The following is a 61,309-nucleotide window of genomic DNA, read 5'->3' as shown; positions in this document are numbered from 1 at the left end:
AGTCCAAATTATGTTGCTTGAAACAACAATAGTATTTGGAGAAATATAAGTGTAAAACAAATTCAAAGGCGGTCCATTTCAAAGAAAAAAAAACGAAACCAAACAATCAAATATTAATGCCAAAGTTAGATATACAAAGCAATCGGAACACCTCGGCTTTTATTCACAATAATCTCGGACTTGATACAGATTGAACGTAGGTCTGCGACGTGGATTTAGGTGTAAACAGAGGGTGTAATCTTTGACATTTGACATCCAAAGGGAAATAAAGTCTGTTCAGGTAAAATTATGATTGAAAATATGTCTGACAATTCTAAAAATTTTAAACGCCCACTGATGTACAATTGTAACCAAATCTGAATTAATGTCAACAGATATACATTTAGTAGTTTGGGTTTCTACATAATAATATGAATTATGTACTATTTGCATATATATATTTATATATCAATTAACTTTTTTAGGTGGACTTTTACTCAATCTGATTAAAATCTGCTTCTAATTTACGCTACGCATAAGGATCTGATGGGCGCCAAAAAGAGGCCACATTCTCAGTCAATCATCGACGAGCTTAAAGCGCTGCTGTTTCTTATTTCAACCGCTCGAAAACCATACGAGTAGGTTTCACGATTTCGAGAACAAACATGACGTGTCCATATAGCCGACAGGTATACTGGTAAGACAATCATGCCCATTAAAAATTGATTCTATTATTTCCAGTTTATTTGTCAAATTATTTCAATTTTTTTTCTAACAAAAAATCAACAATTTCTTTTTCTTCCGTGGACAGCGATATTTTGGCCTATCTGTAAAGGACGGTTTGATTGCATGGCTAGAAACAGCCTTCTTTGAAATCCGAATCCGTGAAGGGAAACAAAAACAGTGTCAATCAGATCTACATTCAAGAAATAACTTACTCGATATAATATATTGGAATAAACTCCCAACATTAGATTACTATTGGTTTACACGTTTAGTTACTTAGCGAAATATCGTATCTTACTATTTTGTACGACACCTTATTAATTTTTAACAGTATATGCATTTACATGCGCAGTCCAAGCGCATGACGGTCTTGCTGATTAAATTAAATTTTGAGATTAAGAAATATTCACTTCAGTTTGTTACGGATATCTCGTAAATTCAGGTAAACAATTTTATTATATATGTTTAACATTTAAATGAAGCTTTAGTGTTTGCTTGAAATATACTTGTGTACGCATTATGTGAGCCATAGGTTGTGTGTAACAGAACTGACTTCCACTTACACGAAGAGAACGAACTATAAAATTAAGATTATAATAACCGTACGATGGGGGTAAAATATAGGACGCTTATCTTGTGTGCAAGCAGTTGTTTGTCCGAGTCTCAGGCGAAGCTTTTTCATTGTATTTTTTACAGCACATAAAACAATACCGGAGCAGATATATGAAAAATGTATTTCTTATGTTCTGGCTTCCTATATGTCTTAATATTGGGGTTGAACTGCGTTTATATAGTATTCAAGTTATATAACGACGAGAAGTTAACCTGTTCTTCCCAAATAATTGCCAACTCCTCGTGTATCGATGCTCTTTCTATTACTAACACTGTTTTATTTTTGGTCAAAAGGTCGTGATATCGTGTCGAAATTTGGTGTTGACTTGTCAAAACATAGGAATCCATTTTGTTAAAACCAGTTGTTGCTAATTTCTGCCCTTATTTTCTTTTTAAAGGGCCAAACGATTTTTATAAAAATTTTGTAAAAAAGTTGGTTTTTTTAAAGATCTTGTGAAAAATTTGTAAAAGATGCATTAATGTCCAATATCTTTGTTGTTTGTCAAATTTGAAAAAAAATTGAAAATGTTCTTTTTAAAATGTTTTTTGTTGTCGGAAAATTATTGGCAGGGGTTTTTTTGATTAACCAATCACAAGTATGAATTAAACATAAGGCGAAAGGAAGAATCTTAAATAAATTTAATATATAGCAATTTTAAAATAGGTTTTGTCTCATTTATTTTTTTATTCAACAACAACAACAACAACGACAACCAACAACAACAAGCAGCAGCAGCAGCAGCAACACAACACAGCAACAACAACAAGAACAACAAGTAAACCATCAATTAACAATGGCACTCAGCCAGTGGATAACCTGATGACATATTTTTGATCCCGAGCATGCAAACGCGATCTATGGTCCAGACAGGACGTTTTCCAGCATACTATTCGAATAAGATATAAAAATCTGGAAACAAAGTGATCCCTCGGAAGCATTAATCGGCAACAAAAATTACAAAGAATTGCAGACTCGGTTTGATTGAGTCTGTACATGAGGGATACTGATTAAGTGCAACATCCCTCACGCCCCCTAGCACCGGCTTGAAGCGTGGTACTGCAATTTCTCAACACTAAATAGTGTTGGCATCAATGATCCCGAAGAACCAGAAAAATATAACAACACTGAAGTGAAGTACGGGGCAACTTTTTACAGTGATTGTTTACGGCAGTCGGTCGCTTACTGCCGAAAGTTGAAAAACGATATAGTCAGAAGGAAATTTAAGAAAGGCCATTGCTTGTGTCTTGGGATGCTAACATTTTCATCTTTATCTATTTGGAAAAGAATTCACATTAATTACAAACTATCGCCTATTTACAATAATGTGAAATAAATACAATCAGCCCGAATGGAATTAGTTACATACAAATTCAAGGCAAAATACCGTCCAAGTAGTTGGATGATATCGGATGACATACACAGCACCCAACTAATTTATGGCCCTTTGCAGAGCGTGGCGGAAGATTATGATTGTCAAAGTCAAGTAACGAAACATCTATTTCTCTCATTCCATGTACAAACATGACACACTGAGGTGACAGACATGAATATAATTACAATAAGGCTCAAAATTAGCAAGGGTTAATTAACCATAAAATTTATGTGGAAATGTATTAAAACCAAACACGCGGCTGCCGGGGGTAGCCTATCTTGGGGGGGCAAACAAAAATGGCTTTTATTGGGGTAAAGAAAGCTCTTTCCAAAAAGATGAAAAACAAAAAAAAAAAAATGTTAAAAAGATGCTTTAAAAAGCTATGAACAAAAGAACTACGGATAGCGATAACTGAAAAAATGGAACTTGTATTGCTACCAAAAGGATATGCGATCCGCAAGAACTGCCCAAAGATGCGTTGTTAGAAATTTAGCTTGAGGGGGTAACCCCGGGTAAAAATATAATGAAAGGGACGTTTCCTGTGTGAAACAATCGGATACCGTAAATGGATTACTTGTATATTAATGTTGTTCGAATTGTATACCGGGTTGTCGGCTCTTCTACAAAAAAAAACTTTCCTGATCCAGTAAAGATAAGTTTGTTACGAAATGCAGGGTTTGGAGTGAAAAATTTCCGTAGATTTCTGTGGTTCATTTCCCATCCGGTCATTAAGTTTCATGGTTTATAGCTGGATGACTACATAGGCGCCTAATTCCGTTGTCACGAAAGACTATTGTTCTCTGAAAAGCCAAAAAACCAGTCCTGGCAAGGCGAGAAACTCTATTTTCAATGTTCGGCATGGTCTCTGTTATTCGTACAAACAAACGGTTACACCTTCAAACAATTGGCAGAGCAAGCAGGATAAATTCATTGTAAGATTACACCTCTACATCCAATGGGCATGCAGCCGCTTGAAAAGCATTAAAAACAGCCGTTGCGTCTGGCAAAGACTACAAATAATAACTAAATATTTTTGCTGAACTATAGAAACATGCAAGATTCAGCAACAGATGGAGTAAGCCCTCTGTGAAGACTGCTTGGAAGAGCGTCCCTACCGAAGTTCACAGTTAATAAGATAGACACTTCCGTTTGAGATATAGAGACAAATTACACAAATTGAAACATAAATTTTAAACCCTGTCTATAACCGACGTGAATATCTATGGTAACTGCAAAATACAATTATAAAAAAACGATTAATCACCCGTAATATATTACATTTAAAACCAGTTTTAGGCAATCATTGAAACGAAATTACAAGGCAGCCGACGCTACCGACCAATGTATAACCGATGAACTGTCGCCAGCATCTTCTAATTAGAAACTAAAAGAGAACAACAACACCGAAAGATAAATTTAATTGTTCGAGTGAAAAATAATTTTATACTTAATAAATGTGTCTTGTAAATTTGTTAACAACAAACAAACTAACAAACATCCCACTCCGAAAATCAGTTTTCTTAATCATGAAATTCCAAAGAGTGTGCTCTGAGTAAGTTTGACTTGAGATTAAAGTAAGTTGCTTACACTTGGATAGGGTGTCAGAGTGAAATAAACGAACTGTACGCCTCTAATAACAGATCATAAACGTAAAGACGCCATTCAAAATTACTAAAAACAGAACGATGCCACATGTTATCTCTGGTGGCAGAAGGCCAAGGTTCATATAAAATTAATTTGGAAAGAGTCTACATTTACTGTATGAAATAAATGCTAAGCTTCATTTTTGCTATCAATTTATTTACTATGTGGAATGGTAAAATTAACAGACTTACTAGTTACTTAACAATCAATTTTGTCACGCAACACAAAAAGTCTATGCGGCAAAACAATTGGTCATTTTATAAAATGTATAATGCATAGAAAAAAATATTATTTGTTAGTTGCCAGAACTTTTGTCTTCCTTGTCCAATCTTTCGTCCATGCTTCCCCTTCTCTACAATGAGTATTTAGGAAATCTAATTATGTATACGAGTAATGACATTGTGTTGTCTGTGTTTTGCCTATTTGAAAACCACCAATAAAAAACTATTAAATTGTATAGAGCTATATCTCTGATGCCTGCAATTTTTTTTTTGCAATCTAAATTTGAAAAATTTGAAAAAGTATGATATTCCAAAATGCTTTTATGAAATAGATATGTTTGTACATTTTTATTTCATTTTGAGTGAATGCACAATGCACAAAATCATTACAAAACGGTAAAAAACCTACTTAAAGTAACAACATAATATTTTGTTACGGAATCTATTTATTGTGTTAATGCACAGTTTTCATGTGTTTTCATTAAAAGAAACATTCTTTGTTTCAACTCGACCGACCCTGATACGGAAACATCATTTTACCTTTTTTTGAATTTTATAAAAAATATTTTATTAGATAAAATAGAAGTTTTATAACCTTTTACTTTATTTTATTTAATAATACATAATATCCTTAATTCATAAAGATATCCCACAAATATTTGAAACATATTAGATGTATTCTGCTCATGATAATTGTTTGGTTTAACAGTAATGTCTGATTTATGTGAAATAACTTCTCCTGGGGTGGGGCTTATCGGTCAACAGCTTTCCACACGCTTAAAAAATTGTTAGCACTTTCTCTTATAGTAAAGTATATTATCTATATGTTTACGAAGTGTATGAAGTTTGTTTTCAGAGTGTCATGATAGACTTTCAGAATAAAAATATTTTCACGTTAATTCTAACGGATTACTATAGTTGAATAATTCAGGTAAAAGATTTTTCCATTTTAATACTAAAATGACAATAATTATGAAGTTAAAAGCTGTGTACATTTTTAAGTGTTTGCAGGTATACACTGTGTTATTTTAACAATTTCAAAATTTTAGCATCTTAAATACTAGTGCTTATGAGTTTTTGTTCGATCAGTATTTATTGTATTTAAAACGCTTTTAAATATGAAGTTTTTTTTCCAAATCTTAAAGGGATATTCAGGCAAAATAATGACAAAAATATTAAAATGATTTTATGTACTCAAATCAGGCTAAAATGACGTTTCTTGAAGTTTCAGCATGAATTTTTCTGTTTGAAATTTATATATCTCGGGTTTGAAACATAAATATATCTACATATATGTTGAACAAAATTTAAACGCCAATAAAATCACCAAATAGTTTTAAAACAAGTCAGGTGACTTGAACCAACCCTTTAAGTAACAATAACAGATATTTTGGATATTTTATGATTGAAACAAGTCTATGTCATTCATTTGAAATGTTTTTTAACGTTTCCAGAGTTCACTTTGACAAATATTGCGAAATCATAGCGCTCTAACCTGACCCACGCGGGTCAAGTTAGGAAACCACTATTTTATTCTTTATATGGAAAAAAGTTTTGTTCCATTGACTGTCTAATATATTTATTTTGAGGGCATGTACAGAATAATGAATGAAAATTTCAAAACTAAGAAATGAAAATTTTGCCTGTGTCTCCCTTTAAGACAACAAAAATATTGCGATTTTCTTAGTTTTCTTTTGTTTTTGTTGTTATTCTAAATAAAAAATTGACTAAAACGAGCTAATGAATATTTCGATTCTTTTAATTAAGTGTTGGAGAAAGCATGTTTTGAAAGGAAGGAGTTATTGTATTCAAGAGAAGTAGTGTTGGAGAAAAGCAAATTATGGCAACATTTTTCTTATGTATACAAAGTATTAAAGAAATATTAAGAAAATTATGTCGGAGTAAAGTTATATGCATGCTGTTCTAATGTACATATATTTTTCATGCACAGTTTTGATAAACAACAATGGAAAAGGCAGAATTTGGCAAATATTTTACAAACATATTCCAAGATGGATTCATTATGTTATCAATTGGCATCGGGCATGACCTTGGATTGTTCAAAGTCATGTGTGAAGCTAAGGAACCTATCAGCAGTGAAGAAGTGGCCAAGAAGTTAGATCTTAAAGAGAGGTAATTAAAACAATTTTTATCTCACCTGCTCACAAAATGCTTAGTTTTCCTGCCGCCCATTGTTCGTTGTTATCCACATTTTTTAAACAACATCTTCTCGTAAACTTCTTAACGGATTTGGACCAAACTTCACAGGAATTTTCTCAGGTGATCGGCTACAAAAATATACCCAAATTTGCAATGTAATGCATTAGCAGGTCACAGGAGCTAAAAAAGACTTTAAAAAATATCTCCTCCGCCTTGTGATGAGATACTTTTGGCCCTACCAGTTTTCTTATTATCACCCTAGAGAACAAATTGGCCCCTTGGGGTCTAGGGGGTCATGGATCTTCATTTTATGTATGTAATAAAAACTTAAAACACCCCGTTCTATTAACAAGCAATGTCCAGAACTAAGATATGTGGTATGATACATTGTCTTGTGGATTGCTACCAAGTTTTGATAAAAATATAGCTCTTTAGTCAAAATTTAAGAAGCAGCTGTTTCTTTCCATATCAACCAATTACTTTCCTTAGCAAAATGTGATTTACATAACTACCATTGACTTCCCTTTGCAACCACTGACTTCCAAAACAACCATTGAAACAACCATTGACATCATTTAGCAACTAGTGATAGACCAACAATTGGTTTTCAGAAGAAACCAGTGATATTTTGGTTGCAGGTTTTAATCTTTATATCAGTTGACCTAGATGCTGACCTAATATCTGATTTTCATTCATAAGAATTGTTCATTGTCATTTAGAGCATTTATAGTCAGGTGAGCGATATAAGAGCCATCATGGACCTCTTGCTATTGTATATTTACAGTTTTGCTCTCTGATAAACGAATCTTTGTAATTGATATTTAATACAAAAAAACCTATGATAAAATGCTAGCTTTTGATTTGAAAAGCGTAACTTAAGCTAAGGCAATAGAAAACTAGTTGGAGTTCGACGTCTGTAGAACTGTCATAAATTCAAATCATTCATTTTTAAAACATTTCCGACGTCGATCTATATCTGGCATTGATTTTACGTGTTGTGTTTATTGACATTACGAAATCCAATTTTTTAAAAGCGTTTATATACAAAACAAATGTAATCCTTTAGACAGAAGAAATAAGAAATTTGAGTTATCTATACACCGTATACAATTTCAAGTTGTAAGTATATGTTGGTCCTGTCCTCCATCAGTTTTTTGTAGAGCTTTTCGTTCAATGATGGCTGTTAAATCAAAAATAAACTAAATAAGCATGGCGATGGAAGATTTGTGTACATGACATAAAGAAGATACAACACAACAATTCAGAATTCTGTCTCTGAAAAAGCTAAATTTAATCTATGCATACATTTTTGTCAGTTTTGTAATGTATGATGTGTAAGTCAATGAATATATCACTAAAACTTCTTCACATTATTACAGGTACACGAGGGAATGGTTGTCAACAATGGTTGCTGCTAGTATCATTAAGCAGGACAGAGATTCTAACCTGTACACAGTCCCTGAGCAATATAAAGATATCATTATGACAAACATGGGGTTTGCACCGGCTTTATTTGCTATGGGGATGAGGTCGAAGGCGGTAAAAGAGGCCTTTAAAAAGGACGGTCCTTATGGTAAAAGCATTAATTTTTCAAAGCAAATAGGCAGCAGAAACACTCGTATTTTTGTTATTTTTGATAATTTTATCTTATTATATTTGTATTTCATTCACAAAATGGCATTTTTTATAGCTTTACAGCTTTTCAGGAATGCAAGATGTGAAAATATGTCAATCGCAACCACTCGGGCACTTCCGTCAATCTTCAGATTTGGACTTCGGAATAACTTACCGGTCCGTTCCGTCAAAATTCGGATAAGGACAAGCATTTTATTTATTTTTTTTAAAAAAAGAGAGAAATGGACAGTTTTGAAAATACAAGCTACTGTCCATGCCCCCTAGCACCGTCTTAAGCAGTATTCAATATTTAAACATGTAATGGTAAAATTTAGAATTTAGAAACATCCGCAGATGTGTTCATACGGCGTGATCATGGGACCTTCAATGTGACACGTTGGTGCCATTCTTTAAAAAGCGGTGTATAGTCCCCAAGTAAAAATATGCTTGTGCCCTAAACGAGAAAACAATGGGCGAACTAAACAAAATGGAATTTTGAAAAGGGGGATCAGAGGTTATGAAGCCTGCATATCACAGATAAGCTGTCAAAAAGCAGGGGTGATTATATTATACTCAAGAAAGGAATACTGGAACCATCCATGTAGAAAAAGCCAAATAGAAAGAACTAAAATACCACAAACATAACAATATTGTCGTGCTGAACGATCTATATTCAAGCTCTTTTCAGCTTCCTTAAATCACATTCGAGTACGCTGTCTGAAACTACCCATCACTGATGTCCATTACCATACGTATCAAGCAAGTTAACTTCTAAATCAATTTGGCCGAAATACAATATCCGTTCTGTACTATTGTATATTTGAAGTAATATTTCATTTGAAGAAATATTTCATACTACAGCAATATTATGACTATGCCTCTCTAATACCAAGTATTCTCACATGTGTTAAAGTATTCACAAAATGAAATATTAGAATCATTTTAATCTTGTTATCATCCTTCTAAATTTGTAATAATATAATAGTGTCATAAATGGAAACATGGTTGCTCGAACCCACGATTCCAGGTTTAGAAAACACTTATATTTTAAATTTCGTTGTATGTGTTTCAATGAGATATTTTAGGGAAACTTATCGATAAATTTTAAAACGAGACAAGTCGGTCTCTTGAACCAACGATCCCTTTTCTTTTGAGACACACAAGTGTACCGCAAAGTCACTGCAACTTCTTTTTATATTTGGTCTTTAAAACAAGCTAAATAGATTAGAAACGGAACAGGAACCCCATGTTTTGTAATTGCATTGCTTAAGAAATTTTGATGAAACTTACTTATAATTATTATAGCCTTTGATTTGGCAAACTTTCACTTTGTTTGTGTTTCTTGACAAGTTTCGTTTCAAAACAGAATACATGTTAAAAGCTGCTTACGTGTTTAAGACAATTCATTTATATTGATTAAGATTTTTATAAACGAAATGCTTTTTAATGGATTAATCATTATGAAAATATTCTCGTTGTTTACCTGATCAATTTATGTAAACTTAATATTGTTAATTCTATATCCAAATTAAGATTTTATCAAATCCTCAGGTATATAGTATTGTAAATAAAATCATTAAATAACATAAGTATGGATATTCAAAAGAAAGTGATAAATACAAATAATCAGCATAGCAAAAGTCTAAATATTTCAAATAACGCACTACTTATCAATAAAAATTGTTATTTTAATTTTATAATGTACAATGCATTCTTCGACTCGCAGTTTTTTTTTTACAAAATTTGATTATGGTTTTATTTCAGGTATAAGTTACCACGACGAACATGCTATCGAGTTTATTCATTGGATTAATGGTTATAGGGCACTGATGTGCGATGAGACAGTAGACAAGAAAATTATTATACCTTTGCTTGACCAGCAGGGAGTTTCGAGACTGAGTACGTATTGTTAGCGGTCTTGACTGTATAAAAGACAAAACTTAAAGAGCAAATAACTAGAAATTTTGTGAAACATGGATGTTCTCCTGATAGAACACAATAAGTCATGATACAAAGTCAATACAGTCCATCAAATAGTCATGACCAACCTCCTCACAAAATATAAGGACTGTAGACCTAAGCGTTCTATTGTTGGATTTTACAAGTTCTTTAATGTTACCGATATGGTAACCTTGACTTTTGACCGATTAATTCCAAAATCAATATGATTGGGTTATTTGCCTCCTCAACAAACAGATATGCGTTTTGTGTTCAAGGCAACAATGACCTTGACACATACTAAACTAACTAAAGTCAATAGCGGCCATTTTCATGACCAAACCTCTTGAATAAACTTAAAAGATGTTTTCAGCTGTTTTTTCGTGTTTAAAAGACATGATGTGGACCTTTGGCCTTGACTTACCCCCATAGACACCAAATGACATTGGTTCATCTACTGGAAAAAGAAGCACATCGACGGAGGTGTAGACTCGATAAGCTTCTTATCATCTATGGTCAGAAAAGGCCTTTTTGTTTATCGCAATCAATATCTCGATGGACAGGGACAAACCTTCATGATATCAACCCTTGTGATAAATACCATCTCTGTCTCCCCTTTACCGTTATATGCATAATTGGACATTCAAGAGTAATATATTCTTAGCTTTTTAACGTTTTGATAAGAAACGATGCTCCGTTTTGTATAGCTTGCAATGATCAAGTTATATGCAGAATTGGACATTCAAGAGTAACACATTCTTACCTTTTTAACGTTTTGATACGAGACCACGCTCAATTTTGTATAGCTTGCAATGAATCTTTTTCTGTCAAACATTTCTATACTTGAATACCATGATCTTACACATGTTCTAGGTAGATTAAATTGAGTCAATTCACTTAGAGATTTTTTTACCCTGACCGATAACTTAAAGGACCTAAACCTGTTTTTTTAAGATTAACCTAACTCACTTGTAAAAAACCAGTAATGTGTCAGTGTCGCCGTTAAAGCCAAACAAACAAAAGAAAACGAATAAAAAGAAATTGCCTCAAAATTTAATTGAATATCGGCTTTTGTGAGATGTTAACCATTAACCATTATTTGAGTGAAAAGCGTTGCAACGCTTTCCTTTAAGGGCATTTTGCGCAATAAAAATGATTATTCTGGAGAAAATGGGGTGAAGAAATGTTCTGAAAATATGCACACAAGTTATTGGTCCAGGTTTAGATCGAATGGGGTATAAAATCCGGAAAAATATTTCCAGTCCAGTCCAGTCTTTTAAAAAATTCAGTGGAGTCAAACATTAAATGTTGGGACTGCAGGCCTAGTGCTTTCCCTTCTCTTTGGTCAGGCATACTTTATGTGATGGAGGCAACGTCGACCTTGGCCTTTTAGCGACTGATCACACAACCATCTACTCATGACCATCCTCTTTACCTAATCTTATGTTTGTTGTTCTAAGCTTTAAGCTTGCGAGTATTCTTTTTCAAGTCTTTGATCGGAAAAGGATTTTACTATGTCACTTTTAACCTAGAATTATTCCTCTCAAGAATTTTACATGGACAGACTTGTCTTTGAGCGCATCAAAAATTTAAATTGTTAATATAGCAGTTATTTCAGTATCTGAAAATTTGATCATTGTTTTTCATGTACTAGTATTTAAAATATTTTAGAATCTGGCATCAAAGTTCTCGACTTAGGATGTGGAGCTGGTAACCATGTCACTGCAATGGCGCAAAAATTCCCAAAGTCCACGTTCATTGGTTTAGATTACTCGGAAGCTGGTATAAAGCAGGGTAATAAACACAAACAAGAAAAAGGGTTAACTAATGTAACATTCACTCAAGGTGACGCGCACAAATTACCGGATGAATGGGCAGAAAGTTTCGATTATGTGTTTGTGTATGACGTCCTTCATGATTTACCAAACACCCACAAAGCTCTAGGACAAATCTACAAAGTCTGAAGAAACGAATGGCTTCTTTCACTCTCATAGAGATAGGCGCATCAACAGCAACCCAGGCCGACAATGCAGATGCAATTTCAAGGTGCTGCACTGCATTATGCAAGCTAGCAACTTTATATGTCTTACAATCCAGTATGTCAGAGGAACCCCATATAGGATATGGTGCTTGCTGGGGTAAAGAAAAAATTGAAAAAGCATTGCTCGATGCTAACTTCAAAATCAGTGGGAAATCATCATTGATTGATATTGATCAGGAAGCCTTTTTCTTATGTACGAAGTAGTTAACAGTAAAAAGCCAGCAAATAAATATTTGCTGATACATTGTACAGTTACTTTTCAAACGTGATTTTAAAGTAGATTTTTTATGAACTCATTCTTATACCCAGAATATTTCTTATGTTTGTAAGCATTTACCGTGTACCCGATGTACTCTCTTTCGAATTAAAATTATCAAAACTTTACACAAAGAGCTAGTTGTGTTTTAGGTTATAAGTTCTCGAAAATTACTGTTTTCAAAATGTTGATATCACATGAATGGTCGTTGTCGCCATTACTGGACGGCGCGACATATACGATTAACAAGATTTACCATTCTACCCGTACACTGCCTGTTCTAAGCCAGGAATAGAGAATTGATACCGCATTAAAACAAAATGGACGCAATAGATCGCAAAAAAGGGGCGCCGAAAAGGCACGCGTTTCACCATGTTTTATAGGGCCACCTATATAGATACATATAATTAAAATACTGTGTAGGCTCCTGTGAAGTTAACAATATCCAGAATATTTCTTTTTAAGAACTTTTAATTAGTTCTGTTGCGCAGGAAGAGGTCTATTTTACTAAAGAAATATTTTTGAGTACCTTGTTGAACGGCGATTCATAGAAATTTTGGAAATCTTAATACTTGATTGTAGGTTTAACTCTTAACCAAATACTGTAACCCAATTTATATTCGCAAATATAAACTTCCGCATTTTGTCGAGGGTCGACCATTGCGAGACTTTCTATATAAGTATACGCTTTCCAAATTTCCGAAGAAAAAGGTTTGGCAGATCCGGAAGTGCGAGGGTTTGTTAAATATATTTTACCGGGCAACCATAATGGTGATTAATTTAGATTTATTCTAACTATCACAGGTGCCTTCCTATAGTTTAGCAATTACTGGTAACAATTCGGCTAATTATTTTCTAACTATTTTCGCTTTGTACACGTACACACAATAATGTTCAATATATATTTCAATTCATATTATGACAATGATCTTGATTTTAAAACAAACATAAAATTGAGTTTTTAGATGTTTTACAACAATTTATTATATTTTTGTTGTGCACTTATAGGTGCCTCAAAAACTCCGAATACTTTCGGTTGTGTAACTTTGTGTCAACAACGTCTGGACGTAAAAAAAACTCTTCTTAAGCAATTTATTTTTCTGTATTTGCCCAAACTCATATTCGAAGTTCAATGCTTTCCCCCGAATAAAGCTAATATAAACTGTTCGCGAATATTCGTTGGGCTATGTAGTATGTTTTTTTTGAAAATTTTTAATTTTTTAAATTTTTCTAATTTTAAATTACAGTCATCAGAGTGTTTTAAAACAAGTCGAATGACGCCATGCCCCCGGGGTCGCCTTCACCCCTTTTAATTAGACATTGTCGTTTAAAGGGTTTTCGGTTAGGTTATTTAATAGGTACAGCACCCTTTTTTACCTTGAATATTGAATGATTTCCGTGTTATGGTTTTTGCCAATAACAATATGCGTTCCTGGTTCCCGCCGTTGAGTGGGAGATGGCCCATGGAAAGACATAATGATGTAGAACAGTGACTCAAAATTTTTCAGATATGAGATCCTATCGTGTGTATGTTTCTGGACATGTTTGGCGAAACCAAAGCACAAAATGTTATATCGTGTCGTTTCTTTTATACCTAAAGACACAAAACGTTTCTTGTGCTGTAATGACCGGCGCAAATAGGCAGAAAATTATTGGAACAATGTTATTTTTGCGAACGTATCTAACAATTTTACAGCATTGATAATCGGACAAACAAATAGCATTTTTTTTTTCCAATCAAGGTAAAATCTAGACAAAATGGATGATTTTTTTGCTAAAATGAATTCAATATTTACTCCGGTCAGCATTACGTATGGCTTTCATAGTTCTCTTATTGTAAATAATGAAATTTTAGCATTGTTGATGTACGAAAAACACGAATAAGCATCATGCACAGGTTAATTTGAGACAACTAAACTACGAATTAAAAATCACGTCAAAATTAACGGAGAAAAAGCCCGTTTTATACTAGTAATTAACTGATGATTAACAATAGATATTATTCAATTCCCTTTCACCGGTGCAAGGATACAGACTGCTAACAGACGGACGGACGAGCAGGTGCATAACATTTTACGGAAGCAAATAAAAAAACAACTTTGATAACAAGGTCCTAGTCAAGATGAGTCAATGTTAAGTTCATGTCTGGTCTACTTGAAGGCTTCATTTTTCCAAAGAGTTGTGTCAAAGTAGAGGGCAATCAAAAACAACCTCTTTGCTTTTTTTAAATTTTTCCAATGAGCTCTGACTCAAAAGTTAGTTTAAAGGGTTTTTTGGAGGGCATTTTTTTCTTTTTAAAAAATTTCATCCATCCCCGATTTTATTTTTTTTCCCCCTTTTTACTTTCTGAAAAATTCTTTTCCCTTTTATTTTGGGGTTTAAAAACTTTTCTTCAAAAAAATTTAAATGCCCCGTAAGAAAATTTATATTTTTTTAAGCGGGGTTTTTATTCTTATTGTTTTCTAGTTTTTATAAAAAAGGGGCTTTTAAGTGAAAAGGCATTAAATTTAATCGTAAACTAGTGGTGAAAACAAGAAAATTAAAAACCCAAAGCTCAAAAAAAGGTTTTTAACTCCGGTACCTACAAACTTATCCAAAAATTACAAAAAACCCTTTTTTGGAAAATTTTGGGGTTAAAGGGAAAAAACATTACCTTGGAGTGTTAACATGGTTTTTTTCCATTTTTTGGGAGGGCGTGCCCTATTTTTTGCCCCAAAAATTTTTCATATTGAACTTGAGTAGAAATTACAAAAAAAGGTTTCTTTTTAAATATTTGGGGTAAAAGGGGCACCTTTAGGGGCAAAAATAGGTTTTTTCCAGGGTATGGTTTGGGTGATTTTTTTTTGGCCCACGGATGCCCCTTTTTTTAAACGTGGAAAAAATTGGGTTTAAAAAATTTTTGGGAAAATCGGGGATATTTGGTTAAAAATTTTTACCTAAAAATTTTTTCCAAATTTTTTAAATTTTTTTAAAGGGATTTAAATATTTAAAATTTGACCCTGGGAATGTTTTTCTAAACAACCTTTCTGGGGAAATTTCCAGAAAATGTGGACTTTAAAACAGTACCCTCAAAGGGGTTAACTTTTTTGATCCCGGGTTACCCATTTTTAATTTAAACTTAGAAATTTTAAAAATTTCTTTTTTAAATTTTTTCCCAGACAGGGGGCCCCTAGGGGGTTTTAAATAGATTTACCTATTTTGACTGTCCCTAGCTTTTACCAAAAAGATGCCCTTTAAATTTCTTTTGCCCCTAGAAAACATCTAAACCCTGTCTGACCTTTGTCAAAAAAATTTTTTAGAAAAAACAGAAAACCATTTTGGGTTGTTAACAATTTTTTTCAATATTTGGGCAAAATCAGCCAACAGCCTTTTTGCCCAAATTTTTCCCCAAGGTTTTTCATAAAACATTTTAGTCCTGGACAAAGTTAAATTTGAAAAAATTGAGAAAAGGAATTTTAAACTCCAAAATAAGGCAAGGCAGTTATGGTTCCTTTGCAATGCACATCTATCCAATGAGATCTATCTACCTATTTAGTGAAACCGCCTCCGTGGTCGAGGGGTTAGAGTCGATGACTTCTAATCCAGTTACCTCTCTGGCGTAGGTTCGATCCCCGGGAGATGCTTTGGTAGTTTAGCGCGGAGGAAGGTAGTCTAGTACTGGTGTAACTCTCAAGGAACGATGGTTAGGAAACTACCCGCCTATATGACTGAAATACTGTTTGGAAAAGGCGTAAAATGAAAACAAGCCTATTTTGTGTCTTGTTCATATCAATTATATTTTTGCATTTAAGTAAATTGTGGATACATCTCATGGTTCGGACGAAGCTCAAAGTGAAAAAAACAAAGGTCATTTACTCTAAAATTAGGCAAGGCAGAGTTATGGTTCCCTAACAATGCACTCTTCAAAAAGAGATATATCTACCTACAAAGATTCATGTTGATATCTCTTATAGTTTCAGATTTATGTCTTGGACAATGTTCAAAGTGTAAAAATGATGGTCAATAACTCTAAAAAAGGCATGGCAGAGTTATGGTTCTTTTGTATTGTACATCTAGACTACCCAATGAAATCTTTCATGTTGATACCTCTAATAGTTTAAGAGTTAAGTTAACAATGTATGAAGGGCAATAACTCCAAAATTAGGCAAGGCAGAGTTACATGATTCCTTTGCACTACACATCTATCCAATGAGATCTCGCGGGCTCAGCGCAAAACGGTTGTAACTCAATTTTAGCAAATTTTACAGGAGCATGAAAAAACTTTTTAAAATTTTTGTTACTGAATAAAAATCTTTTATTTTAGGAAAATATATACATTTTAGTTAAGGAATTAGAAAGAAAAAAATATAAAAGAAGCAAATTATTTTTAAAAAAAGATATTTGAATAAGTTCAAGTTACAACCGTTTTACAAATAAAATTTTGATAATTTGTTACATATTTTTTTGTGCAAAAAGGTAGTATCTCAAGTTACAACTGTTTTCCGCACTTTTGAGCAAATTTAATTATTTTCTTTGTGCAAAATAGAAGTATCTCAAACTCGTATCTTTTTTATAGGATTTAATAATTGGATAAAATAAAACATTACTTTTAAATCACTTAAAATATATGTAGCCATTATAAAATAAGTGCAAGTTATGTTTTGAATGATGAAAGTAATGAAATTTAGAATAATCAGTGGAAAGTTTGAAGAGAATGAATGTCCTCAATAGAGAATAATATAGCTTATACCACTTTATTTAAAAATATATTTAAATGTAGGGATAAGCTAAAATTATTTTTGATGGTTAATTATAAATGCTATTCTATAGAATGGTATAAATACTATCTTAGACACATGTACATGTATTTCAAAATTAAAAGTAAGGTTTCAGCTGCTAGGCATTTAATCTTTACCCCAATTGATATTATAAAATCATGTACTTCAATTTTAGTAAAATCATTCAAAATCTTTAAGATTTCGAAATATGTAAAGGATAATTACGCTAGCCTTGATCTTTACTGGATGCGTGCTAGAATGTGTGGCACCATTAGCAGGTTTAGAGTTTAAGCTGTAACATTTGAAAAAATTTTGTTTGGAAATATGACAGAGACACCATAACAACTGTGAATACAAGGTCCTCATAATATGTCTTGACTTAAAGCTACAGTCTCACTGACATCCCAGCAGAGCACCGTTAGACGTCCGGAGTGATCCGGGAACAACCAGGGCTCTACTGGAGACAACCGGGGTACATCCGTAACTCTGCTGGCAATGACCGAAATGATCCGGGAACATCCGGCATTCGACCCCCGGGTGGTCCAGGATGATCCTGGAAGGAAAGCTTTGCCGGCTTCATCCTTCCACTGCCCGGAACGACAGAGGTTACAACGGGGAAGTACCGTAGCTGAGACTGACGGCATAAACCGAGGTATGATATAAGAAGTAGAGCTTCAGTAGAGCCCCGGTGAATGCTGGCAGAACCCAAGTGAATGCCAGCAGAGCCCCGGAGGATGCTGGCAGTGCCCCAGAGGATGAAGAAGGAGCTAATGTTGATCCCGGTAGAGACCCGGCAAAGCCCAATTCATTTCAAAAGAATCACAACAATTTAAGATAATTGCACTAGTTTGTATTGAAACCCTTCCCATTTCCCTTCTATCAAGTCTTGCTTAAGGATTTTTCAGAAAATCATCATAAATTACTGTTCTGGAATTATTATATTAAATAAAAAGAGTATCAATGTTATCATTTTGCGCGTTTTCAATTTACCGGGGGTCTGTCTGGTTCGTCATGGGCTCTGCTTAGATCAACCGGAGCTCTGCCTTGGTCATCCGGGGCTGTTCTGGTGTCATCCGGAAACGACCGTGGAAGCACCAGCAAGAACTGTAGCTTCACCTGGGCTCTGCCTGGATGGCCTGGAGCGCATCCTGGTTGTTTAGTTGGGAATTACCATAGTGCTGCCGGGGTCAGTGTGACGGCAGCAATAATTTCACCCCAAAATGTCCAGATCATCCCGGTAACTTACCGGGTTGGTCCTGGGCTCTGCCGGGAGTAAGTGAGACCGCAGCTTAAAATGGATGGGTGCTGTTAAATCAATTTCTACTTGTTATACCTTTCAATTTAAGTTATAATATCAATAACATGTACTTTATCCTTCTAGGAAGAAAATATTAGAATACCTTTAAATTACCTTAGCCCACTGACCATTTCACATTAAGGTAGTACACCCCTAATGCACTGTCTCCACTTTGAAGAGTATTCAAATAGGCTAAAATCACTGTAATGTGTATTGAAACTGAGGGGGCGTGGGTTCAAACCCCAGAAGGGGCAATTTTTTTTCTTTCTTTTTTTTCTTTTTAACATTTTTTATTAATCTCTCAGACCCCCTATGGAAGAAAAAGGTGTTTTATTTTAATTATATAATTATTGTAGGCATTTATTTACTAAATAATGCCAAATTTAATAGCAAATATGATACCAGATATTTTGAAAGTCTAATAAAATAAAAACTAAACGGTAAAAGTATTTTATATTTTGCAAGACCAACCAATATACATTAAAGAAAATTTAGGCAAACTTTAAAAATAGCCCCTCATTTTGGAAAATTTTAGGGATATTTTAAATAAGGCTTTTTACATAGGGAAATGGTCAAATTAGTGTTAAAAGTGGGTGGGGTAGGGTTACATTTTTATTTATATTAAAAACATTTCGTTTTAAAAACAATCATTTTGCTTGTTTAATTTGTTACCTATATGTCATTGTTTATTTCTTAACAATGAGCAAAAGGAAAACATTTTTCATAATGATGATATTATGGATTATTTAGAGTTTCTTCATTTCTGAAAAAAGCCCTTCTAATGGCAAAGTTTTAGTTCATAAAAATGTCCATAACTCATAAACCACACGGTAAATTTTGTTTAAATTTTGCATACAGGTGACATTTAAGGCATATAACTGTCCTATGTTTGTCAAATTTACAATTCCTTATAGTGCCCCGATTAGGGGTCGTTGTACTACCCCTTAATTTATGCAGAAGTTTATACATTCTATATTCTAAAAAAAATTTTTTTTTCTTTTTACTTTTGGGCATATTTTTGGTTTGGTAATACTGTCCAACCATCCCCTCATTTAACTTTCATAAAAGGTCATTTGTATCAAAACTAATATATTGATATTTTGTATCTTTCAACATGTCAGTAAGGTGAAGGGTATACATGTATTTGTATAGAATGCCGGGCTTACTGAATCTGAAGGTCTCTGGTTTTGAGTTCAGACTTCCTGTGTTTTTTTGTTTTTTTACTTAATTATTTCAAGAAACTTGAATTAATTTTATGAAATCGTTTAAAAATATCTTCTTTATAGGGTAACTTTTAAAGTAGGGTGGTCGTTTCCTTTTGGTTTTATTTTCAAGATGTTTTCGGAAGTACTCAGATTTTAGGGAGGTTGGAAACAATCGCAAGTTTTTCTTCTACAACGCATATTTTTTCAATGGTTTTCTCTTGGTGACATTAATGCGAACGTATATGCTTTAGCATAGCACATTTACACGCTTACAGATGTAGTTAATAAAAAAGTACACAGATAGTAAACATACAAAAAATGATGACAAAAAAGTTTTTTAGAGAAAAGGCAATTTTTAAAATTAAAAGTAATAAAGCGCCTGAACCAGGAATTTCGAACCTACAAGTTTTATAATGTCTATAATGTCTTGAAAGCAATATTCTTGCTTGCGCTTCCTTTTGGGCTAGGCGAGGGTTATATTTTCAAAACAGCCGTTTATATATGGCCATATTACCCTGCCAAAGAATCTTTATAACGAATTTATAATACAGCAAGCATTATTTTTTAGAGAAAAAGTAAGATGCTTTTTTTTAAAATGACGGGCAGTTTGTTTATTTAAAAACATATTTAAACGTTCACTTATCTAATAAAAAGTTTATTTTACAAACGGCCCCAGAAATTATAAACATTCAAAAAAGATTTTAAATTCAAAAGTTTACCGGGGAATTTTTGCCCTATTAAGGGTCCAATTAAAAGTTGGTCATTTTATTATTTGGGGAAAAAAAAAAAACCCCTTTTCGTCTTTTATCAATTTGCTTAAAAAAAAAATTTTTGGGCTGAAAGTTGTGCCAATAGATTGCCCTTGCTTTAGCATTTGGAAAAAGCAACAAATCAATCAATATACAGGTACTAAAAAGGTCAGAAACCCCGAAACCCTGAGGTGCACCAGGTTGTTCAGGGCTGGCCTGGGGATCCTGTATTCTTGTGGCAAGAAATGATTCATTTTTCTATTCCCAGCATGTCAAGGGTTAAAACCCTTTCAAATAGAATTGTCATAACAAACTAATTCCGGAATTAAAAACTGGATGTTTATAATATTTAAACATGGTCCTCTTTTAAAATTTGGTTTTACCCTGAATTTGTGATTTGTTATACATGGTAGAGTTTTTAATATGGGCATCTTTTGAGACGCTGGGCTAGCATAACTAGCATTTTTAAAATGGCCGCCAATTATTGAACAGATAAACAATTCATAACAATATTTAATGTTGTTTAAACCCATTTATAACATATGTTTTGATGTAATTATTTAATTATATATGATAGGCTTAAAGTGCAACTAACTCTATTCTAGGTAAAGAATTTTAAAAATGTTTTGCTCTTGAATATTTATTTCAATTTTAGAGAGATATGAACCATAAATATTTTGGAGTCGATTTTGAGCTGCTTTTAAAGTTCGATAAGATACTTTTGTTGGTAGTTTTTTATTTATTATTAGAATAGTAATTGAGATTACTGTATTACATTTCATTATCATTGTTACTCCCCTTTGAAAAGCATTATAAAGTTACTTCCCCTATTTTCATTGCGCCATTAGAAAAAAAAGGAGATAACAGTATGCTTTAGTAATAGTATGCTTTTCCCTCAAAATCAATTGTTTTAGAGTGATTTTGTTGAATAAATCTTTATTGAAATGCAACACAGCATATGACAGCATAAGACACTGATGAAATCATTTCGGACATTGTCAATCATACTCCTCTCAGATTTTTGAGTTGGAAACTGTGTAACAGTACTCTTGATCGGGACATTGTTCTCCCTGATGCAATATCTGTAAAAGCAATTTCAAAACACAATTGTGCTGGGACCATTTCCATCTAATCCATCTAAATAACAACCCATTACTGCACACAGAATTGTTTTTCAAGAAAGAGAACAGCCGTAAAGATGATGATGATGATGACACTAAAAGAGAAACAAACATCCACTAATATAATCAAATATACAGGCGACTAAGGCATGCACTGTTAAATACAATCCTGAAGAATTGGCTGAATGCTTAATTACTGGGAAATCAGAACCATTTATCAATACTTATTAAGTTTCGACAAAGGAAATGTTTTCGGGTTTTGCTGTTTCATCTGACTTTCTCTGGTTCATGTGTACATGACAAGCAGATTGTTCCAAGTTGGACTGGCTGGATATCTCTAACATCTGAGTTGCATGATCAAACATCCTCTACAGAAGAGTACATGTCTACCAATGTACAAAAATGCAACTGTTTAAGAAAATTCTAGAAATTTCAAGTGTTTCAAGAGCAGTAAACCAACAATACACATTTGTGACCTTTGATTTGGCTGCTGCTAAAAGGCATATTCTAGAGTATGGAAAATCCGACTAAGTACAGTGATACTATCATACATTTAGGGGCTTTTCGTTTGCTAGATTCATACCTAGGGGCGATTGGCAAACGGCTTTGTGGAAGTGGTTTCTCAGAAATCCTGATAGAGAAGAGTGAATGTGTTGACATGTTTACAGTAGAAGCTTTCGAAAGATTGCTTTTTGAAGATTTTGTAGCACTAGTTATCCAAATCCACAACTCTAGTGCATTGGAAGATATCAACCAACCGTTAAATGTGCTAGCTGAGAATCAAAGACGTGAAACACCTTGAAGATGTGTTAGCTAATGATTCTGTCATTGTATTTTACAAGAGGTATCAAGAGTTCAAGGAAGACGTCGGAAAAGGTCACTTAGGGAAAGACAGCACAGATTTGAAGGGATTTATTGTTAAGATTTGGCTGCTTCTTTCGTTTTATGAGAGCAACGAAGGAAAATGATCTTGACCTATACATATCAACATTATAAAATATGCTACAATTATTCTTTGCATATGATCATCAAAACTATGCAAAATATCTATTTGTATATGTTCTTATGGTGATAAATTGATTCAACACACTGGATCAAGAAAGCTTCTTCAAAATAACGGTTTCTGTAATGCTGTTAATATAAGTATTCAGCAAATAATAAACAAATGTGCAAGTCTCGTTGAGGCATAATAGGATTCAGCAGAAAACTTTGCTGCCTACTACAGATGGAGTCAAACACAACACTCGAAAGCCAACTTTGTTGAGGCTACATTCCGCATGGCGGGCATATCGGTGGATTCTTCCACACACATTGATACACAACCAGCAAATATAGCTGCATTTGAAAAAAAAATGTCACGAAACTCAAAGAATCAATAACGAACTTTATGAATCCATTTGCAACAGATAATTGGGATGTGTTTATTTGTTTAAGTTTTAGGGTCTCCTGCACCAGAGGAGATCGAAAAGAGTCTGTTTGATGCCTATACCGAAATGGACTTGAAGCACACAAAAAGCTCGCCCAAGAACGTCTGGTTGATAAAACTGTTAGTTTTTATGCTCCACTGAAGAAGCAAAACTGAAAAACCTTTGCCGATACAAAGAAAGTTAAGAAAGAGACATAAACTCAGAACAATCTTGTTGGAGTTAAGGCCGCTGGCAATGTCTTCGGTCAGCTTATCATGTTATCAGAAGAAAATGAATTATCCTTTAAAAGCCCCTTATGTACCCACTTGGACCAGTGCCTTGGTCTCTAGCTACAGCAGATAACTTACCAACAAAGACTGCCAAGGCAAAACTAATGCATGATCTCGATGGCGATTATACAATGAACAGAGACCAGGTAACAAAAACATAAGATTGGTATTAGAGGAATTGTCTAAAGATAAATATGCAGGGAAATTGGACGGAAGGAGAATCTTGTGCTTGTGAAGAGACATGTGTATGCCTCCAAAGTAAAGATGGAAAAGTAGAAGTAATACGGATTCCAGATCTACATATGTCTCAGGAGGAAGCCGATACTAGAATTATGCTACATATGTTACATGCTGCTGAAAATGATGACAAAGCAATAATTTTACGATATCCTGATACTAATGTTATGATATTACTTATAACGTAAGCACAGTCTATCATCAGATTAATACTATTTGACACTGGTGTAGCTAATAATAATAATAGAAGACTATTGAAAGTAAATAAAATGATTGATAGACAAGGAGAAGATCTTTGCAAAGCATTGATTGGGCTACATAGTTTCACCGGATATGATACCACGAGCCCTTTTTCATGAGGGGGAAAATTAAAGCCGTAAACATTTTTTATATATATATCCTGAATATATACTTATAACCAGTCTTCAAGAGAATGGGCAAGAGTGTTGATATTCAAGACGAAGATTTCAAAATTCTAGAACAGTTTGTTTGCATTTTATAAAGGAAAGACAAATAAAGTGACATAAATAAGTTGCGCGTGCACATTTTCAGACAAAATTTTAAACCAAATGCAGACATACTTACAATTACCTATGTTATTGACTTGCGTTCAATAACACCATAATTATCTTTCCACATTAAAGTCGCATATTTTTAGATCAAATTACCAAATATTTGTGTGGTGAAATGCCTTTTGTCAATGCCAACTATTCCAAGTGCTGATAGATATGGTCGGAATACTGGTACAACCGGAGGTCTCACATATACATTGTACCTGAACAGAGGAAAATATACTACCACCAGGATTAATTGAACTCATAGCTAATAAAAATGCTAGTGAAGTGTTAGAAGATGATTAAAATGAAGAAGGTGATCTATATTGATGTAATTTTCGAAGAAGATTTCAAGTAATAATTAATATGTGACTAAAAAGCTGTATTGCAAAACATTGGAAGTGGGGGGGGGGGGGGGGGGCGGGTAAATTATATTCTTTAATAGCATTATAATTAACCCAAATTGAACAACAAAAAGTCTCTTTAACTTCTATAATATTTATACAAACAACTTTTAATGATTAAATGATGTTTTGCTTTTTTTAAAAACAAAACCCCACAGTTTATGTTAAAATGTTAATAAAATAAGAGGAAAATGGCGGCCATTTTGAAAAGTAATAACATCAATTAATTATGAAGTAAATCATTTTAGAGACCTTGTCTATGATCTAAAACAAAAACCGACTACATAACGATTCATTTGGTTAAAAAATTAATGGTTATTTCAATTAGGCTGTTTATTAAAAAATTGTGACAGGGGCAGATAATTCACATTGGCTTGTGTCTTAATGGTAATCATTTCAGCCAGACAACAAGTTGCAAATGTCTTCCTACACGTTTATCTTTTAAACTGCATGGGTCCCATAAAATACCCAGAGGGGATAACCTTTTCCATTTCCAGCTCATACTGTATTTAGGCAAATTCTACATTGTATGTGGAAAGAAGCTTTTAAAAAGCTTCATATTATGAACTCTTAAGCTATGTTTTTGCTATTTTCATGTTTCAAGACAGTGTCATTCTATGGTGTCATTTCCTTCAATGGTTTGTTTGGGGATTTTAACAATGGTCTTGGTTCCTGCCACTTTGTCCCTCTCAGTTTTTCCTCATTGAATTTCAAAGTGTGTCTTTTGTCTGTATAGTTGGAGATTACTACCCCCCCCCCCCCCCCCTCCCTTCCGTTCTTTCATCTTTAATTATACTTTTATAAATTTTCTAAGCCATTCATAATAATATGTTTTTTTGAGAATGTAATATGCTTGTAGCATGAAGAAAATGGTGATAAATGTAATATAATTTGTCATAAAAGTAGCAAAATGTAATCAAAGCACTGGCAGTATTGACTTCCACAAAGAATACTTATTTACTGTAACTTTACTTCTTAGATGAAAAAGATTGTTCAGGTAATTTGCCTTAAACTTTCTTGATAAGAACACTAAAATTTAAAAGCTTTTGAGAAATAAAAATAAAAGCATTTCTGAAGCGTTATGGGTCTGAGCTAGGTGGCCTTGACATACCTTCCATGAACACACTTTGTGCCTGCAACAATTTCAGTTTTGCTACTATGAGCAAAACTGAAGATATTCTGAATTAGATCTACATGTACTTGCATTAATTTTCAAAATATGGAAACGTTTGTCTGCCCTGTAAAAATAAGTGTGGCGCTAATTTTCGATCCATAAGGGGCTAAATCTTTTCCACCTTGTCATTTTATAAACTGTATGTGTTACTGGGGTAGGTGGAAGGGGGTGGGGGATATGGACATTTGTCCTTCAATATTAGAAAGTTATTTCATTTACTTGATATCAAACAATTGCTGATTGTGGCAGTGGATCTTTTTCATTTATTGGAATTAATTTATGAGATCAAACTATAGTGTAATATACATTTAAATATATTTCATGAAGATTATAAATATGTGATAACATTAAATCACAATTTAGTTGGGTTTTTTACCAATATTGAAGGTTTATTTAGATATATCAAAACAAAAAATCTTTTCTACTGTCTTTATATCCTCCTTTTCATGAGATGATTCAAATAAGACAAACAGAATACTAATTTACTTCCATTGCACTATCAGAATTTTCAGCGCAAAAAGGTTGTAACTTGAGATACAACCATTTTGCGCTGAAAATTAAGAGCAATTTGAGATACAGCCTTTTGACAAATATTGATTTAACTTGTTAATTTTCATAACCCATTTAAAATACTCACTGAGGATATGCATAACCACAAAATACATTGAAAATGTTAAAAATGTCATTTTGTGGAAAAAAGTGAGTTACAACCGTTTTGCGCTAAGCCCACGATCTGTCTACCTACAAAGTTTCATGTTGATATATTTCATAGTTTCAGAGTTATGTCCCAGACAAACTTCAAAATGTAAAAATGAACCAAGTCAAAGGGCAATAACTCCAAAATTAGTCAAGAAAGAGTAATGGTTCTTTTGCAATGCACTCTTCCAAATGAGATCTATCTACCTACAAAGTTGCATGTTGATATTAGAGTTATGTCCCCGACAAAGTTCAAAGTGTAAAAATAAAGAGAGGCAACAACTCCAAAATTAGGCAAGACAGAGTCATGGTTCTTTTGCATTGCACTTCTATCCAATGAGATCTATTTACCTACAAAGTTTCATGTTGATATCTCTTGTAGCACTGCATATCTACCTAATAAGATCTATCTACCTACAAGTTGAATATTGTAAATTTTTACTAAGTCAAGGGCAGTAACTCTAAAAATATCCACACGAAAATACCCAGGTGCACAACTACACATGTTGAGCAACATTCCTGTAAGGTTTCATGACTCTAGGTCAAATACTTTTTTAGTTACGTGCGACAAGTTGAAAATTGGAATTTTTTTACTAATTCAAGGGCAATAACTCTAAAAATACTAAATATATCCACACACAAAAATACCCAGGTGCACAACTACACATGCTGATCAACAATCCAGGAAGGTTTCATGACTAGGTCAAAAAAAATTGAGTTACGTGCGACACAATTTGAAAATTGCAAATTTTTACAAAGTAAAGGGCAATAACTCTAACAAGAGGGCCATGATGGCCCTGAAGTCGCTAACCTGTATATAGGCCCCTGTAGCGGGGCCAGTTTAAACCCCAGGGCTATTATTTGAACAAACTTGGTAGACACACATTAGAAGATGTTTCATGCTTAACATCTAAGGTCTATCTGGTCAAGTTTTTTCTTTAAACATATAGTTAAAAACAATGACACACCTGGGGCAGGGCCATTTTGGACCCAAGGGCTTTTATTTGAACAATCTTTGTAGACACTTACTAGAAAATGTGTCATGCTTAATATCTGAACTCTAGCTATTCGGATTTTCCGAAGAAGATTTTTAAGTTTTAGCTATACACATATAAGGAAAATCAATGACCCCCGGGGTCTGGCCAATTTTGACCCAAGGGCTTTTATTTGAACAAACTTTGTAGACACTTACTAGAAGATGTTTCATGTTTAACATCTAAACTCTAGCTATTTGGGTTTTTTCAAAGAAGATTTTTAAGTCTTTGCTATACACATATAAGGAAAATCAATGTCCCCTTGGGGCCAATTTTGACCCCAGGGCTTTTAATTGAACAAACTTTGTAGACACTCACTAGAAGATGCATCGTGCTTAATATCTAAACTCTAGCTATTTGAGTTTTTTCAAAGAAGATTTTTTAAGTTTTTATTATACACATATAAGGAAAATCAATGACCGCCGGGGCGGGGCCAATTTTGACCCCAGGGCTTTTATTTGAACAAACTTGGTAGACACTCACTAGGAGATGTTTCATGCTTAGTATCTAAACTCTAGCTATTTGGGTTTTTTCAAAGAAGATTTTTAAGTCTTTGCTATACACATATAAGGAAAATCAATGTCCCCTGGGGCGGGGCCAATTTTGACCCCAGGGCTTTTATTTGAACAAACTTTGTAGACACTCACTAGAAGATGCTTTGTGCTTAATATCTAAACTCTAGCTATTTGAGTTTTTTCAAAGAAGATTTTTTAAGTTTTTGTTATACACATATAAGGAAAATCAATGACCCCGGGGCCGGGCCAATTTTGACACCAGGGCTTTTATTTGAACAAACTTGGTAGACACTCACTAGACGATGTTTCATGCTTAGTATCTAAACTCTAGCTATTTGGTTTTTTTCAAAGAAGATTTTTAAGTCTTTGCTATACACATATAAGGAAAATCAATGTCCCCTGGGGTGGCGCCAATTTTGACCCCAGGGCTTTTATTTGAACAAACTTTGTAGACACTCACTAGAAGATGTTTTGTGCTTAATATCTAAACTCTAGCTATTTGAGTTTTTTCAAAGAAGATTTTTTAAGTTTTTGTTATACACATATAAGGAAAATCAATGACCCCGGGGCCGGGCCAATTTTGACCCCAGGGCTTTTATTTGAACAAACTTGGTAGACACTCACTAGAAGATGTTTCATGCTTAGTATCTAAACTCTAGCTATTTGGTTTTTTTCAAAGAAGATTTTTTAAGTTTTTGCTATACACATACAAGGAAAATCAATGACCCCCGGGGCGGGGCCAATTTTGAACCCAGGGCTCTTATTTGAACAAACTTGGTAGACATCTATTAAAACATGTTTCATGCTAAATATCTTAGCTCTAGCTCTTTGGGTTCTTTAAAAGAAGATTTCTAAGTTTTTACTATATGCATATAGGGAAAATCAATGACCCCCTGGGGGGGCCAATTTTGACCCCAGGGCTTTTATTTGAACAAACTTGGTAGACACCCATTAGAAGATGTTTCATGTTAAATTTCTCAGCTCTAGCTCTTTGGGTTCTTTAAAAGAAGATTTTTTAAGTTTTTACTATATGCATATAGGGAAAATCAATGACCCCCTGGGGCGGGGCCAATTTTGACCCCAGTGCTTTTATTTGAACAAACTTGGTAGACACCCATTAGAAGATGTTTCATGCTACATTTCTTAGCTCTAGCTCTTTGGGTTCTTTAAAAGAAGATTTTTTAAGTTTTTACTATATGCATATAGGGAAAATCAATGACCCCCTGGGGCAGGGCCAATTTTGACCCCAGGGCTTTTATTTGAGCAAACTTGGTAGACACTCACTAGAAGATGTTTCATGCCAAATATCTAAGCTCTAGCTAGCTCTTTGGGTTTTTTAGAAGAAGATTTTTAAAGTTTTTTCATTTGGTTGCCATGACAACCAGAGTTGAAACAATTTTCAAAGGTGACCACCAAAGGAACATTCATGTGAAGTTTGGATGAAATTGGCTCAGTGGTTTATGAGGAGATGTCATTTAAAGTAAAAGTTTACGGACGCCGGACGAAAAGCGATCACAAAAGCTCACCCTGTGACAGGTGAGCTAAAAATACTTAATATATCCACATGAAAATACCCAGGTGCACAACTTCACATGCTGATCAACATTTCTGTAAGGTTTAATGACTCTAGGTCAGTTGTCAATTACTTTTTGAGCTATGTGCGACACAAAAAAGGAACGGACAGATGGAAGGATGGATGGACAAGGGTAAATCTAAATCCCCCCATAGTAGGGGCACAAAAAGAATAGCGGACAGACGGCGATTAATGTATGGACAGAATAGCAAATGCAACAGGCGGATTTTTAAATCACCCTTTTTCTTCGGAAAGGTAGGGGACAATAAGAGGATCATATTTAAAATCTCACTGTATTCATTTGATTAAGGAATATACAAATATAGCGTTAACATAGTAAATATGGAAGGACGACATATAATTGTTGATCTTGAAAGCAGTTCAAGTAAGCTCAGAAAACCAAGTGGAAAAAGTTGATTTTTTTAAAATTTTCAAATGATCGTAAGGATTGTACATAGCAAGTTTGATGGTAAATTAACGCTTCATTATTAAAGGTAAGAATAAACAATGCAATGCAAATTTCCACATATTTTAATATATATCTACAGCTGGTGAACATTTATTACATCAAGCCTTTCTTACAGCTTTACGATACATAAAAAATTAAGCATTGTATAACTTTATCACTTAAAACAAACCTCAGATACAAAAGTTGTTGAAATCAATTTATCACATAGCAAACGTAAAATACAATGTAGCTGTTTATCATTCATACATCAGTTTTAAATAAAATTTAAAACTCCAACACAATCATCCAATGCATTAGTATCATTATCCAAGGGAATGTTAAAATTTGATTCCCATCATGTACACAATAAATGGTAAAGACATTGATGTTTGAAGACAACAAATACATTAGCTTTAAATAAGAAAGTTAACAATGCCTTATGAAAGATAAGAAAATTATCCAGCTCAACAGTTTGAAGTCAGTTTGTATCATAGCTTAATCACTACTTCACAATTCCATCAAAATGTTTAGTCTTAAATCAAAAAGTCTCAATTAATGGACTAACTGAATGTACATTTTGTGATGGCTTAACAAATGTTTAAAACAGATGATTTCTACTCTTAGGCTGTAAATATCAAGGACATCATTTCACTCAAGTAGCTTCAATGACATGCAAAAGCTCAAAATCATATCTTTTTTTAATTCTTTCATAACTTAAAATGGAAAAATATGCAAAATGTCATAAAGAAATATCCTTTAGAGTTAAATTATTATTTTTATTTTTTATTATTCTTAAAGATGATTTTATTGTCACTTATACAACAGAGCATTTGCTCATTATTCATTTTATAACAATACATGGAGAAAAAAAAGGTTAAAAAAATAGCAATATCAGTTATGACTTACAGATTCTTATGATGGCGATTCATATAATTAATTTACAATTATAACAATTGATTACTTTTGAAGTCAGTGTCACTGTCAGAGATGGTGTAAACTATGTATATTCACATAAATGTACATGCACAAATATTTTTCTTATCCAATTACAAGCTTCTAAAGAAAACAGATTGTGAGATTTAATATTCAGATAACATTAAAGATTGGAACAAAGATAAATAACTGTTTTTGTTAGTTCGATTTTTACCCAGATTTTAACATATTTTTTGTTAAATCTCAATGGTCAGTTTACCAAACAATCTTTCCTGGATAACTTACCAGTAATTACCAATTTATACACAAGTGACCAACTACTAACACCACACAGTGTCTATTCTAGGACGCGCGATTGCGCGATTCACGCTAGTATTTCAGAGATCGCGCACAATTCAAAATCATGTGCGTGAAAATCGCGCATCTATAAAAAAAGTAAAAAAAAACGTAAAACTTCCATCCCACATTATATTTGGTTGTTTTGTTTACATTTACACCGAAAACCGAAGGGAGGTAACTGTACGCTAATTATAATAATTAAGTACCGTATGGTATTGGTTACGCGAGTTGACGGAAATTAACGGAATGTTCCGTATCGACCGGACTGGTGTGCTAGGTCTGACAGTTGGGCGCCATTTTAGTGTAGTAAATAATCAAGAAAAATGAGGCAATTCCTAGCTTGGCTACGATCTAAACATGAAAGATAGGCCGATTATTTGTATTGCCAATCCCTTTATAATCAATCGCGGCAGTTCTGTAATAATATGTTTTCGTTTAAAAATTAAGGGGGGACAACTTCTGCTGCCTTAAATAAATATTATTGTTTTAATTATTTCATCATCATCGGTTGAACGCCTCAGTGTAAACTTAATGCAGATGACTTAACATTGGCAGTTTATATTGGCACCCCTTGATTTTGAAAATCGCCCCCTTTTTTGAAATAGAGGGGGGAAAATCACCCCTATTTTTCATTTCCTAGAATAGACACTGACCACATGATTTCTGAATCAGTTGCGAGACAAAATGATCAAGATCACTTGTTAAGAAGAAATTTCTCCAGCCAGACAATCAAACCAGGGACCACCATGATTATAAAACCAAACTGATGACATTTAAAAATTTTAATGCTAATCCGGAAAATTCAATTAAGGCATTTAACAAACATTATATTCTATATGACTAAAATTCTTGGTTTTGTTAAAATACCTAAAAATTCTATTTCCTCAATACCGTGATAGTATTTTGTACTCCTACTCCACCATACTTTAAAATGAATACAAAAAAATAAGCTTAAAAGACTCCAAAATCACAAAAAGATTAATTTCTGTCTAAAAAAGTTAACTGTTTGAATGTCAAATTTAAGAAAACAAAAAATCATTAAATTGATCAACAAAGCATCTTTTCATATTTACATTACAAGCATACAATTTATATACATCCCTAACTCAATAGTTAGAAGCTTAACAAGAAATACAACAATATCTTAAACAAAGTACCAGCAACTAAAATATACATATATGCACCATTCTTTAAAATGAATACTAGTCTCGGACATATTTCACACAGTCATAAAATCTTTGCACACAATTCAACTTTTATTCACATGCAACATCAGCTAAAGCATATATTTTTTTCCTTCATGATATACGCAAAGGGAATGATAAGTTTTGCAGATTTCTTTTCTGTCTTTAACATATTCATGTAGCAGTAATCTTTTCACATTTCAGCTGTACAAATACCTATTTTAGACAATGCTTTTAAGTACAACACTTTTAAGGAAGTCCAACAAAAATATGAAGTATATTTTGAAGTGTGTTTCACATGCAATAAAATATGTACAAGAATAAACAGATCAACTGCTTCTATTACCAGCACATTAACAACTATTAAATCATTATTTATTGTACTGGTTGAACAGATTCTTGCTGAACAGTGGCATCATCCTGCACTGCATACTGTACGGTACCTCCCTGATTAACTATTGCTTGAGTTACCTCATTTGGATCATTGGTCTGCACAATTATAATCGTCTCCTGCCCTTCCTGACCTTGAACAGCCTGAATGGTCTGATACTGACCATCTCCTACCATCGCAGCATACTGCCCTTCTGATACAGTGACATAAGTCTGCCCATCTTCTCCTTGTAATTGCTCAATTCCCTCCCCTTCTTCATCTTCACCATCCATTTCTTGCTTCACAAAGCTCTCGTCATCTTCATCATCTTCATATTCTATCTCGTATTTTCTTACTATGGCTTGTGCAGATTCCCCAGCAGAAACATGAATTTCTCCTATATGCTCCAGCAACTTCTTCTTCCTTTTGAATGTTTCCTGGCACATATCACATTGATATGGACTCAGCTTCTTGTGCACAAGCTGGATGTGCGACATCAGGTTAGACTTGTTATTAAAACAGCGTCCACAATCATGGCATTTGTGGGGACGTTCTCCAGTGTGAATCAACATGTGACGATCCACATGGTACTTCTTCGTGAATCTTTTCTCGCAGACTGAACAGATAAAGATCTTTTGGTTTGGAGATTTCCAGCCTTCATGTACACGCTTGGTATGGCCAATTAGAGCTCCCAGTGTCTTGAAAGCGGCCTTGCATGTATTACAGAGATACTGACGAGTATGCAAATGCATCCCTTTGATGTGGGTGTTCAGATTTCCTCGGAAAGCAGAAGCATAATCGCAATGTGGGCATTTGTAAGGTCTTCTGCCAGAGTGGACAGTTCTCATGTGGGAACTCATTCCAGTTTTTAATACAACCTTTCCACAAATGGGGCATGGAATCTGCATGCGGTTTTGCTGATGAAGTTCCATATGACGTTTAAGATTTTTTGACATCTTACCACATTCAGGACAAGGTTCTCCATCTTCATTCTCACCCATTGTTGACACTTTCATGATTCTTTCTCTCCATTTAGCATTTCTCATTTCTTCTTCAAAATCAGGTTCATCTTTATGCTTGGTTTTGATATGTTTAACTAACCCTATAAATGCCTTGTCACAGAATGGACACTTCAAAGCCTCTTCTGCATTTCTCTTGAAAGAACGTCTCCTGTTTTCAGTATCCTCAAACAAACCTAAACCGTCATCTTTAAAACGACGTTTACGTGGAGAATCATCCATATCCCATTCTTCACCTTCAATACCTAGAGGACCAAATCTCTTCTTTTTCAATCTTGGATCAGTCTGGGTCATAACAGTCCTTTTACCTGGAGATTCACTGAAGGTTACAACTTCTACAAAGTTCTCAAGCTCGGGTGTTTCAATAGGGGTTTGAGTAGAAAATGTTTTCATTGCAGGAACAGGAGTTGCTGCTACTGGCTTGAGCTCAATAGTTTCTCCCTGGTTAGAAGTTGATGGCTGGGGATCATGGTCTACATCTTCAAAACTGTACGGGTCATTATCAGTTCCCTGATGGTCCCTTCTTATTACAGCTTGTTCATATTCCTCATCTTCCTCCATTTCCTCCTCCTCATCAAATTCTTCAAGCTCTTCCTCCTCTTCTTCATCAACATCTTCATTAACATCCCTCATTTCCATTTGTCCTCTCATTTTCTTTGCAGGAGAAGAATATTCTATTCCAAACATTTCAGCTCGTTTTCTTTCTATCAAAGGGTTCTCAAATTCTTCATCTTCTTCCAATTCTTCTACTTCCTCCTCATCCTCCTCCTCACTTTCTTCAACTTTTTTTGATTTTCTTTTAGGTGTACCTTTTTGCACAGGTGTTGCCGATTTTGATGGCCTACCTCTTTTTCTAGGCGATATCTCTTCTTCCTCAACTTCTTCTAACTCCTCATCATCTATATCCTCCTTGACAATCTTCTTTCCCCGTCCTCTACCTTTTTTTGGAGATGGGGTTGGGCTTTCTTCAACATCTTCATCAGTATTCTTCCTGCCTCTACCTCTTCCTCTCCCTTTTGGAGTAGGTGTTGATTTAGCATCCTCTGTAACTTTTCTTTGCTCTTCCTCTACCCTTCTTTACAGGTGTTTCTTCTTCAATTTCTTCCTCTTTTATATCTTCTTCCATTTCTTCAGCTGCCTCCTTAATTGCCTTACTTGATTTACCAGGTGTGTCAACAGATCCTCTTGTACGTTTGGGATACAGTTTCTTGTCATCATCTTCTACAATTTCTTTTCAGCTGATTTAGACACTTTTGCTGGTCTTCCTCTTCTTGGTGTAACCTTTTCCTCAGTCTCATCAGATTTGCCAGAGGACTGTCTTGCTCTCCTTCCACGTCCCCTTGTTTCTTTAGCAGGAGCCTCAGCTTCAATCACAGGAGCATCCTCATCTTGGTTTACATCATTCTCATTAAACTTCCTTCTCCTCCACTAAAACTGGAGGAGACATTGACTTATCCTTAACAGCATTGCCAGAATCACCCTCTGAAACAGTATTGATTTGACCCCCAGTATTTATAATATCAGTTGATACTTTGACAACCGGCTTCAATGCCAGCAACAAGCTGTTTGCTTTCATTAACCTGACTCCTCCAAGAGTATGTATTTCTCAGGAACTATAGCAGGCTCTGTCACAGGGACTTGGTCAAAGTCAGCAATTACCTGGGATGAACTGTTGTCATTGGCAACCTGAAATGAATATGACATTGCTTAGCTTATCGTATCGAAAGCTGTTCATTTAATTTTGATTCATAAGATGATTACAACTCTGAACAAGAGCACCGCTAGGTGGAGCATTATATGCCCGAAAGTGTTTTTTTTAGTAAGGATGAAGCATTTGTAAGACATGGGAATTAGCCGTTCATACTATAAAATTTTACAGCTGTAGGTTGATTAATACTTAAGTTATTAATAATGACCTTAACCTTTGACCTTGTGACCCCAAAATCAATAGGGGTCTTCTATCTAATATGGACAATCATCCTAAAAAGTTTGAATATTGTGGGCCAAATGGAACTTTAGTTATGCTCCGGAAAGCGTTTTCAATTTTAAGACAATAGTGACCTTGACCTTTTGACCTCAAAATCAATAGGGGTCTTCTACCCAATATGGACAATAATCCTATGAAGTTTGAATATTGTGGGCCAAATGGAACTTAAGTTGTGCTCCAGAAACTGTTTTCAGTATCAAGGTAATAGTGACCTTGACCTTTGACCTTGTGACCCCGAAATCAATAGGGGTCTTCTACCCAATATGGACAATCACCCTATGAAGTTTGAACATTGTGGGTCAAATGGAACTTAAGTTATGCTCCAGAAACTGTTTTCAGTTTTAAGGTAATAGTGACCTTGACCTTTGACCTTTTGACCCCAAAATCAATAGGGGTCTTCTACACAATATGGACAATCATCCTATGAAGTTTGTACATTGTGGGCCAAATGGAACTTAAGTTATGCTCCAGAAACCAAATTGCTAACGGACGGACATACAGACAGACGGACACCAGGGGGTATAACATAATATGCCCTTTCGGGCATATAAAAACATTCAAAGATATGTTATGCCTTAAATTTATTTCACAGCATATTATTCTTGATTCTTCATGACATGCAGTACCCCACCTTTATTACTCTGTTGACTTATCATATGTTAATATTAGAGAAACAAGATAATTTTAATTACCAAGTGCCACCCTGGTATTAGTCAGTGGTAACAGCATCTTCTTGGAAATAAATCTATATGACTACGTAATCTTAGCTTGTTATTTGTATCACATGAAAAACATGATGTAAAAACAGAATCAAACTTAAAGTGAACAGACCTTGAGACATTAAAGTCTGTCAGTTAAAGAACTTTTCTTCTTAATTAATTGCATTTAAAAGTTAGTGAACCTAAAAAAAATTAAAAATGTTGTGTTGATATAAATCAAATGCTTAAATAAACTTCATTGAGCAACTAGTAGTTCATTAAATATCATCATAGCGACTTTCAAATACACATTTGTTTATTTTCAGTGCCATATACATGTATATTTTATATGTATCTACATATAAAGGTGTACATGTATATTTTGTGAAATAAAATTAGAAAAAAATCCAATGATATAACTCTATTTTGATGATCACTTCTCCCTAAATTTTAAGACTTCTCCCTATTTTTCCTGAAGGGAGAAGTCACTTCTCTCTAAATTTTCAGTCCAAGGTAGTCCCTGTGTACTAAAATGTTCTACCATTGATGGTGATAATTTAACTAAGTAGTCAGTAAACAGGAAGTGGATGAGCAATTGACCTGAAATCAAATCCCACAGTATGGGACCAGGTGTTATTGCTGAATACCAAATAACAAGGTTGTGGTAAGTAGTTGCTGAAAAACTGTTACAAAAATTTAATACCATTGACCATTTATGATGGAAATTTAACAAAGTCGGTTAACAGGAAGTGCATGCAGGGCCTTTTTACCCTTCTGTACTGTAGCCGGTATTCGGCTACTTCCCCAAGCCAACTTACTACCTTTTTTCCCCAAAAAACAGTATAAAATTCCCCTTCTTGCAAAGATTTTCCCTTTCAGAGAAATGTAACATCAAAGAAAAAAATTTGTTTAACTTTCTTGTTTAAAAATAGATCATTGTTTTTGTCCAATGAAAGCTAATTATTCAATAACCCACTAGAGGGATACCTCAAATCAAAGACCCTCACATGTCATACATAAATTTTCTATAATTAGGAAATATGAGTTAATGTATTCTTAGGCAAATAAAAAGTGGCAATAAATTAATCTGTAAAAAAATCCCTGTAACTTATGTTGGACAGAAAGCTCCTAAAATAAGTGTGTTTGGGGGAAAATATGCAAATATATTTTGATATTTCCCCCAAATGTATGATTTAAATAAGTCTTTATTTATAGTAATAACGGTTAAACTGCCAGTGGAAAATGTGATTTTTTTCCTCAAAAGTATTAAAACCGCACATTTTTTCCTCACAAAAAGGGCTTGGGCGCCTTCCCCAAAACTAGTGAAAAGGCCCTGGCATGAGCGAAAGACCTGAAATTCTCTCCCACAGTATGGGACCATGTGTTAATGCTGTATACCTATTATCAAGAGGCTGTGATAAGTACTTGCTGAGAAAACTGTTACGAAAATCAGCAAACAGGAAGTGGATGAGCCACAGACCTGAAAGCGAATCCCACGGTAAGGGACTATGGGTTTATGCTGTATTCCAAATATAAATAGGCTGTGATAAGTAGTTGCTGAGAAAACTGAGATAAAAATTTCCCCACCCACCCAACATTCACCATCCTATTACCCGGGTTTGCACCTGTGCAACCAAGCCAAAAATTGTTTGATGAATTGAAAAGTTGTGGTCTGGATACAAAACAGGCTCTTTTAACAGACAGGTCTTGTTTAGCTTTGACCTTTAAGTGTGGCCTTGGGTCTGGGTTTTGTCAATGACACATCCTTTTATTTTTGTAAACATTTGTGTCAAATTATTTCTAAATCCCTAGATGGATGAAAAAGTTATTGACCAGACATGCAATAAACATTATATCAGGTAAAGTGAACTTTGATCTCCAATTGTGACCTTGACTTGAAGGTTGGGGTCTGGGTGTTGCACATGACACATTATTTTTCACAATCCCTTGATGAACGACTGAGCTATGGACTGGACAAGAAGTGAGACTGACAGATAGATTGGCAGAGGGAGAATTTCTATACCCTGCAGTTTCCTCTAAAAAGCAGTGGAAAATTAGACAAAGCATGAATATAGATCCCCTTTTTTCCAAGGGCGTGACTGAAAAAAACATTTGTAGAGATAAGCAAGATGGTTTAACAGTCTGTGAAGTTTGGTCAAAATTTACCTTGGGATTGAGATGTTTTAAGAAGTTTGTGGATAATGATGACAGACTTAATGCCATTACAAAAGCTCAGTTTGGAGCATTTTTTGCTCCAAGAGCTAACAACAATCTAAATTTCGCTTGATTAGGACAGTCTCATTATTTCTTTATCATGTATAACCAAAAATGTCTTAATTCAATTTAAATGTTAAATAACTTACATTGGCTGCAGCAAGTGTCTGAGTCTGGCCAACATCATTACCAGTATATGCTGAAACATACAATTAAAATATGTCTTATCTGTTGGCTTGTGTTTTATTTTTCAGGCAGTACATATCATGCACAGTACTATACCTCACAGTGCCAAGCTATCAGACTTTACAAAATGAGTTTGACTGTCACACATGACCAATAAACAAGAGGGCCCTGGATCGCTCACCTGGGAAATATGTCAAAATGTTAAAGTGGAGACCCTTTCACCTGAGAAAAAATAGCCAAAATTTAAACATCGTGAAAAATACAGGATTTACAGTACATACATGGAAAATCAATGACCTGGGGCAGGGCCAAATTTGACCCAGGGCTTTCATTTGAACAAACTTGGAAGACATCCACTAGAAGATGTTTTATGCAAAATATCTAAGAGTTTTAAGTTTTAACTATATACATGTATATATAAAACAAGAGGGCCATGATGGCCCTGAAGTCGCTCACCTGTACATAGGCCCCCGGAGCAGGGCCAGTTTAAAGCCCGAGGCTTTTATTTGAACAAACTTTGTAGACAACCATTAGAAGATGTTTCATGCTAAACATCTAAGGTCTAGCTTGTTGGGATTTTTATAAGAAGATTTTTTTAAGTTTTTTCTTTACACATATAGTTAAAAACAATGACACACCTGGGGCAGGGCCAGTTTTGGCCCCAGGGCTTTTATTTGAACAATCTTTGTAGACACTTACTAGAAAATGTTTCATGCTTAATATCTAAACTCTAGCTATTCAGGCTTTTTAAAAGAAGATTTTTAAGTTTTTGCTATACTCGTATAAGGAAAATCAATGTCCCCCGGGGCGGGGCCAATTTTGACTCCAGGGCTTTTATTTGAACAAACTTTGAAGACACTCAGTAGAAGATGCTTCATGCTTAATATCTAAACTCTTGATATTTGAGTTTTTTCAAAGAAGATTTTTCAACTTTTGCTATAGTTTTACACATATAGGGAAAATGAATGATCTCTGGGGTGGGGCCAATTTTGACCCCAGGGGTTTTATTTGAACAAACTTTGTAGACAATCACTAGAAGATGTTTCATGCTTAGAATCTAAACTCTAGCTATTTGGTTTTTTCCAAAGAAGATTTTTTAAGTTTTTCCTATATACATATAAGGAAATTTGGAAAATCAATGACCCCCAGGGCCGGGCAAATTTTGACCCCAGGCCGTTTATTTGAACAACCTTGGTAGACACCCATTAGAAGATGTTTCATGCTAAATATCTTAGCTCTAGCTCTATGGGTTCTTTAAAAGAAGTTTTTTAAAGTTTTTACTATATGTATAAATGGAAAATCAATGACCCCCTGGGGTGGGGCCAACTTTGACACCAGGGCTTTTATTTGAACAGTCTTGGTAGACATCCATTAGAAGATGTTTCATGCTAAATATCTTAGCTCTAGCTCTTTCAGGTTCTTTAAAAGAAGATTTTTTTAAGTTTTTACTATAATTATATTGGGAAAATCAATGACCCCCTGGGGCGGGGCCAATTTTGACCCCAGGGCTTTTATTTGTACAAACTTGGTAGACAACCATTAGAAGATGTTTCATGCTAAATATCTTAGCTCTAGCTCTTTGGGTTCTTTAAAAGAAGATTTTTAAAGTTTTTACTATATGCATATAGGGAAAATCAATGACCCCCTGGGGCGGGGCCAATTTTGACCCAAGGGCTTTTATTTGAACAAACTTGGTAGACACTCACCAGAAGATGTTTCATGCCAAAAATCTAAGCTCTAGCTCTTTGGGTTTTTTATAAGAAGATATTTTAAGTTTTTTCTTTTGGTTGCCATGGCAACCAGAGTTCTGCATGGAATGGGGGACAGTAGTGGATTATCTTCCCTTGATAAAAACCGAGGTTAACCAAAATGTAAGTAGGTCCAAATATTTGGAATCCTTTGCTTTTATCGTTGAGTTTTATATAAGACAGGTTGATATGTCTTAATCAATTATTTACACATGCATCAACAAATATGTAAACCTTAAGGAAAAAATGTTTAATTTATGTCAACAGATTCTACATCTTATCGCAATATCTAATCTGAATATTACAAATGATCATAATTAGCCCTAATTAATTCAGTTTGCTACAAAGAAATAGGCGATAAAGTCCGAGTAATCCAATAGCTTAGGACCTATCTATTTATAGGGAGTACTCATGGGAGGTTATTCACTACTGTCCCTCATTAAATTCTTTGAACAATTTTCAAAGGTGACCACCAAAGGAACATTCCTGTGAAGTTTGGATGAAATTGGCTTAGTGGTTTATGAGGAGATGCCATTTAAAGTAAAAGTTTACGGACGACGGACGGAAGCCGGACGAAAAGTGATCACAAAAGCCCACCCTGTCACTTTGTGACAGGTGAGCTAAAAATCAATGACCCCCTGGGGCGGGGCTAATTTTGACCCAAAGGCTTTAATTTAACAAGAGCTGTCCGTAAGACAGCACGCTCGACTTTTTTAGTGCTTGCCTATAATACAAAACATTGACAGTTAAGGGCCATAATTCAAATAAAATCTTTGACAGAATTACCTTCTCCTGGACATGTTTGGGAATCATGATTGTAAACAAGTATTCCAACTTTCAAATTAATATCTCAAACAGTTCAGTCAAAAAGTGGACTGGTACTAAAAACTTAACCAAGATTCTAAGTCGATAAAAGGCCTTAATTTTTAAAACAAATCCTTGACAGAGTTACCTTCTCTTGCGTACAGATGGGGGTAATGATGTGAAATAGCATTAAAAGTTTCAAAGCAATATCTCAAAGGGTTAAGGCAATAAGTGGATTTTACCCATATTCAATGTATTTTCTAAGTCAAAAAGGGGCATAATTCTGTCAAAAACCTTGACAGAGTTATGTCCTCTTGTCTGTTGATGAAGGTCGTGATGGTAAACAAGTATGGTCAGTTTCAAAGCAATACCTCCAATGGTTTGAAATAAAGTGAGGTGGTACAAAAAACTTAACCAAGCTCAATACACTTTCTAAGTCAAAAAAGGGCCATAATTCTGTCAAAAACCTTGACAGAGTTATGTACTCTTGTCTGTAGATGGAGGTTATGATGGTGAACAAGTATGGTAAGTTTCAAAGCCATACTTGTAATACTTCTGAAATAAAGTGGGGTGGTACGAAAAACTTAACCAAGGTGTGACGCCAACGCTAACGCTAACGCCGACGCCGGGGCGAGTAGGATAGCTCCCCTTTTCATAGAAAAGTCGAGCTAAAAAAACTTTGTAGAGACCCATTTGAAGATGTTTCATGTTTAAAGTGACATTATGCTCATTTTATTTTCTCTTTGTCAAATTGTTTTTAATTGACTATATATTTCAATGAACTGGTCGTTATAATAGTGATTGACCAACACATGATATTTGAAAATGTTTAGGGTAAAAATAAATCTACCTAAATATATAAAAAGACTGCCCCACTCTTTTTATAAATTGAAAGTTACAGATACATTCCGACGGATAATTACACACTTTTCACACGGCCTAGTGAGTTATTGATCGTTCATGTGAAGTATATTATAAATTGAAAGGAATTAGGAGAAAATGTTAACTTATTTTGACTTTCAGCTGTTCACTCTATATCTACCAATGGATGGGCATAATGTCACTTTAATATCTAGGCCTTTGCTCTTTGTGTCTTTTTAAAGAAGACTTTTTTTTAAGTTTTTACTATAGACATGTAAGGAAAACCAGACCCCCGGGCAGGGCCAATTTTGACCTGAAGGATTTTATTTGAACAAACTTGATGGACACTCACTAGAAGATGTTTCATGCCAAAAATGTAAGCTCTAGCTATTTGGAATTTTTTACAAGAAAATATTTTAAGTTATACTATATACATATAAGGAAAAGCAATGATCCCCTGGGTGGCCAATATTGACCCTAAGGCCTTTATTTGAGCAAACTTGATAGACACTCACTAGAAAATATTTCATGCCAAATATCTAAGCTTTACCTCTTTGGGATTTTTAAAAGAAAATATTTTTAGTTTTTTCTTTTCTTTGCCATGGCAACCAGAGTTCTGCATGGAATGAAATTCTTTGAACAATTTTTAAAGGTGACCACCAAAGGAACATTCCTGTGAAGTTTAGATGAAATTGGCTAAGCAGTTTATGAAAAGATGTCGTTTAAATAAAAAGTTTACGGACAGATGCCGGACGAAAAGTGATCACAAAAGCTCACCATGTTACTTTGTGACAGGTGAGCTTAAAATTGTAAAGTTTCAATCCAGTTGTCAGGCATCTTCAAATCTAAGATAAGTCATTTATATTCCTAGTATGGCAATGTTTTTATTACTTTATAATACCACGCTTCATTAATGTATAATGTATTTTAATTGAACAAAAGTGTGTCTCACCTTTTAAATATTAATTAAGCAAAACATCTACATACATAGGATTTAAATACTTGGTGTACACAATTTTTTTAAAATTTTATCTACCTTTGACCTCTATAAAAGACGTCTTACCTTTGTCAAAAGAGACATAACTTTGTATGACACTCTGGCTAACACTAGCAGTCACTGAATTTTGAAGTCTTTTTAAAATAGTCTGAATATAAAAGTTCAGTTTAATAATGCAATTACTATATGCAATTCTTCAAGGGCATAAAAAAATATATGAGCCGCGTCACGACAAAACCAACATAATGGGTTTGGACCAGCATGGATCCAGATAAGCCTGCGCAGTCTGATCAGGATCCATGCTGTTCGCTTCCCAACTCTATTACAAGTAGAGAAACTGATAGCAAACAGCATGGATCCTGATCAGACTGCGCGGATGCACAGGCTCATCTGGATCCATGCTGGTTGCAAGCGCACTATGTTGGTTTTGTTGTGACGCGGCTCATATTTAAAATGAAGTTAAATGTCTTACCAGGCTGTCCTGATTGTTGACTGAAAAGTTCCTGGCTCCCATTCAGAAAATCACCCTGAATTATAAAACATTTGTTATAAGCATTAATAATTAGCTATGCTGATGCATAATATTCAATTCTGATTTTTATAAACTAAGGTATTACCTTCCTATAGGTCTCTGAAACCTGACCACAAATATTAAAGAAAAATTGTTAATACTAAAGATTTCTTCTAATGTTTTAACATTGAAATCAATATTGTTATTCTGCGAACATCATGGGCCATTTCTGTTAAACATATATAACGGCTTGGAAAAGATAATCTGATGTGAAGTGGAGTAATACATTTTCAATGCTGTTAACAAATTTAATAATAAGACCACCTAATATATATATATTTATACTGTGTCCTTTCTAGAAATTCAAAAATAGGGGTGAATTTCCCTGTCATTTTAAAGAGTAGGGACAATTTTGGAAAACAATTGGTGCTCTTTTATATCAAGTCAAGACCAGACAGAGACTTTTTATACATAATTTGCAAGGTAGCAATCTATATGGCTCTCTGCCGCTGAATTTTCAGGTCTGCTTTGGGGCAAGATACTATAGTACTATTGAAATGTGCATCCCCTAGAGCCAATGACGACGATGCTTGTTTAGTGTCAGTTTATATAAGAAATAAATTATTCTTTACTATGATGTGATTTGTCTGCACTTTGTTGACATCTTATACATGGAAACGTTCAACTGATGATTTTCAATTTAACAGCAACAAGAATTGTCTTTCTTGGTTTTTTTAACGAAAATACTGATTTAATTTATGTTACAGTGACCTCCCTTTAGTTTCCAGTGTTCATGTAAACAAAAAAAGTTAAAGAGATACTATGCTTATCTTCAGGTGAAAAACTTTCATTGCAAAAATTTATTAAAATCTACAAAAATTTTGCATTAAAATCTACAAAATTCTTACCGAATATGTCTAATTTGAGTAATAGAATGCACTAACTATGTTTGAGAAGCTGCATTTTCTTTCACTGGTCAAGTTAAGTTGGCCCTTTCTTAAAAAAAAACTGACAGTTTTTTTTAATGATAATACCTATTCATACTTCATAATGTTTTAACCTACAGTATGTAAAGTTTAAAACGTAACATATCTTCTCAGTGTGTACTCAAAACATGTTTACTTTACAGACTTTATAGAAATTATCAGTATTTTTAAAAATAATCTTAAGCATAATTCATGTAGATAACAGGAAGTTTAACACTTTTTGAGAAAGTTCATCAATTCAGATGTGGGATCCTCACACACTTATCCCAAAAATATGCAAAAATCTTTGACAAAATAGCCCGCAATCACTTATCCCAGAATAGACACTGCAGATCTTCTTTGAAAATTGTTAACATGATTGACATGAAAAATACAGAATTTTAAAACTGATTGCTGAAACAAGTGAATTATCTCAATAACAAGCCCTTACAAATGATCAATACCATGCCTACAATAACAACACAAGTAAGTGATAAAGACCTGATTCTGGGCAGATTGGTCTGCCATGATAACAGGTGGGACTTCGTCTGTTACATGCTGTATACTTCCATATGCATCCCCTGAAATAATGAGAAAATAATCTGTCAGTTTATTGCAGTTGTAAATGAAATTGAATTCTGCTTATAAATTCTTTAAATTTCCTTTTTTTTTTTTGGCAGAAAGAAGGTAATTTCACACAGTGGGACTTACCACCTCTTAATATAGTAACATTTACAATGTTAAGTATTTCTGGAAGATTATTATAAATTTTTTAAAACAATAAAATAGCAATATACTATTATTATATACAAATATATATATACATTCATTTCATGATTACAATGTTATAATATATTTACATTATATTATATACTATATATTCATGAATTATTTGTTCTGCTTCAAGTTCCACCTCTACATTTCTCATCTCAGCAGGAAACTGTCTCTCCAAGTCCAAGGGCACTGGTGTTTCTTTTAATATAAATTAAGTAAGTATTTTACAAAATATCTGCTTATCATTTACTTACCTTGTCCTTGGTAAAGCACTGCCCCATTATCTGCATATTGAGCACTAACTACTTTACTTTCTGTGACAATAGGCAGCACATTTGACGCTTCCATTTTCACCCTGAAAATGGATTTTATTATTCATTATCTTTAAATATGCATATATATGATCAGTGTTTCTTCATTATTTTTTGGGGGATCATCTTTCATTTCTTATGTTTCTGTATATTTTTTTCATAGGATCATATAGTTGAGTCTGATAATTCATATTTGCTAAATATTTTTATCTACAATTATGGCAATATCATACCCACTAAAAAAAATTAACTTTCAGAGTCCGGGCCAGGAAAAAATCATCTGGGCTGGAAATAAATCTAACTATTTCTAAGGATCCCAGTCCTTGTGGCTGGGAAAAAAAATTTACTTTCGCATTGACTGGACTTAATCTCTGATATTGGAAGTCACATTATATAGGTAAAGATGAAAAAAACATTAAATTTTGGAAGTCACAAGCCAAAATTAAGGAGTAAATGACGCCCAAACTTCCATTAACGGAAGCATTGTATAAACGTTTGGGATTTCGTCTATACCCGCATGCGCAAAAACATTTATATAATAGACCTATTTAAGGGTTTTCCACTATTACCACATGTGTACAGATTAGTGGGAAATGTGATGAAAACCTGTTTAGTTATCAGAATTTTGACCTATAAAACTAATTAAATAATTTTATGGCTTGAATGGGTCAAATATCCTGCATTCTCGCACGCCATTACATGCGAATTTGTTGGGGGTACCGGGTATAGATACCAGCGGTCTGTCTACGCTCTATTTCCTGAATTATATCTATTTACCTCTGGGGAAAATGGTGGTTTCAACAATTAAAAATGTACAATAGGTCTGATACAATAACAATTATAATGGGTTGTTACTTATATTTTATGTTCGGGAACTACTTCTCTTCATACAAAATAATGAATAATTTCGGTACCCTACATCATGTACATGAGGTCTCATAACTAAGGGTTATTCTATGTTTGGCTCACAGGGAAGACTGGGCTTGCCCAACTGTGTTGCCTCATTAAATGAAGTTGTTTCTTACTAATAAAGTCATCGTTTAGAACATAATGAAATTTCCATAATTTGTGTGACGAGCCGAATATTGATGTGTAACAATCAATGTTTTGATGAGCGAGCATTATAAAAAATAAATTTTAAGTAACTACCATATTTTTGTACAGGTACTGCTCGCATGCCAGTTTGGAAAAATGTTCAAAAAGTGTCCAGTTGATGGCCCTTACCAGCAGGCCCACAGTGAAACAGAAAGAAAAAAATATTAAACTAAAAAATACTTTCAAATTTAAACAGAAAAAAATCAGTCCTAGCTACCTGTAATATTTCAGATGTATTTTCCATGTCTAAAAAATGACAGTTAAAATTCAAAATAGGTATTTAGGCATTACACTAACAGTTTCACAGGAATCCGGGTCAGCTCGGCCCTAAAACGTACTCGGCCCCCAAGTCAGCTCAGCCCTATTCCAACTCGGCACGGGTCAACTCGGCCCACTTTTCAATTAATAATATTTAGGTTTGTGTTATCACTATTTATTGTAATTATTGTAATTATTTATAATACAGGGATTGACAGTTTCCGAACTAGCAGCAGACAGGCTTCCTTATCAGTAGAATAGTGAGTAAAGATAACCGATTGCGTATCTCACTGTATTTCTGACTCGTGGTAGGTTTAACCGTAAATTTAAATACCTTCAGTGTCCAACTGACTCATTCATTCAAATTTGATTAGTGACCACCTGCAATTAATTAGAAGCTTATGATATTAAGTAAACACGTTTTGTTTCTTATTTTTTGAATATTACTTTTAATACAAACTGTATCTAAGGAAACACATTTTCATTAGATCTATATTAATTTTATCGAATCTGCAAGACAAATAAATAACTTTTTTTTTCTAAATATATACTTTATTTCCGTAGAAGTAGATCTCCAATGTAAAATTATATAATATTAATAGTAAGAGATTTCTCATTATTCATTTACCTTAACAACATGCAAAGCAAAGTTAATACGTTATATATATTTTTGTAAAGTGGGCCGAGTTGACCCGTGCCGAGTTGGTATAGGGCCGAGTTGACTCTTTTCCTTTCACAGTAGGAAAAGAAAGTTTGTGAATAAGTCAAGGCTAATCTGGCCTAACTAGTTGTCTCTGACCTTTGAAAATTTCATTCAAGATTCAAGCTTGTCTAGAAAGTGACTTCTATGGTCCATGGGTCACAATTGACAAAATACGGTAGTGTGAGTGTGAAAACGTTACAGACTATAAAAGAATGTGCAGATCTACAAATTGATTAAAAAGATCTAGAAAATTATATAATCTGATCAAAATTCGGTCTCCTCTTTCCATTAACACTGGTTCTTTAGTCTATAAGAAATATTAAAACTGTTAAAATGAAGCTCAAATCGTACATTTCCTTTCAAATTTGGTGGTACTTTCGAGTGAACCAAATCCGCCATTTTTCCGTTCTCAATTAAAGCGAAAATTGCAGACCTTTATTTTCAGCATTTATTCCCATGCAATCCCTACGAAACAATGCATGCATCGTCGCAATCGAGGTTACATTTTAGCAGTGACCATTATTTTTGCAAGGTACATAATTTTTATGCAATTCGGGCACAACGTTTGTCCCCCTTCTCAAGGGCACGTAATCAAACTACACGCCATCTTGAATCCTGCATAAATTTCGGTTGCCGGTTATCGCCCATTTAATCATGGCAGCTCAAAGCTTCGCTCTCAAAAAATATTCATATACTTACTAATTTGAGAATTCCTGTTTTTGAAACTTGGTGGAGTCGTAGATAAAGTATTTTTATCATGAATTTTCACACAATTCAAAATGTTAATTTATGTCGCCATTCCCTTTGTCGGTTTTCAGTCCAGGCACGCCGGTTAATGATTACCCATCATGCAACGCGACACACGCAGGCGTGTTTCTTTATGAATGGAAAAATATTGAGCGTGGGAAAATAGGAAATAGTAGAACTTCCCTTTAAAAAATAAAGTATTTAAGTTATATGCATAAAACAATTAAAGATGCATCGATACTACGCTGATATATTTCTTTTAAAAATCAACATAAACTGCCCTCGAGAAAAGTAACAACTGAACAAAAAAAAGAACCAAAAAAAAAACAACAAAAAAAACAAACACGCAAACAAACATGCAACAACAAAACCACGAAAATTGAACAGAGCTAGGGTTTGGAAACAAAAAAAATAATTTTGTTGAGAAGCAAAAAAAATATATATATATAATAATATAAAAAAATAAATAAAAATTAAAAATCTGAAGCGGACAAAATTCACATGCACGTGTTCCATCACTGTCCATATCTATATGAAAAATATGGCGATACTGCATGTTATATTGACTTACAGTTTACCAAATAAGAAAGACCAGTTTCATTAAAATTTGATTTAATAATTCTCATAACATTTAGTATGAAAACTAAGCGACCTTTTTAATGATATCAACAGAGATGATATCTATATGTCTCTGATATTAACAACGCGTGACCTGTGGTTCCAAATTAGCTTGGATGTGCATTATAATTGAAGTCAAGATTTGATAAAAAGAGACATTGTGCACCATGAATATGCAACAACAGTTTATTTAAATAAATTTAAATGACGCTTGCACATGTCTGTCCAACAATTTTAAGTTAAACTAATCACAACTTTTTTTGCAGCAATGTGCCAGGTAGAATCGTCGACAGTGTGTTTTTTTAATCCACCTGAAAATGGAAATGAAGATGTGATACTTATATAGGTCATTCATCAACAGAGCAATGATTATTGAAATAAAATGGATTTTCTTAACTCTTTCACCCTTACACATAGTTTGTTGCAACAAAATATGTATATAACTATGTTAGCCACACAATGGCACCGTCTGATCATAGTCTGCATTGTTCGCTATTCAGTAAATAGGGGCATTGAAAAATGTCAATGGTATTGTCCAGGTTTAAAGATGGACAAATCTATTTATTTTTAGCGTTGTAAGTTCAAAAACGTTTAAAACCGCATAGTTTTCAAGTAATTTACATCCCGTGTACCCTCTGAGCACGGTATATACAGGCAGGGGGGGGGGGGGGGGGGGCTTAATGGGCTGAAGCCCCCAAACACCCTGCTCACTACAGTACCATGAATGACAAATTTAACCCTGATATTGACTTGGGTGTTACACTGTTTTATTATACGCCCGTTTGAAAAACGGGACGTATTATGCAAACGCCCCTGGCGGGCGGGCGGGCGGCGTCCAATTTTGTCCGGAGCATATCTCCTACATGTATGGAGGGATTTTAATGGAACTTCATAGAAATGTTCACCACTATGAGGAGCAGTGTCGCGCACATGAACCAGGTCTCTAGGTCAAAGGTCAAGGTCACACTTAGAGCTCATTGAAAAATGCTTGTCCGGAGCAAAACTTCCACATGTATAAAGGGATTTCAATATTACTTGGCACAAATGTTCACTATTGTAAGGCGGAGTGTCGCGCGCAAGATTCAGGTCCTTGCGGCCAAGGTCAAGGTCACACATAGAGGTCAAAGTTCAGATAAAAATATGAAGATGTGTATATGGACCATTTAGTCAGCATTTATTGAGGGATTGTAACACAAATGGTCATTATCAAGACTATGGCTGTGATACATATAATTTAGGTCAATATATACAAGGTCAAGGTCACTAAAGATGATGAAATATCCAGACTTTGTCCGGAGCATATCTCCTACACGCATGGAGGGATTTTAATGAAATTTCATAGAAATGTTCACCATTATGAGAAGCCATGTCACGCACATGAACTAGGTCTCTAGGTCAAAGGTCAAGGTCACACTTAGAGCTCATTGAAAAATGCTTGTCCGGAGCAAAACTTCCACATGCATAGAGGGATTCCAATATAACCTGGCACAAATGTTCACCATTGTGAGGCGGAGTGTCACGCACAAAATTCAGGTCCCTGCAGCCAAGGTCAATGTCACACATAGAGGTCAAAGTTTAGATAAAAATATGAAGATGTGTATAGGGACGATTTAATCATCATTTATTGAGGGATTGTAACACAAATGGTCATTATCATGACTACGGCTGTGACACATGTACTTTAGGTCAATATATGCAAGGTCAAGGTCACTAAAGATGGTGAAATATCCAGATTTTGTCTGGAGCATATCTCCTACATGTATGGAAGAATTTTTATAATACTTTATGGAAATGTTCACCACCATGATATGTATTGCTCCATGCATGATCCAGGTCTCCAGGTCAAAGGTCAAGGTCACACTTAGAGCTCATTGAAAAACGCTTGTCCGGAGCAAAACTTCTACATTCATAGGGGGATTTCAATATAACTTGGCACAAATGTTCACCATTGTGAGGCGGAGTGTCGCACACAAAATTCAGGTCCCTGCAGCCAAGGTCAAGGTCACACATAGAGGTCAAAGTTTAGATAAAAATATGAAGATGTGTATAGGGACGATTTAATCATCATTTATTGAGGGATTGTAACACAAATGGTCATTATCATGACTACGGCTGTGACACATGTACTTTAGGTCAATATATGCAAGGTCAAGGTCACTAAAGATGGTGAAATATCCAGATTTTGTCTGGAGCATATCTCCTACATGTATGGAAGAATTTTTATAATACTTTATGGAAATGTTCACCACCATGATATGTATTGCTCCATGCATGATCCAGGTCTCCAGGTCAAAGGTCAAGGTCACACTTAGAGCTCATTGAAAAACGCTTGTCCGGAGCAAAACTTCTACATTCATAGGGGGATTTCAATATAACTTGGCACAAATGTTCACCATTGTGAGGCTGAGTGTCGCACGCAAAATTCAGATCCCTGCGACCAAAGTCAAGGTTACACACATAGGTCAAAGTTCAGATAAAAATTTGAAGATGTGTATAGGGACCATTTAGTCATCATTTATTGATGGATTGTAGCACATATGGTAACTATCATGACTACAGGTGTGACACATTTGATTTAGGTTAATATTTGCAAGGTCAAGGTCACTGGAGATGATTAAATATCCAGATGTTGTCCGGAGCATATTTTCTACATGCATGGAGGAATTTTAATGTTACTTTATAGAATTGTTCACCACCATGAGACGTAGTGCCCTGCACATGAACCAAGTCTCTAGGTCAAAGGTGAAGGTCACAGATAGAGCTCATAGAAAAACGCTTGTCTGGAGCAAAACTTCTACATGCATAGAGGGATTTCAATATAATTTGGCACAAATGTTCATCATTGTGAAGCTGAGTGCCGTGCATAAAATTCAGGTCCCTGCGACCAAGGTCAAGGTCACACATCCTGTGCATATCTTCCCTACTGATTTGTTTTAAGCTTCATTTAACAACACAGTGCCAAGAATAAAAACTTGCTTGCTAGATAAAACTTATCCATAATGCCCCCATCTCCATCTAAAGCTTTCGTAAACGGGCGTATTTTGTGACTATGGCACCCTTGTTTTAATTATAAAGCAGCATATGCTGAAATTTTGTGTATTTGCCAACGATTATCGAGGTATTGCGCTCTAGACGTCAGAATGGTTATTATAGGAGACAAAACTTTCAACGGTTAAGAAAGTTGAAATCATTTTAATTATTTAATTATGAAAGAACCATACATTATTTGTGAGTAAAAGCTCTTGATTGATCAACAACCACTGAACAAAGAAAACAATTAAATTGAGCATTTTCTGGGCCCTCCGGGTTTGATGGTCGTCCGGTTTTGTTGGTCTTGAGCAATGCAGTACATGAAAAAAGACGGACGTGCGCTTAACGGGGTCAAGCTTAAATCCGGAAAATTCTCTCCCTTTTCTTTTAAATAAACTTTTAATGGATTGTCTCCTTATTTTTGTATGGCCGAAAAAAATTCGGGCATATTATGTTAAACCCCCTGGCGTCCGTCCGTCCGTCCGTCCGTCTGTCTGTCCGTAAGCAATTTGGTTTCCGGAGCATAAATTAAGTTCCAATTGGCCCACATTATTCAAACTTCATAGGATGATTGTCCATATTTGGTAGAAGACCCCTATAGATTTTGGGGTCACAAGGTCAAAGGTCATGGTCACTATTACCTAGCGAAAAGTCGAGAATTAACAAGTTAAAATGGCGGACACGCTAATTAGCAGGGGCAAGGGGCGAGATTTAAGAAATAATTAACTTTTCGCTTGGAGGGTTCACGGGGCGAAAACACGAATGACACAAATCAGCCACCAAACAAAAGTAATACATCACCTTAACAGAAAAGAAATGCCTCAGAAATAAAACATTTCTCGGCGAAGCATGCCGCGGACCCCACCTCCCCCCGGGAAAAAATGTAATGAAGCATGAAGTATTTAAAAGACAGAACAATTATACATATTTTTCTATAAGGAACACTCGCACGCAGACACGCGTGCGCCGCACACTATTTCTTATTATCTCGACTGTTTGGAAGAAAAAGTCGTGTTATGGTAGGTGCGTCGTCGTCGTAAAAGTTAGCCAATTTCTCAAACAATCTTATATTAACAACATGGTGTAGTTTGAAGACAATGGACATACTTTTGAAAGCAACATTTTAAGGGTTTTGTCATCTCTTAACTTAGAATAATTGCCGAAATTAAGTAGAATGATGTCAAATTATGAATGGTTTCAACATGAAACATGGAATACATCTGTATCATTGTCAAACAAGGGATATTATTCTGAGAAAAAATATTTGGAATTATGTCCTGTATAACTAGAACTTTTGCCAAAATCGTCTATATGAATCTTGGGATACTTTTTTGCCATGCTTTTTAAAAACTAGAATTTTTGTCACAATTTCCTAGTAAGTAGGATGGTTTCAAAAACTTAATATCATGACAAGGAACAGTTGGTATTATCCACAAAGCAATATATTTAGGGGTTATGACCCCTTTTTTAAATTAAAACATTTGTGAAAAGTTATTAACAGACGAGCGTTAACAACAAATGAGGTGCTATTGTTCTTAAATTGCTTTGTTTTGAAAAATTGTATATATATAGTATGTGCGTTGTTTTTCTCTCCGTTGATATGTTTTACGCTTTGAAGATTGTATTTTTATATTCATTTGAGAATATGTTTTATGAACTTCATGTCTTTTTAAAGAAATAATGAAATCAGAAATACCTTAGTTATTTAGTTATTAATATCATTGATGGTTAAAGTTTACAGGTTCACATAGAGTTCAAATTACCTTATGAAGGTAAATTATAAAGTCACCATAATTGAAATTATCAGCTAAATAACTGACCCTTACAGCAACAGGAAAACAAAAGCAACTCAGAGTTCGAACGTTTTCTCATCATTATATACAGCCATCTTTTTGGCATATCAGTAATACAAATTGCCTTTCAATTTACAAAATGATATTTAGCATGGCAATGACATGTTTGTACATGTATATATCTTTGTACATATACATGTACATATCTAGATAGTAAATACAAACACAAATAATGCTATTAATTATATTATGTTTCAGGATACATATGAAAACAACTGTTAACATAACGTTCTACTATGAAAACGGGACTGAAAGAGGGTAAAACCATTATTTTTTTTAAAATATCGCTGCAAAATATAAGTTTGTGAGGCCCACGTTTGAACTCTACCGATATAGTAAAGACAAAAGGTTCGTATTTATATACACTGACTACATATATCATAATATCACTGTATAGATAGATATATATTATATATGCCAACAAAATAGACAAAAACATATGTTTTATTTCTTCTGAATGCAACTCGACAATTTTCTCAGCCCTTATCTGGAGAGGCATGGCCATGGGTTTCTTCAACAATTTTGGTTGTAATGTTCTGACGTCTGCATCAACCTTATCTGCAACTAAAATCATACAGACAGCAAATGAAATATTTTAGGTTTTCTGAAGCGGTGTCACATTCCGAGTTATCCAATATACGCAGCTCTTCGTTTGTAATCATACTTAAATTATTTTTCCTACTCTTAATAACTTATTCAGCAGTCTTGTACTGTTGAACATTCTTGAAGAAGTCATCATTTGATTGGACAAACTTATAAGCCAAACTTTCACATTCATTTAACTAGAATGTTTTACTTTATGGAATCTTTGTTTGTTTCTTAGCAGCTTATTTTTCTATCACTACACCCCTGTGGCACATATATGAGCATTTATCATCATCATCAAAGATGTACCTGTCACCTAAATGCACGCATTTGCCTTGGTCTTGGCTTTAAAGGCTTTATAATTAATAAAAAATGGACGATAGAACAGACATTTGTGCATTATTTTCATGTGTATGCTATGCCTCTTTTATGTAATGTACGTTTATAATATGCTATAGCTCATATTGTCATGTTTGTACATGAATTGAGTTCTGAAATAAACTTTGAAACTTTGCATCGAGATTGATCAGTTAAAAAAAGCCGACGCATGTACTAATCAAGACCAGCATGGACGCTCAAAGCCTCAGCCATACGGTTAATTTATAATACATTTTTATATAACTATCTTCCACTAATGGGGAAGTAGACATGTCTGTGCATCAAAATCACCATGCATGTTCAATATTACAATCCTTCTAAGAATTCGCCTTTTTGTGGTGATGAAGTCACAAATATTATATCATACACTTTTAGAGTTACTACATTTTGAAAATTTAGCAATATCATTGTTTCGTTCAAATATACATCCAGTTTCTAAGCGATGTTTTAATTTTTGATGCCAGCGAACGTGTTTGTAAAACTTATGGTTCTATTTAATATTTCATCCCTTAATAAAAGTAAAATCAAAATATTTTTCTATTTTGTATTTGTTCGGTTATTGTATAAGTTAAAATGTATGGTAAACAATTTTGATGTTACGCTTTTTGACGTATGATGACAAATCTGTATAACCTTAACGAATCCCTCTTTATCACCTGCAAATGATCTTTTCTTTTATAATGTCTCTTATTGTTCATGAAATAATAATTGCAATTTTGTTTAGAATTTCTTGCCACGCCCTTCAAGTTCCCCCTCCCCCTTTTACCCTGTTTCTGTCTTGTGCCTCCCTTGGTGGCATTCCGGTGGTGCTGTCTAAGGTTAAATTATTATGAATTGAGATTATCTTCAGTTTTATTGAAATACTCCATAAATACCTGTACACATCAATGAAAATTATATTTTGATTGATTTTTAAAGTATTTATTTATTTTAGAAATATTAATTTAGTTAAGCATAAATAACTTCATGGAAACAGAAAGAGAAAGAAAACAGAATTTAAGAAAATCGAGAGAAAAAATAATCTCAATTTATACATATTTGCACTTTCATTGGAAACAGAAAGCAATCCTATAGGTTTGATATCTAATATTTAACAGTTTGCATGTATTTTTGATTTTTTTTGCATGCACCAATGTCATGTGGTCGATATTCGTGTTTTTGAATATCGTTTTCATGTATCATTTTGTCCTTGTATTTGTATATAATCTTTGTTTTTGCTTTTTTTCCCGCCCGATATACACCCATTACCCCCTTTTCACCTATATCTTCCATTTCATCATCTCTTTAAATAACAACAAATTTCTCATTTTTCTTTCTACAAAATTTTGCACCCCGGGCCTCATTTTTTTAACGAATTTCCCGGGAAAAAATTCCACCCCCACCATGCGCATTTGGTATAAAATATTCCCTTTTTTGGTTTTGCGCCAAAAATTTGTTGCTTGTTTTTTATTTTTTTACGGGCGTATTTTTATGTCCTTACAGAATTTTTATTCATTATGAAATTTACATGATATTTCCTTTGATCGTTTTGTTTTTCGGATTGTATTATCCCTTTTGGTATAAATTTTTCTTTTGGTTTTGCGCCAGAAATTTGTTTGTCTTTTTTATTTTTTTATTTATAAAGGGGCGAAAGTTTTTCTAAGGCAAAAACCCGACCATTAAACCCATTTAAAAAGGCCCAATACGACTTTGGTGGCCATGTGGTTTTTATTTTTGATTTGGTTTTTTCAGGGTACGAATTTTTTTGGGAACGAAAAAAAACCAAACCCAACAGACGGTGATTTGGGGAAAACCCCGGGACCCCCCAAATCAGAACGGTTTATATATTTCTTTTTTTACTTCCGGTGACCGGTACCCAAAGGGAAATTTCATGAAAATTTTAAAAAAACAAAAAAATTTAACAAACAGTTTTTTTCTGTTTTTTTAAAGAGCTCAAACTTTTAATTTAAATTTAAAGGTACCTATTGTTTTTATATTTCAACTTTGGGATTTTTCATTTTTTGGGCCCTTTTAAACGACAACTATATTTTTGGGGACTTTAAAACTTTTTGGTAAAAAACGTGAAATTTTTAATTCTTTAAAATTATTCAGGTTTACATTTTTTGGATAAGTTTTTTTTCCATTTAATAAGATCAATTTGCCTTTTCATAGTTAGTTTAAAATGTAGTTTGGGGTTAAAATTTTTTTTATTTTTTATTGATGGTGAAAAATTTTGATCAAGATCAAACTTTGTGAAAATCAATTTGTTTTGAACCAGAGATATACATGTATTTATTATTGATTTGTATATTTTTAGGTGAATTCCACAAAGCCTTGTACTTCAGGCTTCTGTGACATTGAATTTTTATCCTGTTGCTGGCTTTTTGAAGATTGACACAGACATGTAGACACAGCATTTAACTATCAGGTGGTTGGGTTGAGCTAACCCACTCTGTCTCTTTTATCTTTCATCTTGGGTCTGAATAACTAGTATATTTACACCTGTCCCTATTTGAAATTATTTACCATCCAGTCTGGTATTGTCCCATTTACTGTAATAAATCCTATATTACCCGGAGATATTATATATCCAACAGCTGAATTATTTCATAGCCATATTCTTGATAACTTATTGTAATTTGATTATTATTTACTTACTGTACCTATCTTTATTATTATTATTATTTATTTAAAGCAGGACTTGCTTGAACCAGAATTTTGCCTGAAGTATTAAGCATGTAGATTGAATAGTTAAGCATTTATTGTAGGAACAGATCATTGTGAGTAATATAAAGTATACAAGTAGGTTTGAAATATTTATTCTTTGGTTAGAATAAATTGTTCAACCCGGGCAGTTAAAATCAATTATATTAAAAATTCTGTAAACTTTAAATAACATTTCATTTGAAATACTGCGACGGTATCATGTAGCCGGTAAATAGATTTGAAGTGAAATATTTATTCTTTAATTAGAATAAATTGTTCATTTTTTAAATCCCGCTGATTTATATTTTTATACACAGTCTGTGAGAACCGACATTCAACTTCTTCTTCATTTTCGAATAGTGAAGTGTTTTGTGTAAGTGGATATATATTTTCTTATATAGAATTATTCTATATTTACAAAGAATTTAACATATATACAGATAGCAAATCAATTGTTGCTACTGTATCAACAGTTGAAAAGTTGATAAATTTGGGTTCTACTCATTTAGTCCATTATAGAAAGTCTGTTGATAGGTATACTATTTTACTTTATGAACTGAAAATTAAACATTTAGCATTGAAAAATTGTCTAAATCAGAAGAAAGGAAACTTACACATTTATTTATTCCCGGTTAGCTTTGTGTGTACTTGTACTAAGTTTGAGTCCTGTGCCTAAACAAGTAAATTTATAGATAATCTATGTAAGTTAGGTCTTTGGATTTTTTTCTCTGATATGATAGAGTACTGGAACCTGAACATTTTTGCAATACAGAATTCCTGCATATAATTTTACAGCCTGTGTGTCTCTTGCAATTACCATAAATTAGTTGAAATTTATTACACTATAGCAAGTAACTGAACAAGTGTCTGTGCATTTCACAATATAGTTTTATAGACTTGTTAACCTGTAACTTGACAGTCTTAGGTGTTTGTTATTTATTTAGTGAGTTAAAGCACTGAATATTATTCAGTTGAATTTAATACTGCTTTATAATAGAGACTGAATATCAGTGTTATTAGATCTATTGTTTTACAAACTTTGATCTAATTTACTGACTGTATCTGGTACATATATTATTCAGGTGACCTTGAAATTTTGTGTAATTATGGTGCACTGTGTGGGTCATAATTTGAATAAAGTTGATTGATTATTTTCAATTCTTTGTGTTTTTTTCTTTTGAAATAAAATTGTTTTATTTCTATTGTTTGTTTTTTATTACATCTATATAGACCTAAACTGGTTACTGATGTAAATCATTTTTTTAAATGTATGGTGTACAATTTGGGCCATTTGAAATCCTGAATTTTAAGTCACATTTATTTTTTTTTTGGTCCAATCTATTTTTTTTGTTTTCTCATCATGGCGGATGGTAAAACTCAGTCCTTAGACTATTCAGATGCAGATCTAGAATTTTTTTCTAGACAGTTACAGAAATCTGGTAAGTTTCAAGTTAATGCAATGGCAAGTACACCTCATACAGTACACTCAAGTCATACATTTAATGTTACACCTACTCCTATACGGAGAACATATCAGCAGAACAGGTACAAATCAGGTTCACTTTCCTCCACCTATTTATAGCATTCCCCCACCCATGCCTAACCCTCAACCATACTTGTCTTTTTGTGACAAATAGGGACTTGGTTCATGGCCCGTATCCCTGAGTTACCTTCTTTTTCAGGAGATGGGAAATACAACTCGTCATGTTCGAGATATGGCGCTATGATGTCAATTGTGTCCATTGATGAGGTAATTATCCCCATTTATTATCAGGGAGGCCATTCGTACATCTTTGAAAAGGCAGTGCCAGAGGTGTTTTTTTGCATTTAGGTAAAAATGCACTGTTCCGAGATCTTTGAATGATTAGATGCATTTATGGTAATCGTTCATTCAAACTGAAAGGTTGAAGGAACAGTTTTACAATGAACAGCAAAGGTGGATGAGTCTGTTGCTGACTATAGTTTGCGTCTGGAGAGGTTGCTTAGCAGGGGATACCATGCAATCTTGATAGGTTGTCCAAAGGATGATGCTGCGGGGTTAGGTTGTGGTCAGGCTTCGTGATATAGAGCTTAAGAATGCCTCTAGATTTCTTTTTCAGAAGGACCCAACTTCAATACTCTTCGTAAAGAGTTGAGAGCCATTGAGGAAAAACTACGCTGTCTGGGTTTAAGCCACTTCTCTCCCCCCTCCTAAAAAGCAGGCAAACCCCCCCCAGGCCCAAAGTTTTTTTTATTTAACTCCTAAGGGTTTCGTTCCTGCACAGCAGTGGTCACTACGAAAGATATAGTTTCCCAGGAAAAAAGGGGCCCCTTTCAAACCAGAAAAGGGCATGGAGTCCAGGCCCGTCTATAAGGAGAAAGGAAACTCAAGGGCTTTAAAACCCAAAGAGATCTCCCACCAGGATGTCAAAGCCTTGCCCAGTCCTTAAAAACTACAGGACCTCCATCGCAGGCAGATAGAGGTCAACTTTTCCCCTAAGAACCCTGTTCGCTTTCCTCTATTGGCTCTTCTAAGAATCTAACAATTTTTATAAAGGTACTTTACCATAGCTTGAAAATAGATACTGTGCTCTAATTCATCCATTGGAATTTTCATCTCAAATCTTTTAAAGCCCCACCCTGTCATTCAACAGTTGTCAGATTTTATGTTCGGATATTCTTTCGCTAATGGTTTCAAGGAACCATTATCTGGATATCCAGTCTTGAATATTTTCTTTTCCCTTCTCTTCACACAATCTTTTTCAGCTCCTATTCGATTGTCCCAGGACACAAGTACCCGCAGATCCCTTTGATAATAGGCCACCAAACATTACGAATGTTTTGAAGCATCAGAACAGAGTCAACATCAACTCCAACTTTCCCAGAATCCATCATCTTCCCCTTGTCGACATTGTCCACCAAAACCTTTACCTTTCTTCATCATCAATGTCATTAGGAAGCCCTTTTAAACAAACAACCTTGAGGGAAAGGTGAACAAATGGCAACAATTGTCATCTGTTGTTACAGACTATGATTCCTTAGGGTTGAATGGGGCCCCAAAATTTGGTTAAATTAAAACCTGGTATTTCTTTTTGCGGGGGTTAAGTACGTGTTTGTAATTTGACGCTAGAGCTTTTACCTTTCATCCAAGAATACCCCTGAAATTTTTACATTTTGTGTCTTTTTGGTTCCACCTTTGGGATCCTTCAGGGGGGCGTTCTGAAAAATTCACAATTCAGACAAGTCTTTGTGACCTTGTTTTTCATTCCACTAAAATTTTAACTTCTAACGCGGGTAAAGGCAATTTCCCTTCTTCAATCAGGGGAAACTATTTTCCCCCGGGGCCAAACTATTTTTGGTTCACTGATTTTGGTCGAAATTGAAATCAATCGGGTTGATCCCACCCCCTTTAAAGCCCCTTACGCCGAATACCACCGGGGATGTTTGAGGAGG

At 34.3% G+C, this 61,309-nt stretch overlaps 2 protein-coding genes and 1 pseudogene across 4 annotated transcripts; 1 reads left to right on the top strand and 2 right to left on the bottom strand.

Annotated features, from left to right (window-relative positions):
* Positions 1–1,010: 1,010 nt before the first annotated feature.
* On the top strand, positions 1,011–12,231 carry LOC132741510 (S-adenosylmethionine-dependent methyltransferase Rv2258c-like). The gene is made up of 5 exons (XM_060729696.1): positions 1,011–1,147; positions 6,507–6,688; positions 8,095–8,288; positions 10,094–10,228; positions 11,939–12,231. The coding sequence occupies exons 2-5, from the start codon at positions 6,522–6,524 to the stop codon at positions 12,229–12,231; spliced, it is 789 nt and encodes a 262-aa protein (XP_060585679.1). The 5' UTR covers positions 1,011–1,147; positions 6,507–6,521.
* Positions 12,232–30,091: 17,860 nt separating this feature from the next.
* Positions 30,092–35,445, bottom strand: LOC132741509 (zinc finger and SCAN domain-containing protein 12-like; annotated as a pseudogene).
* On the bottom strand, positions 35,276–48,839 carry LOC132741511 (uncharacterized). Of its 3 annotated transcripts, none has more exons than XM_060729698.1 (6): positions 48,681–48,839; positions 45,869–45,969; positions 45,342–45,421; positions 43,837–43,891; positions 38,918–38,967; positions 35,276–35,555 (listed from the first exon to the last, which is right to left on the bottom strand). In XM_060729698.1, the coding sequence occupies exons 2-6, from the start codon at positions 45,960–45,962 to the stop codon at positions 35,445–35,447; spliced, it is 390 nt and encodes a 129-aa protein (XP_060585681.1). In that variant the 5' UTR covers positions 45,963–45,969; positions 48,681–48,839; the 3' UTR covers positions 35,276–35,444. The 3 variants fall into 3 exon arrangements, with proteins under 3 accessions (XP_060585681.1, XP_060585680.1, XP_060585682.1); XM_060729697.1 differs by lacking the exon at positions 48,681–48,839 and adding an exon at positions 48,333–48,577; XM_060729699.1 differs by lacking the exon at positions 48,681–48,839 and adding an exon at positions 48,415–48,577.
* Positions 48,840–61,309: the final 12,470 nt, after the last annotated feature.

This window comes from Ruditapes philippinarum, unplaced genomic scaffold (assembly GCF_026571515.1).
Source record: "Ruditapes philippinarum isolate M1 unplaced genomic scaffold, ASM2657151v2 ctg1893_1_1_1_1, whole genome shotgun sequence".
NCBI lineage: Eukaryota > Metazoa > Mollusca > Bivalvia > Venerida > Veneridae > Ruditapes > Ruditapes philippinarum.
This window is presented reverse-complemented; position numbering and strand designations above follow the sequence as displayed.

Coding starts and splice junctions, on each gene's coding strand:
- LOC132741510 (XM_060729696.1), top strand. CDS start 6,522: ATGGAAAAGGCAGAATTTGGCAAATATTTTACAAACATATTCCAAGAT. Junction 6,689..8,094: donor AAGTTAGATCTTAAAGAGAG/GTAATTAAAACA, acceptor ACATTATTACAG/GTACACGAGGGAATGGTTGT. Junction 10,229..11,938: donor GCAGGGAGTTTCGAGACTGA/GTACGTATTGTT, acceptor AAAATATTTTAG/AATCTGGCATCAAAGTTCTC.
- LOC132741511 (XM_060729697.1), bottom strand. Junction 45,422..45,868: donor AGTGCTTTACCAAGGACAAG/GTAAGTAAATGA, acceptor TCATTATTTCAG/GGGATGCATATGGAAGTATA. Junction 43,892..45,341: donor ACCAATCTGCCCAGAATCAG/GTCTTTATCACT, acceptor TTTATAATTCAG/GGTGATTTTCTGAATGGGAG.